Source organism: Parasteatoda tepidariorum, chromosome X2, assembly GCF_043381705.1.
Source record: "Parasteatoda tepidariorum isolate YZ-2023 chromosome X2, CAS_Ptep_4.0, whole genome shotgun sequence".
Lineage (NCBI taxonomy): Eukaryota > Metazoa > Arthropoda > Arachnida > Araneae > Theridiidae > Parasteatoda > Parasteatoda tepidariorum.
In genome coordinates, this window is record NC_092215.1 from 4,541,955 (window position 1) to 4,603,161 (window position 61,207).

A 61,207-nucleotide genomic window follows, 5' to 3' on the forward strand; every position below is an offset into this window, starting at 1 on the left:
AAAAATAACAAAAAGAGCAACTCATTATATTCAAAGATGATTGGCTGTCTGTCAAATATGCTAAAAAAAGGATTCATTATTTAAAAAAAAAATCATAGCGATTGCTGAACATTTAGCTGGAACTCTTTAAATGTCAAACAATATGAAAGACATTTTCGGGGTTTCCCTTTGAGAGTAACTCAAAATATGATTGTTTTCTTTAAAAAAATATTCATAAAGGAGGCAATGCTTAAATATTTACATAAAGTGAAGTTATTTATCTTTCTTCCTTGTTAAAACTACAAAAGAAGAGCTTGATTGCAATTCACTAATAGGGTAGATAGTTATTTGCAAATTTTAAGAAATGATTTGGTAGATTTTGACATATATATACTTNACGGCGGGGATGTCAGAAAATAATATTTTTAAAGATGCGAGCTACACTTTTTGTGTGTAAAACTGGATATTTGGTCAATTTGGGAATTGGTAACTGGGCGGAGTGAGCTTGGCGCTAGCTTTTATCCATCAATCTTCTTATAACCCTATATTGATTGTATGATCTGTACTGTGCCAAACTTATTCGCCAAAGTATTTGGCGTTGTTTAAACAAAAGCATTTCTAGGAAGCCATTTTCTGGATTTTGTTGCGCGGGATTTCATATTTTTATCATCCAAGTTTTAATTACAGGTAATTCTTATTAATTAAAGATTTATACAACATTAGTGTATGTTTTATAGCAGTATATAAAAAATTACATGAAATTTAAAAAAGATTAATGAATTTTATTAAATTTCTGTACATACAACACTTTAGAATTTAAATTACATAGTCCGTTTCTCCTTATATGTAAAATTTATGTAATTTAAGAAAATTATAATAAAAAAATAAAAAAATTCATTTATCAAGGTTTTTCTCTGCTTTCTTAGAAATCCTTTGTTTGATCTGTTAAAAATGTGTGAAGCAGTTTAGTAGTGAAATGTCATTTAGTTAAATTACATGATTTATATTTATTTTAGTGACATAATAAAAATGTATCTTTTTTTTCTGGGAAAAATACTGCTAGTTAAAATTTATTTTTTCTAAATAGCTTGATATTGGATTTTTTTAAAAATAGTGAACAGTTCTTTGATCATGTTTAAAATAATTTGTTTCAATTTTATTGTAAACTTATCTAAAAAAAATTCTAAACCGAAATCTGTGAGAAATGGAACAAATTTAGCTAATATTTATCATTTTTATTCACAATTTCTGCATTCATTATTCTTCTTTTAGGTTTAACAATTTAATAAATTATGAGCATGCATACTTTCATGAAAAAAATGTATTCTGTATGTAACACATTTATGTGCAAAACAATTTCTACTCAATATTTTTTTAATTTGAAATACATGGTAAAATTATTATAATCCATTGGAAGATAATTCAGATTAGCAAATTAAGTACAATTTAAGTTATCTTTATTTAGATTTTAATTTGAAATTGAATTTTTTCATTTAATTAACTTCTCAAACTAATTGCATCTTTTATATCTATAATTGTATTTTTTCATTCTGAATGCCCTGAGATTTTTGACAGTTAATGTTTTAAGTTTAAATGGACAATGTAAAACAAATCTTTCATGTTTCTTTTGTCTCTTCATAAAATACTAACGAATAGAATACTTTTATTCTCTTTACGAGGTAATTCCCTGGTGAAGTAATTACTTAAATGTTGAATGAAAATAGGATATCGATGCTGTTTGCACGCCCTGGAATCAATGTGGACAAATTAAGTGTGCAGTTGCCAAGCGGGCGATTATGATTCTGTCTTAATTCATGTTGGTAAGTTAAAATCTAATTTTTTACGTATTTAATGATTATGCATCTTATCTAAACTGTTTGTTGGCACTGTTTGTATCTTGTGTAACTATTCCAATTCAGATACTGAATTTTTCTTTTGTAATATTACTTATGGTTGTGCTATTAAATAATAATTTATTTTGCTTCCCTTAAAAATAAAGCTACTAATGATGTGCAATTGGGTACAATGCCCAACTTAAAAATACTGGCTTTTGTGGCTAATAGGGGAGATTTCGTATGGTGATCTGTGGAAGAATAATTGCCAAGTCTTGGCAACTTCGGGACAGCCAGTCGATAGGAACTTAAAAAAAACTCACAGAACCCCTTCTGTGAGTGGGGACGAACTCGAAAGGTATAACTCGTAACTACCCCCAGGCAACTATCTACATGTGTTTTTTTTATTTATTTATTTTAATTTGCAATTTTAAAATCTATTTAGCACCTTGGCGATTGTAATTGACTCGACAGATCACATTACGGAAATATTCCTGAGTTGTTGTTCTACAACGAAGAGTTGAGAAATTTCTCTCGCTGCAAGATCAGAGAAGGCATCAACATTTTGTTAATTTTGAGAACGTCACTATAAAGTGATTCAATGAAGTAATGAAAACTTTGCGAATTTTACTTGGGCTAATGTTCTGTGAATCAGCTTTATCTGTAGATGAATGTATTGGTTAAGATCGCATTCATTTAAACTGCCAGGGCCATATTCAACTGGCAAGCATCTTTGAAGAATGCATAGCAAAGTTGCTAAAAAGGATGTGTATTTATACACAACTTTATGTTCTAATTTCATGAAAATATCGTAATCTTGTCTTGACATTTAGCCAGATCATCAGAACTCAGCCCATACAAACAAAAAAGAGTAGTCACAGAACTGCAACAGGCTTAGTACTCTGATGCTGTGCAGAAAAATATTCAGAATGTATTCAGTACAGAGTGCTGTTGTTTTTTCTAATATTCTTATTCGTGCTGCTTTACACAATGCAGAAAAATGTTTAGATGCAATAGAATATTTTATGACTGGTTCTGCCCTTGAGGGACAGAGGGAAGATTGTTTAGATCATTGTCCCTGAATTATAAATACTCTTTCACTTTAAATGCCTTTGGGAAAATATACTAAATGAATAATGAACTGTTTCAAAATAGCAATTGGTATATAGCAACACTAAAGAGAGAGATTATAAAAATTTTGATAAAATTTTTTCGATTGCACGTAGATTAATCTAATTCTCTTCTTTGTTAGCTTAAATGGGATGTAGATTCAACAGAAGCCAATACGAGTGTCGCAGTTAGTATCTTTCTTTATAATTACTATAGCATTTTTTATTTTGATTATTCGAAGAATTGTATGTTATTAGCAGTGTCATTTTACCATCATTGTTGTGACTTTGTTTCCCAACTGTATTGTTATAGTACAATTTGCTTACTGTTAGTACAGCATTATTTGCAAATTATTTAAAATAATTAAAGTCAGAATGAATTAAATTATCTTTTAATGTTTATCAGTATTTGTCTTCAATGAAACCCTGGTTAAAAAAAAGACAGTGTCCCACCAGTTAGTATATTCCTCCTTTATTAATAAAATTAAAAAAATATATATTTTTTTAACATTGATTATTTTAAAAAAAATTATTTATTCCTTTTGTTTTATCAGTAGCATTTATTGCATTCTAAATAAAACTAATTTAATGTTTGATCTAGATATTAATAAGTTTAGAAAATTAATTTACGATTTTATTCTTGAAAAAGGTTTAAAAAACAATATTCAATCAACATTTACGGGCTCACCATTGAAAGTCAGTGTGGGTATATGGTACAGCATGGGTACAACATGCACATTCCACTATCAGTCATGGACTTGTTCGCCTTTAAGGAGCCTGCGAGGCTAATAAAGTAACTTTTAAAAACAATGTTAAATGATATTTTGTATAATATTTTTACTGTGAAGATAAAATATAAATTTAATAAACTTGCTTATCATAATTAGTTTGGAATAAAAGAGCTCATTACGTTTTCTAAAATGTTAAGAATTCCTTTAAGGTCATTTTAAAAAAAAGAAAATCTTAAGTTATTTTTATAAAATGAATAGTTTCGACAAATGGCTGCTCAAAGCACCGCAATCATATTAATAATTACGTGTGAAACTTACATTTTTTACGGTTAATCAACATCCTAACAAACAAAAACGGACACAAAAATACCATTAATTAAAAGTCATAATTAAAAAACTACCTAATTTGGATAAAACAATGCTATACTTTAATAAGACACAGAAAACAGAGCAAAGCGGCGATTGTTTAAAAAAATAATAATAATTTTAAACTATTGAACCTAAAATTTCATTATTTTTTCTCTCTGAATATGAAAATATTAGTTCCCAATTCCATTATTTTTAATTAACAAAATTTGCTAGTGTTTTACTTTATGTATTGAAATAAAAGAGAAATTTGAAAGCAGGGGTCTGTTTAAAAGAAATTTGGGTCCGTTAACGGACCCTTCACAAAATATCTTTTCATAAAAAACGGACCCCTCATAAAATAACTTTTCACAAAAACGGACCCTTCACAAAATATTTTAACTTAAAAACGGACCCTTCACAAAATGATTTTTCTTTTAATCGGACCCTTCACAAATTTATTTATCTTCATTATTGTTTTGTTAATCTAATAAACCCTTCCCAGGAAGGGGTGGGGGGGGAAGAAAGGCAGATGTAAACAAACTAAATTTTGTCTTCGCAGACGCTTCTTCCTTTATTCGTCCGAAATTAATATTCTGCGTTCAGCAGTATAGGCTAAATACAAAATATTTATATGTTGCATCGCTAATTTGGTAGCTGCAATTGCTGCTTATTTTTTTAAAATTTAAGTTTTTTAATTATAATTTTACAGTGTTGAGCATAATCTTGTATGTCTTTACAATTTAAAAACTCCTTGAAAAAGTTTTTTTGCAATAGCGGACCCTATTTGCACAAATTCACAAAAGCGGACCCTGGTTGAAAGAATGTGACTTAACGTTTATTTTATATTCACAAACTACGAGTAATTTTTTCACAATTTTACACAAACGGACCTTTCACTAAATGTCTGGACAGACCCCTGAAACAATTTTTCAATTCAAATTAGTAAGTAGGGAAAATAAAAATAAGTCAACGAGCTTTGGCGGATAATACATTAACTATCCAATGACAGATAATATATTTAAAATTCTCTAAATAACCTGAAAGTCTCTGATTTGCGATATTTTTTTCTTGGAGAATTAAGAATGTGAAAACTTTTCCTTCACATTCATCAAAGCTTTTCTTGACTCTTGAAACCTCTTCCCAACAAAAGGAGCCTTCATATTTTTGTAACAAGAGAAATTATTAAAAGAGCTGTTGCAACAAGAAGTTTAAGCAATCAATTTTGTTGTTGTTGTACCTGCTTATTCTTGTCGTTAATGTTAGTGTAAAAGCGGGCGAAAAGAATGCAAAAAGGGACCTAGACTCGGGCACCTAAACGAATATATTTCAAGAGAAAATAAGATTTTCTCATGGCGCTTACAAAAGAGATGACACATTTCTCATCAACGGGTAGTAACGAAAGAACTAAGGCTTACAGGCACCCTGCAGTTCATAATAAAGAGTATATATAATGTCAAACTCCTGTTTGGAATATGAATATTTATTTTTACTCATGTTCAGACCTTTTGAAGAAAAATCCCTTTGATATTTTCCACCGCCTTCAAATTGTTTTAAAAGAGCTACCGTGTTTTCACAAAAGAAGCATTAGTAACTAACATTTTCAAAATTTCAGGAAATCTTTCATTAATTATTAAATTTAATAACTTGAATAAATTGTTCCTTTTCATGTTTCTGCTCTCTTCTGATTTTCATTGATACTATTTGTCCAAATACGATGACAAATTGAAATTGTTATTTCTATTAATAATGATTGATAAATAGGATATATATGGAAATTGTATAAAATTGTTTAAAGCAGCTCAATGTTTTATTAATAAATAACTCATCTATAAATTTATCATACATAGTAAATTGGTTATTAAGTAAAAAAGAAAATAAATTTGCTAATAAAACACTAGTAGAATTATTTTTTTAATGAATAGTGAGAAAAACTATACAGGTTACATTAAAATACGAGTAAGAAAACGTAATTTAAGCAAATAAACTTAGCTAATTTCAGATGGTTTGATGGGTGCTGATAAAAATCATTGTTGATTGTTTTAAATTTCATAATAGTTGCGGTAACTTGCTTTCAGTTTAAAGAAAAAAAAGTAAAAAATAAATAATAGAAATTAAAATAAGTAATAAAACAATTTCTTCTTTTTTTCCTTTGTATTTAAAAAATAGCAGCCGATTGAGTAAAGAGAATCATTTTAAGTAAGAAAGTAATATCCATGCGAATCTTAAAAAAGTTATTGAATCAGATTAAATAAGTCTCCTACTTGTGGCTGAGTCAGCCAATCTGGTATACTCCCCATACAAGCTATCATCGAAGCTACCCTCCCTAAAATGCCATCTTCTTGTTTCCATAGCACCAAACTGCCACAGACTTTGTGGCGGGCAGAGTACCTATCTTAGACAAACAGTATGCAATCCTTTATTAGATTCACTATTTGAAGAGTTGTGTTTTTACCTACTTAACCACTGGTTGAAATCTTAACTAGGTATCTTAATTGCAATATTAATTTGAAGCAACTTGTTCTCTTCTAGCTTTTGCCTGGATTCTACTGATGATTCATATTAGTACCGGTGAATAGTCTCGCAGCATTGTCTGCTTAAAGCTTTTCTGTGAGATATGTTTACCTGGACTAGATGTTTCAACAATGCTGTATGCAGATTCTCATTTAGTTTGAAGAAAATCTCTGTGCCGTAACAAGATAACATTTCAGTCATTGATTTTGCACTATGTATTAAATATAATTGTATATTTTTAAATTCATAAAAATAAATGAGCTCTTTATTTTCCACCACGGTTGTCAGTTATTCATATAATTGAAGTCTTAAGTTGGATTCTGACCCACTGCAGAATTGTAAGGTAACAGGATTTCTATTTTTATATATTGTGTAAGAACAAAAAGAAATATACATGCTTCAAATTCTCAGATCCAATTTGATAATTTTTTCTTCTTCCTATTTTATACTTTTTATATATGCTGTACTCTTACCACTAAAAAATAAATAAATGAAAAGAAAAAATAAATATATTTTTTAAAAAATTTATCTCATTTATTCCTTTCCTTGTCCTTTTCCTCATTTGTCCTTTCTTGAAGATGCATATCAAGAGAAAGATGCTATTTTATAGTATATACGTATATATGTCCAAGGTGCTACTACTATAACACTACAGCTATTTCAGTTTAAATGAATCTCAAGTTAAAATTTTATGCTAATATATTTAATTAAAATTTAGAAAATACGTCCAATATTACATTTGTTGAAGTCATTTGACTAAAATATTGATAAGTATTGAACAAAAGCTAGCTCTTGACCTGAGAAAAAGCCTGAGTTTCGGAAAANAGTATTGAACAAAGGCTAGCTCTTGACCTGAGAAAAAGCCCGAGTTTCGGGAAACGAAAAACGCTAGTTAACTTATTTTTAGCAAACTAATTTTTATAACTGTAATTCAAATTATTTTTTTTTTTTTATCTTCGACAAGCTGAATATCCGCTCTTCGAACAGGATTAATTAAATAAAATAAGAACAATAACTCGGTACTGAGCAACGAAATGAAATCGTAGACTAAACTGAATGGTATATACTGTCAAAATTAATGAGCAAAAACATAGTAAAACCTGTTTATTGTAGTTCAGCCCAATAAAATTGAGATTAACTATATTCAGTTACTAGGCATAATATCGAAATTTACCATTAACTTGGAATTTTTGTAAATAAGTAATTTTTAAATTTATATAATAAGAATTACCCATATTTAAGCATCATTGGTGACAATAATAGCATCGCGCTTGTTTACGATTAATCTAAACGAATAAGTACCTGAACTCCATAAATGTTGCTTTTTGTAACATGGCTTACTTTTTAGTATTTCAATATGCATCAATTACATTATTTAAAAGAATTGAGCTTTAACACTTTGACTCAGAATTTTCTTCAAATATATTTTTCTTCATTATTTCTTTGTATTTATTCAAGTCAGAATAAGTGAGAAATATATTTAGAATTTTAATAATATTTGGTGAGTTGAAATATAACGTGAAACACCATGTCTTTTTCTGCATAAAAATTCAAATATTTCATACGCGGCTCACCAAACAATTTAACTAATATGCAGTTATTTAAATCTTTGCGAAACAGTTATTTTTATTTAAAACTTCTTTAATTTACAAAATCTTTAATACATTTTTGAATAGGAATCAAAAGAAGATTTTCCAAACTAATTATTTTGAATTTTATATTTCAATAAAATATATAATTCCGTAATCTAACAAATCTTTTTTATCAGCTGTTTGACTTTTTATTTTTAAATAGAGAATACCAAAAAAATATATATGTATTCTTACAAGGAATTAAAAGGCCAGAGAAAAAAAAAAGAGGGACAGCGGTTAATAAAACTAAAGCAATTTTCTACGTTTCTCCTAAGCAAATTAGTACCACTTTCCCATTAATTTTGCCTCTCATTGCAAAAGAATTTTTTTTTAATTACCGCTGTTTTTAAATTATTTACTTATACCGAAACACTTGACAGACGTGAGAAATTAAATACGCGATTTCAGGTAACTTTAGAGATAATTTGGTGACATAGTGCTACCACGTAAATTTTTTTTCGTTGTTGTTGTTGTTTACGTCGCACTAAATCTGCTCAATGGGCTATTGGGAACGGTCTGGGAAACATTCCTGAAAATCATCTGAAGACATGCCATCACAATTTTGAACTCTGCAGAGGTGAGGCTCCCTTCTCTTCGAAAGACCGACGACATGCGCGTGAAGTCAAGTACTTCGGTATAACATTTTAACGAGAGGACCAATACCGCACACCCTCAGTCCCTTCACAGATTGATCCAAGTAGTTTTTCACCAGCACGCTGATAGCGGCCAGTGATGCTCGACTTCGGTGAACTGCTGGGAACGTGTCAACAATCAGTCAATTTCGGAACTGTTGTTGATTGAAATTATGACATACCGGGGAAAGAAACTAAATAAAGTAGGCGCAATAACTCTTTTTTTTTATTATTAAATAAAGTTATAAAGTATCAATGATGTTATCTCTAAGATTTTTGAGTGAACAATGGCTAAGACTTAACCAGTCAACCCCGCTTAGAGGAATTACCATCAATTCAAGCCAAATCTATGCAATTAAGTGGGTTATTCGATTAAAAGGGGAGTGCAATATTCTATCTTAAATTTCTTTTTAATGGTATTTAATGCAAAGTATGCGTTTTGGTTAAATAAACTTAGTTTAATGATCAATAAACAATTTTGATTAATAGCATCTGTGTTAGTATCATAAAATATAAATGTCATTTAAAGTTACATAAAAATAAATCAATAGTAGCGAAAAGTATAATATAGGTACTAAAATATTATTTGATCCCTACCGAAAAAATGACCTATTTTAGTTTGGGATTTTTTAAAATATATCGTTTCCCAGATTCATTGTTTTTTCCTCTGATTAATTCAAATCCATCCCTTTCTCTCTCAACTTGCAACCAACTCAGAGTTATTCACTGGATTAAGCAATAATTATTCTTACTTAAGAGAAAGACACATTGTGTTATGTTTTTGAAACTTTTTCTTATCAAAGCTAATAGCGTGCCAGGAGGGGACCACAAGTCTTGACAACAAAACAAATCACTCTGTGTCTTTTTTACATTCTAAATAATGAGTGAGTGAAGTAGGTCAAAGTGAGGTAAAACCCCCTTCGCCTACTTCAATGTATAACTCGCAGCAAGATTAGATTAATTTTTCAACTTTATCACTTAACACCTGTTTAGACCAACTAATTAATAGGAATACCCTATTGAAGTGAGTTCCTTTTGTATCCTTATCTTNGCCCTTAAACGCGCTATTCTAGTGTCCTTAGCAGCAGACGGCCTCAGACTTAGTGGCGGGGGGAGTTCTTACCGTAAACAAACTATAAATCAAAGAGGGGTAAAACACTCTTCGCTTAATTCAATGTATAACTAGCAGCAAGATTTGATTTTTTTTCAATTTTACCCCTGTTTAGACCAACTAATGAACAGAAAGACGCTATTGAAATGATCACCTATTGTATCCTTATCTTAACTGAAAAACGATGGTTAAGGGTTTTGTATAACCTAGGTACATGTTCAGGGCTTGGAGGAAAGAAAAAAAAAGAAAGGAAAAAATAAGTGTGGGCGAGCGTAAATGCCACATAGCCTCTAACATAATTGGACATAAATAGGAGAACAGTTTTAAAGTTATCTTAAATTAAAACTAAATTTTTTTCTCCTTCGGCGTAATTTAGTCAAGCTAAAATTATAAGCTTTTGCATGGACTCTCTCTCCCCTCCCTGTATCTATACAACATAAAAAGCTTCAACTCATCTTTTTATGTTATTCCTTTATCGAAGTACTTTTCTTAATTTGCTATTCTAAACTAAACGCTAATTCTGGCACTTTAATATTCACATCCTGTCTTTTAATCTATTTTTGGTTTCAAATCATGCATTAAGTAAAATTTTTTATTTTGCCCCTTATTTGAACTGTGAGAAAGATTTTTTCACTCGCCTTATTTAAAAGATCGATTTTATTTTTTACTTAATAACCGTCGTTAAACAGCCGTCCCAATTTTAGGTTTACGACTACTAATGTTCAACTCTGTAGCCTTGCAAATTTGAACCAATTCAGAAGAAAAGGAAATTTTTGTTCCAGTACCCCCAGAGGTTTTGCTTTGTTATAGGAACATGGAGGACTTAGCGACTCGACAGATTTAACTTGCCTCAGTCACCATTTACTACACGGATAGTCTTCGGCAGGCAGTGGTCGAACCCACGAAATCTTGGACATGGGTAAAGTACCCTACCATCCAGGCTATCCCGGCCTTTAATAGATAGATTTTATTTTCATTTTATATCCGTCGTAGAACAGCTGACCGTATTTTTGGGTTTACCACTACTAATGTTTAATTCTGTAGCCTTGTAATTTTATAATTAAAAACTGGAAGGTTCCGCCCCTTGTTCACGTTGCTGATCAACCATCGTGGTTGCTTCACATTAATCATTGCGAATTAAGAGAAAAAACGCTTATTTCCATTTTTTTAATCAATAAATTACGATTGAATTGCTATTTACATTTTGAAGCTGACTAAATTTATACAAATAAATAAAATTAGTACCAGTACTGATGCAAAATATCCCCTACGGTAGACGGATTATGGGATTTCGTGTTTTTTTTCTTCGTGTAACGCAAATGCGGGTTAGTTCCGATAAAAATTTCTCCCAACACTTGATCCAAGAGTTCCCTTGTCTTCTGGATTGGGTTCAAAATTACAAGGCGACGGAGTTGAACATTGGTAACAGTAAACCCAAAATTGGGTTGGTTGTTGAACGACGATTATGAAATAAAATAAAAACCACGAGCTCCAATCACAATATTTTTCAGTAATATACCAAATTTTATTTTTATTTTTAGCGTCAGATTTAACGCTCTTAAATATCATTACTTAAACTGCATAACATGTTTGAGTTCAGATGGAATTCGATGACTGCATTGAAATCATCCAACTCCAGTCATTGTTGTCGAATCTAGTTGTCGTAATAATTTCATTTAAAAACAGATAAAAGGTTTTAAGTTAAACAGGGCATTCCATAAAGTTCAACTTTAATGTATATTTTAAAATCCTTGATAAAATTTAAGTAGAAAAACGAGTACACACATTAAGGGTCATAAATTAATAATTAGGCAAGGAAAAAAAATATGAAAATTTAATTAGTCATGACTGATGAATGTGGGATTGACTAAAAACTTGTGATTACTAGAGAAAACAAAACTTTAAAGGCGATTGAAACTTAACACGTTCGTGTGTCATCGGCCATTCAAAGTGGTTTTCTATTTTTCATACCGCATATTTAACAATTAATATAACTGATTCGATGATGTTGTCATTTGTTCTCCTCTTTGAAATATCAATTTGCAGCTTTTACGTGTTAGATGTAATTACAGAACACCCTGTATGATATGCAGTATTTTACGTGATTATTAATTAGCTAATTTTTACAGTCAAATTTAAATTTTTGTAAGATAAATAGCTTTTTTAATAGCTAAAATTTAAAAATATGATTTTTTAACGTCTTGTAATTACTACGTCTCTTTAACTCTTCAAAATTATATTGAAAAATTATGATGTTAAGAATGATATAAAATGTTTTATACCTTTTAAAATACACTTCTTTTTATAATCATTAATGAACAAAATACAAATAATATTTAATTCTTAATGGAACTGCAAAATTAGTTTCGGACAAATGAATTTTACTGTAATGGGAAAATATTTTTAAATTCTTGAACTTAACTTCACAGATACGACGGAAATGCGAATTGTCATAGCATTAGTGTGCAGATTTTCGACCGCTCTTTTGACTGAGCTATTGTAAAAAGTTGCATAGATTTTACGAAAAAAAGAACAACTTAGTGTTCAAACGATATTAAGGAGCATTTAGAATGTCGAAGGCACTCTGAAGAAAAAAAGAAGTAAATAAATAAAATTCAGCTGCTTTTATCCTTGTGTTTCTTAGTAGGTTTATCAGGCATGTTGCAAACATTGATGAGCTTTCTTAGAGTTCTTAACATCATTTACGTTTGGAGCAGTATAGTCGATTCTGGTAATGCTGTTATTAAACTATAAATGAAATTTCATCAAGAAAGAGTCAGCCCAGTTTGAGCCCTATCCTAAGCACACTTCTCTTCAAATACAATTTATTCATGTATAAAACGTAGCAAATCAAAATTGAAACATTATTTATTGATTACCAGTTAACTATTGAAATTCATTGTGCACAATGTTAAAATGCTATTATTTATTAGATCTATGATTTTAATCCTAAATTATGCATTGTGATTCTCTGTTACCTCACTATTTTCCTTAGTAATAAGCAATGAAAACTCACCACTCATGCTCTAAGGAAAATCTTTTTCAATGGTACAGTANAAATTCGATAAATTTTCCCACCATTATAAAAAAAATAATTTTTTTTTCCTTATAAAATTTTAGGATTTTTCGTTCTTTTTTGAAAGATGTTTACCTTACCATCATTTTGGAAATAATCATTAGTGTATTGCTCCATCGTTTTTTCTTCTTTTTAAGATTATTTCCAAAAAAAAATTTTTTTTAGTTGTGTTTAACAATAAAAAAACGGCTTTTTGTAGCGATTCAGAAAACCGGAAAAATCAGTTATCCGGAATAGCGATGGTCCCAATCATTCCGGATAATCGGTTCCCTACTACATATATGTGTGTGCGTGTGTAACCTGTTATGAAAAAATGAAACTTTACTTGTAGCTTTTTTTTTATGACTATGTACAAAAACAGCTTCTTTATGTTTCATTTCATACCAAACTTTGAGTACTTTAACATTGATACAAATGGTAAATAAATTAGGAATTTAATATACTTTTTTTTGACCATTTAAACTGTAGTTGATTTAGACTAAGAAGAAATAATAACTTCTCCATTTGATTACAAAACAAAAAAATATTATTTTAGGCTATAAAGTAGCAGTAACCATGTAAGCATAAATAAATACTGTTAATTCAAATAATAACAAACAAACAATTTAATTCTATTTATTTAAGCGTCTCTTTATGTTTCTAAACAAAGCATAAAAAATAAATGCCCTTTTAACATAAAATTATACAGTTGTACTGTAAAAAAAATTTCTCCCTTCAACACAAAATAATCCTTTAAGGAATTTAAAAAAAAAAACTTTAATGAAATAAAAATTAGAGTAAATTATTTACACTTTTTAATATTGCCATCAATAAACAAATTTTGTGTACTATAAAATCATATTAAGATTGTGAGAAATAGAGACATTTTTTTGAAAAGCCACACAATCTCTGGTACACAAGAAAAAAATCAATTAAAATAGACACGAAAGCCGCACATCAATTAAAACGAAAATGTATTCAAATTCATCTGAAAGCAAGATCCAGTCAGTGTTGTTAAATCCTTTAGAACTGCTCGTAGAAGATATTAGAGGGTATGTTGTTATTTTGCAGTACAGCCAATGGTGGATACGATGTATCTTAGATGTAAATATAAACTACGAAGAAGTTAAGATAAGTTTTCTACAGCCTCATGGATCCTCACTGTCATTACCCACAGAAGCCTTTGATATTGAAAGTAACTAAAACACAGATCATTTAGAAGGTTGAAGAACTAACAACAACGGGTCAAGTTTTTTTCATACCGTCTAATGATATAAAAATAATTAACACAAAAATAGCACTACATCATTCCTAACTATTTCATAAAATTTTATAATGCTTATATGTTTAAATGATTACTAATTCTGTTCAGAACATATTGTAACAGAGTTAATAATCATAATTTTTATTTTAATTTTATAAAATATTTTCTATGAAATAAATGTTATTCATATCTTGTAACCAGTTCACATATCTTTTGCACATCAAAAGGTAAACCATTTTTTAATAAGAAAAATATAATACACATGCTAAAAATAAAATTGTTATTTTCGATACATTTTAGGAGCCAAAACAGGGTTGGGTTTTTGACGTCAAAAAGTGGTTTTTGACATGACAGGGGTATAATACTGGTTTAAACCGTCAAAAACCNATTTATATATTGGTTTTAGAATTTTAAGCTTTTTACTCAGTTTTCCATGTAACTTTTATTAAATGTCTTAAAGGGAAAAAAAGTTGTACAACAGACTGTTTTCAATTAATAAAAATTTTGGTTCGCAATAATCAATATGTATATTTTTTCTTTTAAATTTCCATTTCTATGCTACAAATTTGAAATGTGTAGAAGACTGTTGCAGTAAAAAAAAAAAAAAATAGTAAATTTTTGAGACTACATATTTCAGGTCAAAGGCAAAATCAGGTTGCTTTGAAAGTTGACCTAGCGTCAGAAAGTCATATAAGGTATCAAATGAAAGGTCTATTGCAATGGTGTTTCAAACTTTTTTTTAAACACCATTTGCTTTCTTTTAAAGTAAAAAAAAAGTAACTTATAAAGTAAAGTTCTTAAGTAAAAAAAAAAGTTACAGCTATTTATATGTATGCAAATTTGTGGTTTTTTCTATGACAATTTTTTTTCAGGTGTCTATAACTTGGACAAATTTCAAATTAAAAACTGTTCGAATTGCTTACTTTATCATGTATGCATGTTTCACCAAATTTCATTAAAATAGTAGGGAGTCAGTTCAAAAGTGATTGATCTGTTATGGAATGACTCATTATAAAATTTTTCCTTTACTAATATTTCCTTCTACTTATTATATAAATATAATTAAAATTTTAAAGGATCTTTTTGATTGATAGTTTCTAAATCATTCTAAATCAAAAAATAAAAAAATTTACTCTTATATGCTTCAAATATAGATTTTCATATATTTATTATTTGATTGTTACAAAATTGTTTTTCTAATAAAGCAGTGGCACGTTAACATTTTTATATTAGCCACTTGATGCACATTTGACGTAACTATTAATACACAGCAGAAAATAATATGTAATCAAAAATCTAATCTATCCTCATAAAAGTAAGTAGTCAACTATTCGAAAATAAATTTCATGTAACATGAATTTTTTTCATTTTTAATATTATTGTTATTTCCACAGAATTTTTATCATTTCAATATTATTGTTTATCATGATGAGCTTAGATTCACAAATATATTATTACTTTTCATTATTTCCAAATAAATAAATAATAATTGATAACCACATAAAAATTTTATCTCTTGCAGAGTTTTATTAACTAGCCATAGTTTTATTAAAACTGCGCGTTACAAATTCATTTATAAAATGTTATAAGTAGAAACACTTTTAATGTCGAATAACCATAATATATAAACACTTAAACATCAATTTGAACTTTAGCGCAGAATTATTTTCTGTTACAATTACAATGCTGAATAATTAAGCACGAAATATGCATAAGATGATTAGACATTACATGGCACAATTATTATTTTAATTAAGATCCGAATTTTCTTTTCCTTACAGCAGAACGTAAGAAAATTATATAAATATTGCAGCTAAGCTTTTATAAGAGAATAATTAATTTGAAAGTATTTAAGAGCACCCGTTAACATACTCTTTATATCAAAATGACATAATTTTATTTAAAAACAAATAATAAACATAGCAAAGAAAACATTCATTTTTATTGCCTAATTTCTTTTTTAAACACAAATCTCCTCTTTTCTAGTGGTTGTTTACGAAACAAATGTAAACACAATCCATCAATGAATCAATTTTTTCAACATACCAAATACGAGATTACGCGCTAACACAGACACGCATGCACAAAATTATTTAAATTTTTATTTTAATTCACAATAAACGCGATAAGTTTCCAAATTCTTGCAACCAAGAGTGATATTCAACAGCTAATTACAATGCGAAAAGCCCATTGATCCGACGTTATCATCTCCTTGTTGCCATCTATGCCTGTAGTAGAAACTATGGTTTAAAATTAGTTACCAATTCCTATGAAGATAGAGATCCGTAAAACTGGGCTGTCAATAATTGGTTACTTTTCAAACCCTCTTATTAACTAAGTGCGGTCCCGCAGTGGACTGATCGTTAAGACGCGGTTCTCAGCAGATCACCGAAGTCAAGCATCACTGGCTGCGGTCAGTGTGCGAGTGGGTGACCACCTGGATCAGTCTGCGTAGGGACCAAGGGTGTGCGGTATTGGTCCTCGTTAAACTGTTCTATCGTAAAGTGCTCGACTTCGCGTGCAGGTCGTTGGGCTACCGAAGCAGGGGTGCCATCCCCTCCGCAGAGGATCAAAATTGTGATGGCTTGTCTTCGGATCATCCTCTGGGGTGTTTCCCAGACCGTCGCCAATAGCCCATTGTGCAGCTCTAGTGCGACGTAAATTAACTACTACTACTGCTACTAACTATTGGCGATCGAACTGGGCTGCAGGTGGCGTAGAGCAGAACTCTCTACCTATGGCAACACTTCACATGCTTTCCTCTTTAGCGTGTGGAAAGTCATAGAGGAAGGAAGTACGTTGGTTTCTCTCTTGGTTTCCATGCAGGTTAAAATCTTTTAAGTTGGAAAGCTATATGGAACTGAAAACTACATTAAACATAGTTCTAAAGAGAAGTATCATGGAAATTTTAAAAAATATTTTTATTAAATAAAAAGGAAAAATATTGAGAAAAGGAAAAATAGCGTAGAGGAGGAGAGGGAAGGGCTAAAAGCATGAAACCGGTCTCTCCCCAAATGGCGTATTCGAGTGTTGCGATCGCCAATAATAATCCTTGGGTGCTACCCAGAAGTAACGAACTGTTCTATTTTACACAAATAAGGAATAACACTCAAAACATGACTAATCTTACACATTGTTTTAGCAGTGTGATATTAATTTTGTTTTAGGCTCACAATCTGTTAGAATTTATAAATTACGGGAAACTCTTTTGAATGGTAAAATTACGCTTGAATTTATACGAAAATCACAATAATGAAACTTCCTCGAACATTAAATCTGTGCACTCATCGTCTCGTAAGCATAAAATAAGAGGAGATACACAGCAAATTTTCTAAATTTCTTCCGGTTTTAGGAAGCGTGCTATTGTTTACATTCAGTCAACCATTCATAGTCAAGGAAGAATGTGATTGGTGAAATATATTTTCCGGCGTCTGTCTCGAATCACTATTTCTCTAGGTGGAGATCGGAAGTGTGTGAATAGCATCGAAAGAGTCTCTGAGAACAACGGAAGCTCTGTAATAAGTTTATGAATGGTTGACTTAATGCAAAAAAAAAAAAAATTAAATGCATAAAATTTAAAAAAAAATCTCTCTGAAACCGATAAATTTTTTTTAGAAAACTTCTGGTGCATCTCTCCACATTTGTTAGATTTGCGAGGTGATGCGTGCACAGGACAGCTATTTTAGGAAGTTTTATTATAGTGACCCAACACATATTTTAATTTATGCTTAATTTTACCATTCTTAAGAGGTTTCGGTAATTTACGCATTTTGAAAGATAGTTGGCTGTAAAAAAACTTGAGTAAATTAATATCTCAAAATAATTAAAATGCATGGTTTGTCATGTTTTGAGTGTTATCCCTTATTTGGATATATTTGTACAAAATATCACCGTTTGTAATTTTTTGAGTAGCATCATAACATATTTGCAAAGTCTTTCGAATTCATTTGTTGCTTGTATCGTTTAAAGTTAAATTTAAATAAAGAGTTATATTAAAAACACTACAAGTATAATAATATTAGATAACCCGCTTTTTCAAACCTAGGCATAAAAATAAATCGGAAGTAGTAGCCCGGACGTCTTGCTGTGAATTTCAACGTCTAGCGCCATCTGTGCTTATCTTTCTATACAATGCGAAAAATTCTTTCAATGCGGAGGTCCCACAGTGAATTGATCGCCAAGACACGGTTCCCAGCAGATCACCGAAGTCAAGCATCACTGGCTACGGTCAGTGTGCGGGTGGGTGACCACTTGGATCAGCCTACGTATTAATCGAGGGTGTGTGGTATTGGTCCTCGTTAAACTGTTCTACCGTAAAATGCTCGACTTCGCGTGCAGGTCGTCAGGCTATCGAAGCGGGAGTGCCATCCCCTCTGCTGAGGATCAAAATTGTGATGGCATGTCTTCGGATCATCCTCAGGGATGTTTTCCAGACCGGCGTCAATAGCTCATTGTGCAGCTTTAGTGCGATGTAAGTGAACAACAACAGCAACAATCTTCTTTTTTTTTAATGGCGGGCTCTTGGAACTATTGTCCATTGGCCATAGAAAGTGCCAGAACTGCTAACTATCTTTTCGTTACCCAGTGGGCATCTGAGGCGAAGGCACGACGGTGGAGCAGCGTCGCCCACGTCGCACTACCAGAGCCCGTTTATAGGGCGGGTCACATTCACACACAAAGGAGAAGGATCATAGAACACAGATAGAGAGAAAGAAACATCCATGCCTTACCCGGGATTTGAACCCAGAACCTTTCTGATGCAAGGACAGTTCCCTGCCCCCTACACAGGCCGGTCGGCACACCAACAATCTTTCGATGTGGAAAAAATATCGATTATATTCCCAAACAAACTCTATTAATCGATTTATAATTGATAAGAATTAATAATTGATTAAAATTATATCGATTCGTTCGGTTTTTGCTTCTTACTACTCTACTCCGGGACCTGGTACAAATAAACAAAAGAAATCATAATATTGCTTCTCCTTTCCTCCAAACTTTATATTTGAAAACCATCCACTTTATTCAAGTGAGTGAAGCATTTTCACATTAAATTAAAGCATTTTGAACAAGAAAGTGTATCAGTAATAGTACTGAAAAAGATACTTTATTTTTTATTAACCTAGGGATGATAAAACACAATGAAAACAGAATGGATCTTATTATTTTATATTAAAGAATTAATTAAAATAGCCAATAATTTTTTTAAAGCAAATTGTTCATTCAACAAAATATTACTTAAATCTTCTGCTAATTTTAAAATTTTTTTTAGGATTTCCTTTTAAAGGATTTTTCAAGCAATAAAGTTTAAATGATTTTCTGAGAGAATATGATTTAATAAGAGATTCTATTCTTCTTTAGATGAAAAATGTAATTTTTTAATAATATTGGATTCTTAAAAAAAAAATTATTTTTATTCACTGTATGTAAAAGAAGAAAATTGTGACTAAAGATTTCTTTCATAATCTTTTTAAACTTGATTTTGACATTAAAAAAATTTATATTCTTGGGGATATTCTTTGTTAGTTCATTGGCAGAAACCACTAAAAATTTGTTTTAAATGAAAAATGTAATAAATAATGTAGTGTAGTAATGTAATGTTGAATGAATGTAAGAAATTATCACAATATGTTCCTATTACTGTAAATCTAGTAACAACTGTATCAAATTCTCTCCTTTTCTTATGTTACACTGGTAGATTTCATATTGAGATAATACCAAATTTTTATTTTACAATGCTAAACGTGTTTTGATGTTTCTCTGTTACAAGTTTTATAAAATGTAGCAATATTTAAATAGAAAACTATTTAAAAATGTTAATCTGACATTAATAAAATTCAATAATAAACACATTGAAGTTATTCATTTACAAAACATCTATCCTATTCCTTTTCTTCAAAATTTCCTATTAATTATACCAATCTATAATCATCAATTCAGAAAATGCCCAACTTTAAAAAATTGACTCCACAATCATATTAAATCTTTTCACATACAGCAACACTCACAATGTACAATCAACATTTTATTCACAATGACATTTACCATAACATTCATTTGCAGAAAAAGAAGAAGAAAAAAAAAATGCCACTCAAAATTTAATCTGAAAACCAAAATTTAGTTAATTAATTTCTACAGAAAATGCTGCCAAATAAACAGAACACTATTGAAACTGAAGGGGATTTTAATTTATCGACTATGTCAACCTTTATCTGTGAAAAGGTACCTCAAGATAGAATCAAGTTAACATGTCTTATATACTAGTGAATTGATATTTAATATTTATAGTGGTAGTTACGCCACAAAACTTTCATTATGTCAATATTCTTCTCCTTTCAGCTGCGCAAATAGAAATCAGTCATATAATTATCACAACCTCAAATATCCAGCTCCAATATAATTTCTTGTTTTTGTGATCAGCACAAATCCATCGTATGCCGAAAAATCTCTGGTTGACTGTAATTACCCTAATTTTTATCAAAGAAAGGCAAGAAAAAAATTTGTGCAAAATCTAACTTTTATAATTTATGGATAGCTAAATTGAAATATTAAATTGTTTTTCATCTATTTGGCAAAAACTATTATTTTGCTATTGTCCTTACTTAAAATTCATTTGAAAGCGAAAGTAATTACTAAAGGGTTTATAATTATTTTACTATTTAAATTTTTTTAATATGTTTGATTAATTTAGTTATATCTTTTTTAATTATATATTTAGTTCCTTTTTTGTCAAAATTCAAACAATAATAAAAGAACTTTATTATTTGGTAATAGAAACATTGTTTGTAAACATCAGAATATTACATTTTAAATCTTAAGAATAAAGTTATAACAACAAAATAATCTACTAACAAGTACTATTTAGATAATTATGATCAGAACCAACTCACTGAAAGAAAATACTTTTTGGTGGAAGGAAATCCTTTTTGGAGGAGTAAAATATGAGAAACCCTATTTGGAATTTTTTTTCTAGTAATAACTAAATTTATATTTTAATGTATTCTTTGATTTGTAAATTTGATTCAAAATTTTTTTCCATATCACTATACATAAATCATTCAAAAGTTTATATGAAACACTACTTTGTTCTCTCATACTGAGGCTTTTAAAATATTAGCAAAATAACCAAAAATTCTAAAAACCTTAGTTTTTAACTATCTACTACTCTTTAAAATATTTTGCAACAAGCGTAATAGTTCGCATTATGAATTACAGATACCAGTTTCATAAAAAAAATTACTTTGATGGATAAAATATAAGATTACACAAATAGAATTGTGTTTCATTTTTTTTACATTAAGCATATTCCACTTAGTGGACAGAGTAATAAAAAACTCAATAATCACATTAAGAGGTAATGTCTTCAAGAAGTCTGCTCAAATCTATTTGTAGATGACATTGACATCACATCCAGAACACCTGCTACTTTTTAACAGACCTTTTTTAACTTGGAAAGACAAGCAAAGAAAGCAACTTTAATAATTAATGAAAACTAAATTTGTGGTATATACCAAGGGAAGTTTTTCACTTCCCTACATAGAAATCAGACTGAAGTTGACATATTCATTTACCTGGAATTACAGATCAGCATTAAAAATGAGATAAGGCCAAAAATCCACTGCAGAATTATTGTGATCAACTGCTGCGTTTTTAGGGAGGGAGGCTGCCTAAATTCCTGAGGTCTAATGTCCTTAGATTTAGTTCCAAGGCACTACTATATAAAGTAGTTATGAGATCTGTACTTACATACTGCTCAGAATCATGGACTGTGACCTCAAGAGATGAATGTGCATTCAAAGGAAAAGTCTTTCAAAGTATTTTTGGTGGTGTCCAGATTAACGAACTATGAAGAAGGAGATCCAACAATGAACTTTATCTTCTTTATAAAAAAAATGACATTAGCAAATATATCAAAATTCAAGGGATGAAATGGGCAGGCCATCTAATATGGTCATTGAATGAATGTTCAGCAAAAAGAATTTTTTTGGCTAGGCATTATGGAATGGACCAAAGGGAAGACTCAAATTCAGATGGTCCAATTCTCTAGATAAGGACTTCCTTATACTGAACTGTAAGAACTGGAGAACCATTGGTGAAAACAGGTCAGGATGGAAGAGAACCATTAAGAAGGCCAGGGCTCACTCTAGGCTGTTGGGCCAAAGATGATGATATTTGACTTATTTTGTAAAAAATAAGTAAAGCATAACAATTAAATAAAATATTTAAATTTTTTCCCCCTACTTTCTAAAATTTTTAAGCATTATCATTAAATTTGAAATCTCAAACAACATTTTGTACTTGCTCCTTGATCACTCTCTTTTCTTAATTTGTTTTCCTTTTAGCATTGTATCTGTTTGTGTTTTAAGATGAGAAATCCTGTTAATTTCAGGAATATGCCTGGCTATGCTTGTGGAGGATTTAAAAATATCTCTGGTCCCAACTATAGTTTGATTTATAAAATATATTAACTTTGTAAAATAAAATTGAACTGCTAAATATTTTTTTTTTCAAACGTTAATTGTATTTTTATTTTTTAAATTTATTTTTAGTTAGAGGTTTGCTTAGCATTTTTGTTTTCTTTTTCTACTCTTATTTGGAATTGAATAATTTAGAATATAAAGAGGTTTGCTTAGGGTTAGCTATGAGTTATAACTTTCAAGCTGATCTCCTTCTGTGATTTTTTTTGTTTTTTTTTTGAAGTTTCTCATGAGCTGCTGCCCGAAAGTTGTTAAGAGTTAACGATTAATCTAACATAGATCATGAAACGGAAATCTTCCCAAGTTAAAGCTAAAATTTAAAACAGGAAGTTAAAGCATAAGTTTTTTATGTGATAAATGGAAGAAAAAAAAGTTTCATTTTGATATTTTACAGTTATTAGTTTAATTAGCCTAATTGAAAGTAATGCTAAACAGCATGTTTTTTATCAACATTGAAGTCTCAAATATGAACTAAGTTCTCTATAAGATAATAAAAAATGCTAAAAAGTTTCAATTTGATGTTTATAAAAATTAGAATAAGTAAAAGATAATTTCCCTAGAATTGACAATAATGCTAAATATCATGCGTCAAAGGACCCCATACAAATTTTATATAAATTATTTCTTTATCAGAAATTTCTCTTCAAAAGCTCTGCTCTCAGAAGTCCAAAAATTGATAGTTTCTGAGATATAAACATAAATAGTAATTCTGAATTATCTAATACCATCATGACATCACCCAATGAGGAGGTTGTCCTTACAAGGGCTGATTGTTTAAACAAAAAGTATGTATATTTATGTATAAACATAACTAATAATAATTTATTTGAATATTGTTTACACTTTGTTGGGGAGGTACATGCATTCTATTAACTTCATTTTCTCTCTATACTGCGCATATCCTAAAAACTATATAACACTCCCAATTTGTGTGCAGGTACCGAATGTCCAATGCTGCCTGCTTCAAGCACCTTTTGCCGAAGTAACCGTCGCCTATATCTCTTATTTTTAAGATTCCGGATCTCGGAAAGCATCTATTTTTGGACTTAGTGTCAATGAGAACTTTTGCGCAGAATGTTTTAAATTTTCCACCTATTTGACGGAGAATTACTTTCCATAAGATTTGTGTAAGGTCCTTTTAGACTATGTGTTTTTTATGAGACAAATCAAAAGACTAACATGCTTTATTTTATAACTATAAGAATAATTAAACTAAAAGAGAGTTATGGTAAATAACTTGATACCATCATGTAAGTGTTTCAGTATAGCCGATTCCCGCTTTTGGGCCATTAAACCGCGAAGAAGTGAATCTAGATCTTATTATTACCTAGCTCAAAATCAATGTAGAAAAAAAGTTCTTTTTAATGAGCTATGTCCTATAAAGTGATTATTGAATTCAACATTATTTTACAGTTAACTTGTTAGTTATAATGATATTTACAAAATCTCTATAAAATCATAACTTATGAAATTATTCGAAATTTAAAAAATAAAATCTCAGCATATTTTTTCTATTTTATTATAAAAATTGTATCTTGTCACATTTATAATTAAAATAAACGTAATTGGATTTATTTATAAGCATTTAATAGAAGGTGTCAAGTATTGAAAAGTTAAGTTTCTTCCTTTTTGGAAGAAACTAATTTCACTCATGACAGTTTGTTCAAAATGGAAGAAACTGATGTCAGTTAATATTTAATATTTTCTTGGCAATTTGTGAAAAAGTACTGTTCAAAGCAAATACTTGTTTTCTCAGCAGCTTCCTATAAATAGTTTTTTAAAAATTTTTTTAGTTTACTATATTTCATTTTTTATTTATAAATAACATTTAGAATTAATTTAATTATTTTTGCTGTCTTTAGAAATATGGAGCGAGTAGTGCTTAACTTCATTATTTTATCATCATGTCTCATTCTTAAAACTTATCAAAGCGAAGAATTTCACCATAGCACAGAAGATGAAGTAATTTTTAGAGTAACACGAGGAGTTCATTCGCATGGTAAGATTGGAGGTTTTGTTTATCTATTCTTGTATTTTATTAATTATAACTGTAGCATACAAAATAAAAACAGAATATTTTTTAAAAATGTGTAAAATCTAAGGACAGTATGAAGTCAAGAAAGCACTTTATGTTGATCTAAGTTCTGAAATTAATTTTTCTCAACCCCACATTTTTAAATTTTTCATCATAACTATTATTTTTTATGATACCATATGGTTAAAAAGTAGGATGCATTTTAATTGAATATTCTGCCATATTTTTAAATAATTTTTGCTAGAATGCAAGATCTAACTAATATTTTTTTATGCACATCTAATGCTCTGGATTCATTGCACTAAGTTGTGGGTTAGAGGGAGCAGCGTTGAACATAAATTGTATCTAAATTGTTGGACCATTTTCACTGGATACGATGTTTTGCATGAAAAATTGAACAAGATTGGTGGAAAATATTTATCCGCAGAAAATTCGTCAATCAGGTTCCCATTTGCATGGTGAAAATGAGAGAAAAAATCCCATCCAGTTAAAATGTCTCTATAAATATGAGTAGAGATGGATATTTACCTCTATCTTAGGTAAGTACCCAAAATCAGGATTTTTATAATTTTTGATTATTTTTAAAGCTTTGATTTCTTTGCTTATAGTTCTAATAATTAACTATGTTTAATTTTCAAAAAGTAAACTTTACTTAAAACTACTAACTAAGCTTAAAATATATCAGTACCAAAAGAAATATTTTAATAATACCCAAGAGACATTGCTGCATTAAAAAAAATAATAATGTTTGTATTCTATACAGTACAAAGTCCCATATCTGTTAAAGAGAAATATCTATTTTCCGGAACACTCTTCAACAATCAAATTTAACAAATGTCATCTTCTTTTTTCTGCTTCTCTGATAGCTAAACATTTATTGTGTTTCATTGTGCCAACACCTCCTAGAGAAGAAAGCTTATCAACCACTTCGGAACATCACGGCTCATCTTCCTTCTTGGAGTGTGATACAAAACATTGCCTCGTATATTGCTAAAGCAATTATATTCTATTTTATAGAGTACAGCTCATGACGAATGTTTTCAAATTATGTGTTTTATTAGTAAACTTTGAATGGGAGAAATTGTTAATTATAATATATTTAAGGTATAAATTTTATAAATATTTCTCTACAAATTAGCAGAATATATATTATCTATAAATATAATAATATTATGAGTTGAGTAAAGTGTTGTAGTATATTTAATTAATAATTTGTGGATTTACTTTTAAGTGCCTATAGAATTGTTACGAGCATAATTTAAGTAGAATCTAAACTAGGGTTCATTCTAGACTAAAAAAAGGGCAGGGTGCTAAAAATTGAAAAGGGCACTGTACTTTTAAAAAAAAGGGCATTGTATTTTATAAAAAGGGCAGATACCTTAGCCTTCTTTGCATAATTTAAATGAATAATTGTGTATAAGTTTACTTTATCACTAATCACAATTATAATTATTAAATGCATAACTACAATTTTTCGAGGGAAAAAGGCTACAGTTTGAATTGAAAAATTAGAAAAAAAATTCAAACAAGGGTTTTTTTTCCTGTACCTCAATATTTCTTAGTTCACTAAAAATATATTTAAAATTTTATGCATACCTTTGAAAGACCTGGGGAAACAATTGAAATTTTTCAAATATTTCTTTCTTTCTCGAGTTGATGATTAGAATAACTATTTTCAGATAAAATATGAATATTAATCTTGAAAATAAACTTATTAAGTATCTGACTCTCTCTTATAAACAAATAAAATAAACTGCGTTTTTAACCTTAACTGTTGAAAACGAAGTTCTGAAGTATATACAGGAAAAACAATATTTACAAAAAAAAAAAATTTCAAAATAAAATTCATACTTCCAGTTATTTTAAATCAACATACTGGAAGTTTTATACTTGAATTCAGTTGCAGCAATAATATCAAACTTTAACTTCACATTCATCTTTAACTTATACAGTATATATCAGATCTGATAATATAGGGGTGCACAACCTTTTTGAGTAAAGGGTCACTTGCACAGCAGGTTGACTAACGAAGGGCCACACATGTATTTAGTCACGTTCCCTGTAGCATAATTTTTTCGAGCTATCTGCGACAAAACTGTCTAGCACTAAAATCTTTCTGCAAGATACTTTTAATGAAAACAAACGTATATGCTACCAATTTAATTAATTACTTATTAACTATTAATAATTACTAATTTAATGAATAATTAACAAAAGCGCTGTGTTTAAAAAATTACTTTTTAATTGAACATGTTATAATTTTTTATTCTAATATTATGGGTGATATTTTTGAATTTTGTCGAGGGGTGGGGGTAACACACAAATTATTTCCTTCACATTTTGTAAATAATCATCACAATAAAAAATAATGAAAAATCATGAAATCCGATCGACGATGAAACCACACGAATTGGACTCTACAAAAAAGAGTTACTCAAATGCATAATAAATAGTTGTAATATCGCATAAAAAATTGCGGATTTAAGAACTATTCAGAAATCAACAGCAATAACTGCCAAAAATTTGATAGAATCATTGCCTTAAAAAGTAAATACTCAAATGCACGATTCGTATTTCTCATATTGTTTGAAATATATTGAGAAATTTAAAAAACACAGGAAAATCAACATCATTAACTACTGAAGAAAATACAATTGAAACACGACATTGATTTACAATACTAACTGCTTAAATTAAGTGTGTCAAAAAGTGATTATCTAAATGCATGATTCAATTATTATGTGTAAACTTCTTTAAAAAAAAAAAGTAAAATTTTTTACTTTTCAAAAGAAAAATCTTTCTGCAAGAACTATGTAATGTTCTGCGACAATGTTGCCGTGTCGCTGCGTTTCTGCCACGGGGGACACGTTAATGGCAACTTTTAACATGAGTGTTCTAATTTTTTTTATCAATAAACTTAGTAATATATTTGTTGAAAATTAAAGTAGTTCAATTATTAGAATTCATTCGAAAATTAAAAAAAGCTGATACTTTTAAAAAAAGAAAAAATGCCATTTTTATCATATCACGCGATACAAAAATTAATTTTAGAAATAAATTCTAATTAAAAAAAATTGCAATGCTCTCAGAAAGAAAGTAAGAAAAAATTAATACATAATTAAGTGCATAAATTCAAATTAAATATTTTAATTGAAGAAAATTTATAAGTTTTCAACAAAAGCCTAAAATAAAAACAAAACTTATAGTTCAAAATAAAATTCAATACTTATTTGGTAATGTACTTTATTATTTCATTTTACTAATTCTTAGATTTTTTAAAAAAAAAGATAACGTTTACTATATATAGTAAACGTTATCTTTTTTTTATTGAAAAAGATTACTTAAGCAACAAACAGTGAGCAGTTTAAAAATTCACGTTTTCCACCACCTTTGAATTTCTCCGGTTGCTATCATATTGCATTTAAATTAGGGATTTAATGAGCATTTGGCACTTTAGTCAAAAATTCAGTTGGTTAAATAACGATCAGTCAAATATTCCTCAGAGTATTTTTTTAAAAATGTATTTTTCTAAGTTTTTTTTTTCTTTTGAATTTGTATAGATATGATAAAAAATGATATAAAATTGTATTTTGACTATATTATAGTATTGTTTATTATAAGAAATAGTTTTAACATAAATTTCTAAAATTTTAAAATCCATGTTTCTGCACATGGCTTGCAAATTTATCTTCTAGAAGACAAAGGGAAAATCGAAAGTTGGAAAACTAGATTACTTTATTCTGAACCACAAATTTTTGAATTTCTGCCTTTTTTTTTAAAAAAAAGTATTTTTTTTAATCAGACAAATCCATTTCGTAATTTTTTCGATACTTGCTGAGAATTGAGAAAGTTTTTTTTTTTTAAAAAAAAATTTCTGCTGCTTTTATTATAACGCAGCATTTTAACGGAATGTCTTCTACTATTCATTTATTATCACTCTTTCCATGTACTGTAATATAAATAACTGGAAACATAGAAAACTGATTTTCAGCGTTAAAGGTTTGTTTTAGGAACTAAGAACAATTTGTTTTTTTCTGTTTTTCTTTCTAATAAACTTTTCTTTTTATAGGCATTTTTATTATGACACAGCATTTTTTTCAATGAATGTTATTAATAAACTTTTCTTTAAAAAGAAAAAGAAGAAAAAAATTCTTTTTTTTTAATTGAGGTTTTTATTATAACGCTGCAATTTTCAAGAGCATTTCTGTTGACTTAATTCTTTTTTCTTGACTTACATTGCTGGTAATTGAAAGACTGAGATGTCCAGCTTTAAAATTTTCTTTCGAAAATTAAGATCGATTTTTATTTTCTCGGTCTTGCTTTTGTATATAATATAATCTTTAGTTTTTATAATAGCATGTCATGTTCAAAACCGTTCTTGATAGGCCTTATTTTTTGCGTTCATTTATGAATCCGTTTTTCCATAAAATATTATTCTTAGCAATTAAATTTTGGTTTCAAAGTCGCTATGTTGCTAAAAATTGTAGCTATTTGGCCTCGAATATATGGCATTAGGTTGATTTTTTTGCCGAATATCCGGTTTTCGACCAAATCACAATTCATTACCACATTCGACCAAATCATATTCCTTACCGAAGAAATGATGTAAAAATAACTAGGTTTTACTATAAAACTACACCGAAATACCGCATAAAAGAGTAATTATTTATATATAAATATATATATTTTTTAAATAACGGCAGGCACTTAAACTATCGTTCTTCACCTCGGAAGATGCCGGAAGTGTTGCTCATTTAGCGTTACCCAGTAGGCACCTGTGAACCTAAGTCACGGAGGCGAGTAACATTACCCACGCCACACTGCCACAAACCCGTTCATAGGGTGGGCGACATTCACACATCACACACAACAGAGGACTGCACAGAGAGAAACATCCTGCCCAGAGCGGGATTCGAACCAGCAGGCTTCGCAGTCAGGCACGCTAACCGCTCGGCCACCTGGCCGGCGTAATTATTTTTATTCGCATGTTGTAATAACATCTTAGTTAAATAACGGGATCGTCAAAATCACGTGAAAAAGTATAGCAATTAAAAAAAAAATACTTAAATTTATGCTGAACTCAGCGCGAATAAACTTTGTCGAATGTTTGATTTAAAATTCGCATGTCGTAATGAAATTATAGAAATTTTTTATAGTATTAGGAATGCATAGCAATAACTGGAGAAAAGAAATAGCAACAAAAAAAAAGAAAAAAAATTACTTAGATTTAAGATGAAATCGTCACAAATAAATTGTACCGAAAAGTGTTTATTGAAATTAATAAAAAATTCGGGATTTTCGAAATCACATTACAAAGTGGAAATAAGTGTTTAACAAAATAATTTATATTTATGATTGATTCGAATTGAAGAAAGCGCGTTAAACATGCATTTACTGTAGAATCTATTAAAATTGAATGTGTCAAAACGTGATGACTCAAAAGTGTGATTAAATTTTTTTATTGTGTTCAGTAGCTCTCGCGGGCCGCACTTCAGTAGTCGGCGGGTCGCAGGTTGTGCACCCCTGTGATAATTGCAAGAAAAGGGTAAATGAGACTAAAGGAATTTACAGAGCAACAATAAAAAAATAATAAAAAATAGACTTTTATATATAGTTACGAAGTTGTTTAAAAGAAATAATACAAATAAATAATCCGTGTGAAATCAAAATTAAATCCTTAGGTATAAGACTTCTTTTAGGTATACTTAGACTTCTTTTAGGTTTTTTCTTTAGGTATAAGACTTCTTTTTAAAAATTTTTTTTTTTTTTTTAAATATATGTGGGTAAAAATTGATTTTTATGAAGTAGATAAAAAAAATTTAATCTCTTTTCTACAGTAAAATGATTAAAGGAAAGAAAAAAGAGCAATAAAATTTTTTTTATGTTATTTATTTTCATTAGTAGGAGCTTGAGATAGAAATAGATAAATCACATTTGAATTCTAAATCTAGGAATTCTTTTTCCTTTTTTTAAATAGTTATTTACTAAGCTTTTTAATTTTGTGAAATAGTAATTTATTTTTAAATTTAATTTTTTCAGTTGAGATTATTTTTCATAGATTTTATTTAATTGAAATTTCAAAAATCAAATTCTATATTTGTTCGTAGCATCTGTTTTTATAATAAGTTCAAACTGCAATCCTTTATGAACAAAACTATACTTATGCTTATTTTATTAAAAATGTAATGTGTTTAAAAATAGAAAAGCTTCAGTTTTTTTAAAAAATTTTTTTAAAAAATCTTTTTTGTTACTATGTTGATGTATTTCGTATGTATTTAATGTTTTTTATATTATATTTTAGACTTAAGTTAACAATTTTCCATTTGTTTAAGTTAATTATTAGTAAAAAGAAACTTAATATTTTTGTAATTATGTAAAAACTCAATTCACCGTTTTGTATTAAAAGGCAGGATAATACATAGTTAAATTTTTTGTAAAAGTTTTATTTATTATTTATATTGTGTTGTTTTTATATAAAGAAATATTCGGATAAAAAATTTAGCATTTTACAAATTATTAATAATATGCAGGTACAAATTATTTAAGGCGTTATTAAATTATTTATGCGTGAAAAAATTTATCTGTACTTCCAAAACTAGTTCATCCCCCCCCCAGAAAAAGAACTATTTCTGTATTCCCATTCAAGATTTTAGTCACAGCTCTTATATTAATAACAATGTAAATTATAAAATAAATAATAAAAATAAATGAAATTATTAAATAAAAATGAAATTTTAGTAATAAATAAGCATTAAAAATAATAATTCGCAAATAAAATTACTAAAATTAAATAAATACGCATAAAATATTTGAAATGCATCAAAGAGAATCCTACTTAGATTAAGAATTTTTAAAAAAATGCACGAGTCATAACTGATGTCAGATAATTTTTCAATTTAATGAATAAATACTAATTTAATTTTCATCTACATTTTTTAAAGCCTTTGATGTCTATCACATGTTATTATTATGTAAAACATGATGTTATGAAAAGACCACCCTTAATATAAATTTTTATAAACCTTGTAAAAAATAAAGATACAAATCTACTTCAGCGGATGTAGTAAATTAAAATTTAAAAGGGAAAAAAAAAGCATATGAATTTGAAACATATCTAATACAATATATTGATAATAATCTTTATAATAATAGTAATAATAACAGGCCTGTTTAATGGCCAGGTGAATTTATGAAGTTATTTAATTTGATAAGAAATCGTTAATCGCCTTTTTACACTCGCCTTCCTCAACAGTGATTTGTTTGTTTTCGATTGTTAAAATTCTAACTTGTGACCTCCATCCGTTCTTTTTTGCGTTCACTTGAAACAAAATTTCTTTAAATGCATATTAAGACCGGTCACTCCAAATCACCTGCATATTATTAAATTTCATAATTAAATACATTAATGTTGTAATTTTGCGTATAAAAGATATTTAAAATGATAGAAGATCGTTACTTTCAGTGACTTTTATTAAATTAATTTTTTTAAAAAATTTTAAATTATTTGAGTTGGAAAGCTTGATGCTCTATAAATGTAAATTTTTTTTACAATAAATAGAAAAAGAATGTGACCATCGTTTCTAGCACTTCATTATAAGTTGATTTAACGTTTGCTTTGACAAAAAAATTTAAAATTTATTTAAATGTTTAATAATTAAGTGCTTAAAATTTGTTTTTAACAAAGCGAGAACAGACGGTACATATTTCTTACAAAAGGAAAATTGTGAAAATATTCTAATATAATAGAAATGAATATTATTGCGGAATTGCTATGAAAAATTAAAAAGAATTATTATAAAATATATCTGATAAGATTGTGTTTCGTTGCACATTCAATAAAAAAAATCGTTTTTTCTGTTGAAAATTTGACAAGAATTAGTAAGATAATTTACAATTTTCATCGAATTTTAATGACCCAAGTATTCTTATCCCCCCCAAAAGAGATGATTTAAAAAATTAAATAAAAACTAAATTTTAAATAAATTATTAACGCATTTTAAAAATAAAGAATAAATATTATTCTCTATTCAAAACAGTTTTTTGAATTAAAAATTAAATATACATAAAAAAAATACTATAGTATTAAATCAAAAAATTTTAGTGGCTATTTAAAAGCGGGAAATTTTGTAAAATTGTAACTTTTGGCTCTTTCATTTCAAAAGGTTGCCGACCCCTGGCCTAAGTGACTCTCTTTTATAAATCACTGTCACTGTACTAATTATGCCCTGCCTAAAGGCAAAGCCCCCTGAGTGCGAGACTTACCACTGATTTTGCAAATTCTGATTTTTTTTCTGGGTATGGATGCACCTAATGACGATAGGTGTGGAAAAAAACTTTTTTTTCCTTCTTAATTTTCAATTTTGAAAAAGGAAATGTCGCAAATTACGTTATCAAAAACGTACATGTACGTCACAAGTAAAATTATGTATTTCTATGACAATTCCATGACTTTTTAAGTCCAGGTACGTACGAACCCTGTGATTAAGAGAAATAAAATAAAACAATTAAAGCAATTACAAATTATTATAAAGTAAATAAATAAGTTATTAGAAAAGCTTAATTTGTGAGCGCAGCACTTTTTATTGTATTTAAATGAACGTTTTAAGAAAAATCGAAATAAAAATTTGCTTATTACATTCAAATAAATTCAATTTACAATATTTACGACGCATGATCTTACAAACGCAGAATTAGCAAATAGCGATAACATTGATATTAAAAATAAATTAATAAATAAAAAAAGCTGAAAAATATTAAATGAAAAAAGTTTTGTATTTAAATTAATCTATCTAATATTACAATGCGTTGTCAAATCATCATGGTATGTGTTATAGATCATAGCCGAAATTGCAAAATAAAGAAAAAAATCATTTAAGTAACGATAAAGAAGTGTCATATTTAAATATATGGAAAGAGAGAGAGTTATCAATCGACGTGGTAATTGTGATAATGTCAAATCAAAAACCTCGTTTGAAAAATATCGTGAAATAAACGAGTCACTATTAAAGAAAGAAAACCATTTCTTAATTTATCAATTTATTTAGTTCTATTTAAAATGCGCGGCCAAATTAAAGCTGCATTGTGATCATTCAGAAGAAAGAAAAAAATTTGCGAATAACACATGTTGTATCTTCAAATAAATTTTATTTTTTAATACTTTTGAGGTAAAAGCATACAGCTATAAATAAATTTAATACTATTAAATAAAGGAAAGTTTCACATTTAAATTTACCGATATAATTACATCACTCATAATGTCTGGAAACTTGTGATAGTCTAGAAATAAAAACCTCATAATGTTCAATTAAGGAGTAAAAAATTTAGAAAAAATTCTAAATGTATGAAAAAGTTTCCTTTTCAAATTAGCTTATTTAGTATCAATTAGGATGAACAGTCGAACAAAATAAGAAGTAAGGAAAGAAAGAAAAGAAAAAAAACGATTAATTGAATTAAGTATGCTTTATCTACAAATAAATTGCATGCTTGATTCAACCTTTATGAGGCGCAGTCATACCTTTGCGCACACTAGTAATAATATAAATAAACAAATTAATAAAAAGATCGACTGCAAGGACAAATTCTAATGAAAATTAGAAATTAAGAAGTTTAATAGCTCTAAACAATATTTTAAAAGAGTAAAAAATAATACAGACGGATCTGTTTATACTCCTGGCAGCGTGCCAACGAAGAATGAGAAAATCTTCGGAAAAAATATCAAAGGTAAATAAATAAAAATATTTAAAAAAAAAACGGAATGAAAATTATCGTTTGCCAATATAAATTCTTAAAATAACTTGTAATGAAACATTGCTTGAAACTTATTATTGTAAGAATTGTATTGTGTCATTGTAAAAAAAAGTTTATTTTAAAATTAATATTTTTTTTGTTTTCTTTTTTGGATAAAAAAGCTTTTTTATTTCGTAGTTAATTGTCTAAATCCCTTCACTTTTGAAATCAAAAGTAAAAATTTCTTTCTTTGTTCAAAAGAATAAAGCTGGGCAGAGGGGGGTGGAGGGCTCCAGAAGATACATGAGAATGTATCTTTTTTCAATGACCTAGTCTGACCCCTGAAATTGTCTACAGGCTTTGTGAACAAGATTTCTTCCCTTAAAAAATTCTTTCCAAGAAAACTCTTGGCAGGCCTACTGACCATCACCATTGCGGTATGGTTTCTTAAAATAAGCAATACTTCCATTTCTGAGAAAAATAAATTTTTCTAAAAAGAGAAAATAGAAACCCACACAGCTGCAGGAGGGGTTGCATTCCCTGACAGGAGGAACTTCTTGAAAGATCTCTTATTTAAACTACTAACTTCAAGAAAAAATAGTAAAGAGGGGGGGGGGGGGGGCATTTCGGAATCTCTTTTACCCATAGCTATTGAGCTAGAGGGAAGACAAGTTGAATTCAAGAAAAGTATCACTAAGTGGGGGGGACAGAACAAAAAATTCTTTCTTGCAGGAAGGTGGTATCTTTTTGGAGGGGGCACACCAGGGCGCATTTTGTTATATCAGGGCGGGATAAAAGGAGTAAAGGGCAACAGGGCGGAAATTTTTCATCGAAAGGGCATACGAGGCGGGGCGCCCCGTAAACACCGCCTAGAATGAACCCTGATCTAAACAATACTTTTATTATAAATTAATTCTAATAATTTGAAACAAAACTATGAATGAAGAGAAATGACATTTGATATAAAATACTTTATTTATTAATCAATGTCTAAAATGCCATGTAAAATAGACTATTAGTATTTCACACTAATTTCAATCATATATCATTGTCTTTGTTCAGCATCAAAATTCTTTGAATGAAGCACATACATTTAAAACAAATTTAAAAAATTAATTCAAAAACAACCACCTGCACATTTTTTGCTCTAGTTTTTTACATATGGATTCTACGAAATTTTGTAATTTTTCATATTTACGTATTCTTTTTAAGATAAAAAATCAATAATATATTTGAACAATATTTAGTTGTAAATTGATTCCAATAAATATGATGAGGAGTCTTAAAACTATGAATTAATGCTAGAATGATAATCTTAAATAAAGTTATGAATGAGAGGATTACATTTAAGAAAAAATACTCTATTTACTGTCAATATATGACATTATAACATAGATGTAAAGAACAACAAAAAGTCAAAACATGATTTAACCTAATTACACTGTTTCAATTTCTGTATTTCTTGAACAATTCAAAACTTAAATGACTTTAAGGGACTCTAAAACTATTAATGAACTAATCTCAAAGGACCCTAAAACTCGTGATAAACATACCTCAAGAGATAAAAATACATAAACTAGTTTAAGGAACCTTCTCTTGACTTAAAATTCCATACACTTTTGCCAGATAGCAACCATTCCCATTTTATTTTGATCCATGACTATACTAATAATTTAAAAGTAAATTTCTGAAGTGTATAAAATATTTTCTGAATTATTAAGGAATAAAATTTTAAAATGCTTAGCAATTTGATGCAAATAAAAAGTAGTATCTATGTCTTTTTATTGTATTATAATATGATTCAAATAAGTGGGAAGTATTATGATTAAAATGAAGCAAATCACTTTGTTTATAATATTCTCATTATTATGATTATAACATATCCGTGCAGTTATTTGTCACAGGCTTTGTTCATTGAAGTTGGTGTAAAGGCTATTAAATACTTTATTTTTATGGGAAGCTGTTCTTAGAAAGCATTAAAGGAAGCCAAAGTGAAGAGTTAATGAAAACAAAAATGATTTATGATGAAAAAAAAAGATAATCAATTAGTTTACTTTTGCTTTTAAAAGGTGCTTTGAATTTAATATTTGTCAAAGCAATGAGTTGAATTGTCTTAATTATGATGCATTATTTTTCAGACGAGTTCCCTTGTCTTCTGGATAGGGTTCAAATTTTAAAGGGTACGGAGTTGAACATTAATAGTCGCAAACCCATAAAATTGGGTCGGCTGTTCAACGACGGTTATAATATAAAATAAAATAAAAATCTGAGGAATGTGTTTCCTTTAGTATTTCTAATTTATTTTCATCTGCAGATATGATGTAATTCTCTGATATGATTAAAATGTTTAAGGAAATCATAGTTACGTAATACTTTGTTAATATTTCTTTTAGGTGTAAAATTGCAGTATCTAAAATTGACTAAATATTGTTATTCTAAAATAAAATCCAGGTGATTCTTTTGAAATGTTAGAACGATATATTTGTTTTTTTGCTAGTCATGGAACAAAAATTCTATAGTCATCCTTTATTTGTTTTAAAACTTATTCCGATTTTTAGGAAAATGGAGTTGAAAACTATCATTGATGGAGTACGAATTATTTCAAGTTCTTCTACAATATCGTCACAAAGTTGAGCAGCAGCACTAAGATTCACTGCCCTAGATTCCAAAATCCTAAAGGGGCAATGTAAGAGGAAATATTTTTTGTATTGAAAATAAGACATGGGCAGCATTGGAACTTCTCAATGAATTTAAACAAATGTAGACTCAGACAGACAAATCCTTATCAAGTATATTTCCAATTATTCCAAGAACATAAATCAAGGTACTGAGCAATTCCACCATCACCATAATAAATTTGTGTCACTCTATTCAGCTTGCAGGAGATAGCTTTTTAAATGCTTTTTTCCTGGAAGAAGGGCACAGTTCTAAAATACTATTCTGCAAAACACTATTTGTTTTAAGAGTATTCCTGAAGGAATAACATTTTTCAATAATTCCAATGAAATCACAAACATCTTTTAATTTGGCTTACGTCTGAAATTGGCAGATTTAGAGAATGAAAAGTGCTATGCACATATAGCAATGATAGGGATTTTTCTCTTAATTCGGCTTCTGCATCCTGGATCCTAGCTTGTCCTTGTATGGACATGGCAGCAGCACCATGTTGTCCTTGGCCTAGTATGTGTCTGTTTTCCAAACCTAATGATGCTAAAGTTTCTTAGATCTTCTCCACATGTGAAAATCACGAACACTAACTGTTAAAAATTTTCAATTAGTAAGAAAGTCTTGCCCTTACTTTTGGACCCCTTACTTTCTCTCTCTCTTCTTTACTACTCTGGACCCCTTGCCCTTACTTTCAAGGAAATATCTGTGGTTTCATCCACTGAAATAGAAAAGCATTTGTTTGAATTTACTTTTTTAATAAATTTTTTTAAATATTTTGTTGCAAGCATGCATAATTTAATTTTTCCTCTTATTCAATATATATGTTGCATTATTAGCAGTTGATTTCAAATGCTCTTTTAGCACTTCATCTCCTACATTAATTCCAAATTTAAGTAGTTGGAAAAAATTTCCATCATGATTGTTATGTTCCTTGCTTTCATTTATTTTATTAATTTGGCTGCAATCACGATCTCTTAAAGAATATCCATTTCTCTAACAGAAAATTACCTTTTTTATAATAGAACTAATTTTTTTCCAATTTTTTTCCTGTCAAACATTAACAGTATCAATAGCATCTATTACAGTTTGTTTACATCCTTGTATGATGCTCTATAAATTGTCAGTAGCTAGCAAAGAATTGTACAATTTTTTTTCTTGATGTTCACAGTATTTTTTAGTTGATTTGCACCAGAAAGGAAAAGGTGGATTAACTAATTGTCCCAATGATTGAATGTTTGATTTACCTGCATATTCCTTAGCAAAAACTACAAAATATTTACAGTAAATTACTTTGTGAATTTTGAAGTAAACTAGACGTGGATGTTGATATTTCCGCTTGTTCGATGTAATTAAAATTAAATTTTGAGTTGAAACAAAACAAAAAATTTATTGGATATTTAACTTAAATGAAGGTGAGAGATGTTTCTCTCTCGATTAATGGTGAACAATTGAATTATTTTACATTCATAGTGACAAGTAATCCGCTGTAATAGTATGACAAGTGACGCTACTCCATGGCCCCATCTTGAAAGCCTTTAGAACTTTTTAAATGAGAATAACAGAATGGTTGATAATGGAATACTAAATTAAAATATATGGGTGATTCTCATGTAATACGACAATTCACAGTTTTTTGCTGCTCTAAGATCTAATACTATACTACTAAACGAACTTTTTTTTAATTAATAGCATTGCTGTTAGCATTGACTGTTTTGTATAATTAAAACATTTAATTTAATTTCAAAATATCCTGTTCCTTGTATGTCATTAACAATATTTCTAATAATAACTAGCTTCAAAACTTCCCATACATTTTTCAATATGTAATTTTTTTTTATCTCAACCGTTGCAAGCATTTTTAGAATATATGCAGAGGGTATTATTATTTCCAAAAACTTTGTAGAAAATAATATTTTCTGTCAATAATTTGTTTGTCACTTGAATATCAGTCATTTTTCTGGCCATTTTTGTTAGTTATTAATAACCAAAATAAATAGCACCAGCAATCAGTATCTTAGGTTAAGAGATTGATTAGAATACCATCCTATTAGAACATGTTTTATTGCAGGAATAAGGAACCAACTTTCTGAGTCACAATCTATTTCAAAAAATTTCATAAGATGGGTAGGGTTTTATGTTGTCATTTTCCTGTCTTCTTGAACTAACATAAACTATATAGATTTACCCGAGTTATTTTAAAAAATCCTGTAGTTTTCTGTGGAAAGAGTAAATGTCTTGGGCCTAAATGTTAAATTAAAGTGCAGTATGCTTGTATAATGTAATATGCTTATATGTAATTAAAGTTAATTAATGGTTGATTATTATACACAATTTTATTCTGTACATAACAACAACAAGAACATTTTTGATTCTTTCTGCAGTGGATAAAAAAATTAATTTAAGCAATTCATGGTTCATCTAACACAAAGGCTTTAGGTTAATTTTTTTTTCAAATACAGATAGTTAAAATATAAAGGATTCGTTAAAAACATCATTATACAATTTTATTCTGTCGTAATCTTTAAACTCTACTTGGACGTATAAATTAAAGAATGTAATAAAGTTGTAAAATAAAATGTTTTGAAATATCTTAATTTCAAATAATATAATTAAAAAACATTTTTTATGTAAATTATTATAAAACTAAATTTACTAGGTTATTTTAAAACATGGGGCCTGAAAACAGTCAAGGGAAAATAAACTGAGAAAAAAAAGTGAAAAGCCGAGAAGAAATGGTATGAGTTTTGCTTCTTCTGACAGCTTCAAGATTAATGAAATTTTGCAAATTTTTTTTGTTTTTTGTTTTATCAGTTTCTTTGCAAACTAAAATGTAGTAAAATTTTAAAAAAAAAATCGCATTGTGTGTGTGTCACTCTTTCACTTTTATTATATTTAACTAATTTGTTCAAATCGTTCACAATAATTATGTTTGGAATTTATTTACATAAAAATTTAATATTAACTTTTCAACTTTGTTTTTTTTTGAGTTTCTTAACTTTAGTTACTTACTACTAGTTTAAAATGACTTTTCTAAACTAATATTTCATTTTCCTGGTCTTCTAGTCATTTTCCTAGCATTCAAAATTTGGTGAATTTTTCTTTTATTTTTGTTCTTGAGGAAATGCTGTCTGCCTAAGAAAGATATTAATGCTACACTACACTGCTGTCTGTAAGATATTAATAAAAGTAACTAAATAAATATGCAAAAGAATATTTAGATTATTTTGAAGACTTTAAATTTGAAGAAAGTTTTCCCCCCGAATTGTCATGTTTCAAAAGAATCACCCATACAGGTATAGAAATTCTTAAGAAGTTTTCATGTTAATGATCAAGTTCTGTTAAAGACTCAAAGTTTGCACAGTTTTGTCACATTGACCAAATGCCATCTTTAGTGTTTAATGTCACAATTCTGACTTCTGGACATGATGGAAAAGTCACATTTGGTCAAGAAATGTGACAAAACTGCAAACTTTGAACATTTATCTCAACTTGATCATTAACACAGAAACTTCCAAATTCAGAAATATTGAAATATTCTTACTAGCATATATTGCATTAGCGTGACTTGTATTGGCATAATTGTTAGGCACAATTATTAGGTTGACAAACTTAATTGATATTGTCAACCTAATGTATCTTTATTAAGTAACAATTATTTTTCACTCTATGGCTAGGATAATAACTAGCTGTTAGTTAATAAATATTTATTTTTACAGGGATCTCAAGTTTCTTCCAACCTAAGTGAAAAAAAAAATGAAAAAACCTCTTTAGATTATAAATTTTTATAGAAGAAAAATATTAAATGTTTTTTTTTATTTATTTTTTTTTTTTAAACAGTTAAAATTAGCAAATCACTTACTAAGTATACACTACTAAAAACACACTTTGAAAGCACAGTTACAAATAACATATAATTTTGTTTTAACCAAATACTTTGAACAATGAATACTCTGACTCTTTAATATTCTATATAGATTTTAAAATACATAAACAAGTTGTTTTTAAAAACGGTAACTGCAAAAAACTGGTATCTCTTTGTTACTTTATTCAAGTAAATTTCTCCCATTTTGTCTTCTGGTCTTCTCATGTTTCTTCCAGTGTTCTGGAAGATGTAGGTTTCTTCCAAATGAAATGCCATATAATGTAGTTCATAAATTTTAGGAATCAAGCTTTATTATGCTTTTTTGTCTACGAATGAATTTGGATATTGAATTATTCTTTAAAAGTAATTTTTATGTTTTGATTATAAAATGTATAAAAATGTTCACATTAAAATAATTGTTGTATTTAGACAATGAATGTCGGTATAAGAAAAGTTCCTGGAGTGAGTGTGACTCATCGAATTTGCAGAGAAAAACTCTTAATTTAAAACGTGGAGATTCAACGTGTGAGCAAACAAAAGTTGTTACCCGCCATTGTAAAAAAAGTAAGTTTTTAAATTTCAAATAAAGCTCTACTTTTGTAGAATAATGATATAGCTTTTCTGTTATAGCTTGTAAATATGAAAAAGGTGAGTGGAGTGAATGTGAAACCAACTCCAAAGTAAGGACAGACACTCTAAAACCAAAAAGTGATTCATCGTGCCAACCTACCAGAACTTTAACTAAAAAATGCAAAAAAGGTAATTTCTTATTTGATTTAGACTTTATTTTTTTTATTAAAAATTTTAATTTCTTATTCGAATTTATTTTTTTAAAAATTTTAATGTTATTCACAATCACTCTCTTTGAATAAGTTACAATATAAAAACTTCTATATTATCTCTGAACACAAATTAAATATTTCAAAACATGATAATTAAGAAAGAATAGGTCTAATAGAAGAAAGACTGGTTCCAAAAATCTCACCTCTTCAAAGGAGAAACTTCAGCAAGTTATTAATAACACTCTGCTTAGAAGAAAAAAAATACTATACCTGCTAATTTTTATGTAAAATGACCTCTTGAATTTTAAGATAACCCCCATTTTTACTCATCACCAACCATTTTCTGGCATAGTCCTCTCCATTAGTTATATCACTTTTCTGTGATTTTTATGGAGATTAATTTGAACTGAGAGAAAGAAAAATGACAACCAATAAATTTATTACAACCAAACATCACTTTTTAAGTTAACAAAACATTTTTTTTTTCAAAAAGAATTTATTTTCAAGCAAAAAGAATAATTCTTATAAGAATAGAAGGAATTTATTTTATTTCAGGGGGGTGGTCTCATTCTGCCCAGTTACAATCTTAAAAATTAGAGATAATTTAACTTAGTTATTTTTAAGTAAAATGTTTTTAAAAAAACTAACGATTCTTTTAACTTACAGAAACCTGGGGTGTTGTAAGTGATGTCGCTGTCCCCTTTTCTTATGCCTTTTTGTAATTTCAGTAGCGACTTTAAAAAAAATACAGTGAAAAAAATTTATTTTTTATCTTCAGCAGAAGAACAAATTTTCATATTAAGAAATAGCTTTTATCATTTAAATATTGAAAAAATTTTTAAAATATTTTGTGTAATTTTAGCAAAAAACTTGTTAAAGAAATGAAGTGTAGAATTTTTTTTTTAACAATACCGTTTAGATATTAAAATATTCTATGGTGCCTATATCTATAGTGTAGAAGTGATTTCTATCAATTAGTGCTAATAGATAGTTATCATAATTACATAGCTGCCAACTCTATTGGATTTTGCCAGTTTCTCCTGGTCTACTGTTTTAATAAAAATTCTGGTTTTTTTACATTTTAGAAAATTCCCTAAAATTTAGTAAGTTTCCTGAAAAATTCCCTATTAAAATGGAATTTTTATCACAGATTATTGCTAGCTTGAATATTTAAATAAATATTACTAATATATAATGAAGCAAACATCATTTATAAATATCAGTTTAAAACTCTTTTTGTTCTAAAATGTTCAGTTTATTTTTATTCTGAACTCCTTTTTTAAACTTAATTTTAAAAAAATTTGGCTAATGATGAATTAAATATCTATTAATTACTATTCAAAATTATGAGTTAACATAATGCATAACATTTCAAGCATATTTAATAGCAATCATGACTAAAAAATATTAGTTTTTGTATTTTGATTACTATAAAAATCCCTATGTGTAAAATATTTTGTACATAATGTAACAATTATCATGAAATTTATATTTTGTAAAATCTACTGGCATCCATGTTAGCAGCTATGTAAAATATAAAGCACATTTTATATTCTTCTAGTTAGTCTACTTTAGTCCAGCTTTACTACCTTCCTAGTGCTTAGGTTGCCTTCTCATGTTAAGAATGTACTAGAATCCAAACTAACATAGGTATCCTTACTGATACACAATTAGCATGGAATATGTTTTCCATTTAAAATTATAATTATTATTCAGTTTGTTTCAAATTTGGTGGAATATTTTAAGTTTTCATTCCCTTCTATTACAATCATGCTTAGCTAATAGTAAAAATATTTCATTAAATGGTTAAGACTAAATCACTGACATTTCTTACTTTGAATTATTTATATTGCTTCATCATTCCTTAAAAAAAATTATTAAATTCTCAAATTAAAAGTCAATACAATTCAAAGTATTGATATCTGATCTTAATGATTTATTATTAGCCTTTGATTGTATGTACTGAGCTTAAAAATAAAAAATTGATCACCCTAAATAACCTTTTATCTAATGATAGGATCTTCATGTTCTAGGACTCAATATTAATGGATTGAAGGGGTGACCTCAAATATGCTAATTAATAAATGCAGATGATATTTTAAGTGACAAAATCAGACACAATAACTTACGTTCTCTGAATAACATATCTTTTTTTCGACGTATTCAGATATCTGACCACCAAAATATAAGTGGTAGCTGCAATCTGAGAAATATAGTCCCAATAGTTTTGTAGTTTTGGCCCCTTAATGTTAATTTTACTTTCCAAGGATAATTCCATGCAAAAAAAAAAAAACTTTATTAAATATTTATTATTTTTGAACTTGTTTGGAATTTTGCTATGTAATCTGAAACTGTTCATTTCCTGAACAACTAATTGTAAAAAGAAAATTCTTATCAATTTAAAAAATTAAAAACATGCTACCTTCATACCAAATGCATTAATGGTTATAAAACATCAAAAAATGATAAAACTGAGGGAAGGGTATCTCCACAAAGCAGTAGGTGATGGTTGAAAACGGGTGTTGTGTGGATGCATATGGTCATGTTATGTGTAAATCACCAGGAATGAAGTCAGGAAAAGGACACAGTGTAATTTCATTATAAAATAAGAGATTTTAATCCATTATTCCAGAAAAAGCTCTTTTTGTGTTTTTTTATTTTCCAAAGGGACTAAATTTTTTTCAGATGCACCTATATGTACTTCATTAGATTCAATTTTGACCTTTGTGTTTAATTAGTGAGGATCAAAACAAAAGTCTTGCTGTGTACCTAGAATTATTTTACTGCTGAGAAACAGATATTAGTATATTTGTTCACATAATGTTTTCCAGAATATCTGTATTTAATAGTCTGATAGTATTTTTTTTAAATTTTTTTTTTCGAAACTGATTTTAAAGAAAATTTGAAAAAAAACCCATCTTTATTTGAATTTTCATTGTTGCTCATATTCCCCGAGTATCAAAAGAGTATGAAATGAACTTTAAAAAAATTATTGAACTATTATTAGATTTCAATGTTATGATAAAAATATTAGTATTAAAGTAGTAATTACTAGTATTAAAGTGCTGATTAAAGTGATTACTGTCCACTATATAAACTGATTGATTAATTGTTGGTATACATTTCTTAAACCATTTATATTTTTATACAGAATATATTTTAATACATTTCTAGCTTGTAAATATAATAAACAAGCAGCATGGAGTGAGTGTGATTTTGCCACTGGCAAAAAGTCTAAAGTGCTCAATCTGAAAAATGGTAGCCCTCAAGTCTGTGAAGCACAAAAGAAGATTACTCGATCTTGTCAAAAAGCTTCATAAATCTGTCATAGCCAGTAAGTTTTCAGTTCTCATTTTTGTACCTTTTAGCAACTGAACTGACATATCTGTATAAATATTTTAATAAATTAGAATTAAAAGGATTTTGTCCATCACTTAAGCAGATATATAAAAGTCCAGATTGACAAATGGTCATTGCTTTAGGTTTGATAAAAGCTATTTAAAAGTTTGGTTTGCTTTAAAAAATTCTATTTTAGTTTGCTACCACTGGAAAAATTATTTTATACAAACCTCAAATGTTGGAGGGTATGATAATGTTAAGGAATTAGGTCTGATCTATAAATAAATCTTAGATAAAACTAGCTATCATTTAAAACCTTTCCCACTTAGTAAATAAAAACATGGTTTCATTGATTTAATGTTTAATTCAATGTTTCTCAGCCAACTAAGATATTTCACCTTGTTTACACATCTCAAAAAAGGTTTTTGGCGTGTCATAATTTTGTAGCAATAGTATGAATTAAAAACATTGTTATTTTAAAAACTGTGTAAAAATGTGTTGTAAGAACTGTCCAAAAATTGAAGGGCAAAGCAATGTGAATTTACAGCTTAATCATCGCAAATCGAGCACACAATAAAATATTATTCAATAGGGCATCTCAATATTTCCAGAGTCCTAATAGCGTGTTAAAAAATTTAGATTTTGAAAACCATGCAGAAATTTCTAGAATAACTGCCGAAAAAATGAGGGAAAGACCATGTGGGTTTAGGATGGAATTTGTTTGGAATTTTTAAGTTGTAAACTTCCTGGTCTTGCTTATAATTATTTTAAAACTTATGTTTGTTTCCTCGAGTATCTAACTGGTTTTGATGTTTACTGTTCATCCTGCCTCAGATTTTGATAGCGTTTTTGGTTTTGCTTTGCTCTTTATATTTTAAGTTGCATCAGAATGGATTGTCTATCTTTTGACCATTTTCAATTTGTTGAATAGTACTGGAGATAATTTACGTAATCTGGAAACCAGTGCATTTATGATAGGTTTGTAGTAAAATGTTAACTTTTAACTAGTAACTTTTTCCACCTTCCACATAAAGGTGACACCTTTATGACTGTTCCTTGGTATTGTTGTCAAGGTTTTTTTTCCGATTATTGTTTCTAGTTTTTTCTTTCTTTCTAATATTCACTTTTGTCATTCGGTTATCAGAGGGGCAGATTTGTTGACCACTCTCTCAAGGACAGATAGTACCTTATCTAGGATTCGAACCGAGGATTTTTCTGACTTCAGATCAGCTTGCTGACCACCATACAGACAGTCAGCCTTATCATTATAATTCACTTTATGAAATATGTAATATTACAGGGTTCCCACGCTCCTTAAAAACTGCTTAATTTTTATTTTGGAAAGTAAGGGCCCTAAAAAGTACTTAATTTCGGTGCACGGTTTCTAAAATCCTTAATTTTTCAGTATGACTATAGTTGATAGGAACAATTTTTCAGTTAAATTTTTTTTTGTTTAAAGTTGTTCTTTTATCATCTAGAATTTGACCCTGCATCGGGGGTAGAGCTTTATGGGGGACAAGGAAGGGATGTATGTGAGAGGGCCTTGTCCTTTTATTAGTGATCTGCTTTTTGCTTAGACTGATACTCTATGATACTATGAAAAAGCATTCTAAAATAATAGAGTGTGGACAGTCAAAATACTGGACATGAAAGAAATAGTGGTTTGGGGGGGGGGGGCTGCTCTAACGTACCGAAATAGAAGACCCATACTGACCTTCAAAATCAACATAATTCAAGAAATTCAGTTCTGGTTACGCATCTGCTAATAGGACTGGAGTAAAACCCTAACAATAGAAGTATCAGAAAGAAAAAAAATTTGAACTAACGAAATCTATTCCCAAAAATCTTGAAGAATTAAATAAATTTTTATAATATTTCAGCGTGTAATAAGTAACTGTAAATTTATAGAAAGCAGTAATATGATAAAACCCCAAGTTTTTTCAAAAATATTCTTCGATTCTTGAGTTCTAAACAAGAATGCATGATTTTCTTCTAACAAAAATGTTTAATGTTTGGTAACTATTTACAACTTGTTTTGTTGCAAATTTTTTTTATAGTTGTAGAGTGTTATACTATTATTTTGATTTCTTATGGATAAGCAGATTGTTACATAAAAATTTAAATCTACTGAATTAAAAGATCCTAAACTTTTTGTTATTAATGTCGATTAGAATAAAATTCAAACTTGGATTTTAATAATCACTTTATTCAGTTAACATAGCAACTTAATACACTGTTTTTTTTCTACTTTTTTAATTTCTATTTAACTTTTGTTTGCTATAAAATTAGCCAGATTGTTTAGTAATATTATGTTAAGTTAATTAAGCAAATATAACACATTTGCTGTTTAATAATTATATCAAACCATTATTTTGCATACCATTTTCAATATGTTTTTTATAAAACTTTTCAATATTTTTTTACAAAACGTTTTCTAATAAGGTGATGCAGAATTATTTTAGAATAAAAGAATACCACTTTCAGTTTTAAACTGTTAATTCACGATAAAAATAAAATGTCAAATCATAATATTAGTGGAGAATAATAGTAGGAGAATGATAAAGAAATATTAAAAGTAAATATCTGTAAATGATGAAAAAAAAATAATTTATCAGTATTTGTTAATTAAGGAGCGTTATCAATTTTCTGGCCATAGGAGTGCGTTGATACCTTTGCGAAATTATTTTCGACCATTTCACTGAGAACTAATAAAAAAACATTTTGATGTGAAAATTATAAATCTTCTCAAACATAATTGTACTTTTATTGTATAAAAATATTTCATAANGCCATAGGAATGCGTTGATACCTTTGAGAAATTATTTTCGACCATTTCACTGAGAACTAATAAAAAAACATTTTGATGTGAAAATTATAAATCTTCTCAAACATAATTGTACTTTTATTGTATAAAAATATTTCATAAAAATATTTATTGCAATGAATAGAAAAAAAAATTATTAAGTTAAGCTTAATGAAAATGTATTATGGTCTGTTTCTACTTGAAATATGACTAATTTAACATGACATAGTTAAGAAAACTACTCTCATGCATTCTCTAAAACAACCTTTTAGTATTAATTCTTTTAATATGTACTCTTATAAATAAAATATTTCATTAATAGAAAAGAAAGATTTTTTTGGTTTATCTGAATATTTAGCAAGATTTTCCCACAACTGAATATGTGATGCATGTCTAGTAGTGAAATATAAAAACGTGATAATTTTTTCAATGTTTTTCCCAAATTTCGTTGTTTACTCATTTTTTAAAAATATATGAAAAAATATAAAAGTATTGAAATAAAAGTATGAAAAAAATTGCAAATCTTAATTTCTGCACTTATCTTTACAATTCAATTTCAGTGAAATAATTAAAAATGGAATACGGATTAGCTTCATAAATGTCGTTGGCCCTTAACAATCTGAAAATATTTTTTAAAAAACCTGACCAGGGTTAGCAAAAATTGCCTGGTTCTACTTTGGCAAGTCCTGTTGATTAATACTGTTAAATATTAGTACTTATAAATATTGTATTATAATAAAAATGTTTTTTTATTATTTTTTTTTAATTTATTGATTTCTTTTAAAAAAGTTAAATAATTGGCGCGGCCAATGGTGGTATATGCATATTTGATGATAAACAATCATACTATTTTTAAGGTCCCTAATATTTTTTAAAAAGTCCTTAATTTTAAAAAAAAAAAATTTCTTTAAAGTGCTTAATTTTTGCTGCGTTAAAAGAGTGGTGATCTAGTTTGGTTATAGAAACAGCTTAACTTTTTTGGAATGAAACCAAGGATTTATAAAAACTGTTTTGTAAAAAATATGTAAAGCAACATAGAATTTATATTTTAACATTTTTCAATATGTATGCATACAAATCTTCAATTTACATTACATACTTTAAAACGTTATGTAAATAATTAAATTTTTTGTAAAAACCTAAGAGGCATTAAAAGAGAAGTTATTTTATGACCTCTCACCTCCCTAAATACAAAGTAGCTATGCAGCCAAAAGTATGAAACTGCATAAGGTTAAACCATAGGTCACTTAAATTCAAATCATTAATAAACACTGCTCATATGTTTTATGGAAAAATTGTCAGGGATATACAACAGATTCTTAGTTAATGCTGAAGTTTTGAAACAAATAAATTATTAACTTATCTATGATTATTTTGTACTTAATTTGCTATTCTTACTATTTTTAGAATTACTTTACTATGTAGCAGAAATATTCATTGTGTGAAATTATACGAACTCTAACCTTACTATGCAACGTATTTAAAATTTGGATGTTTAATTCAGTTTGGTTAATTTGGAGCATTTTAATAATATTTTTTAGCTAATATCAAAAGCTTTTTTTAGCATCAATTATTTACAATTTTGTACATTAGTAGTTTTGGAATTTTTTGAGAATTTGTTGACCAATTATAGATAAAGTCAACACAGACATTCAGGTGTTGGCCAAAATTATGGAAACCTTCTTTACAAACTCATTTTTTCATATTTCTCAAGAAATTTTCAGAGAATTATTTTAAAACTTAAGAATTGTTAGGTCATGTGATTTGTGATACATATCAATAAAGTTTAAAACTTATAAATGTTTGAGGGGCCGTCACTAAATTACAGCCGAAATGTTTTTTTTTGGACACCCTATGCCGAAAAATATATCAATAAGCTTGTTACTTATTTCAATTACTTAAGTTATCATATGTCATAACTGCACAGAATTTCGTAAGCCTACGTTAAAATATTCATGGTAATATTGACATTTTTATAAATAAATTTTTTTTTGTCTTTTGCTTTCTTACTATTACTGCAAAAATATAATTTTAAATTTTGAAAAAAATTCTTCACAAATTCCTCAAATATGAGTATTTTAAGTAATCCTTTAATAATTTGCATGCACAGAAAACATGTAAAAAAAGATTTTCATAATTTTCTTTTGAATCTTATTTGGTAACTTATGAAAAAAGACCAATTCTTTGAAGTGTAAAAAGGTATTAGTAATTTTGTAAGTAGCTTTTGTACATTTTTATTAATAGCTCTAAATGATGAGGGGTTTCCCACAAATTTCATTTTGTATCATATAACAAAATTTAATAAGAAATTATAATTCCCTACAATGATAGTCCAAGCAAAAAAATGTGATAGTATTAGGAAATAAAACATGAAATAAAACATAATTTATTAGGAAAAGGTCCTATATAATACCTATGTCATTTTAATAGATCTTGTTTAATAATATAAAATAAATTTGTAGAAAACTCTTCACCTTTCAAAACATTACTTCATCACCATACAAAAATTGCTTCAAAAATTTCTAGAAACTTTTTAATTTTTCAGGATATTCACATCACATTTCTTTTATAAGTTATCAAATACAATTCAGGATAAAATTATGAAATTTTTTTTTGTAATGTTTTTCGCGCATTGCACGGTGTGAAAGGACGACTTTAAATACAGTACGGTTTTTAAAGAACTTTTTTAACTTTTGAAATATTTTTATTATTTATGAAAAATTATGCTGAAAATTTTGTTTAATTTTATTGAATATTTTTGCTCTTATAGTAAGAAAACATGGTGTGAAAAAAATTGTTTTTTATAAAAATGTCTTTATCTCCAGGATATTTAAGCTAGGGTTATAAAATTTTGTGCAGTTATTGCATATGATAACCAAAGTAATTTATATAAGTTACAAGCTTATTGCTCCATTTTTTTATGCATAGGATGTTCAAAAACACAATTTTTTTTGTTCATAATTTACTGCCAGTTCCTCAAATATCGATAAGCTTTAAACTTTATTAATATGTATGAGAAATAGCATGAACTAAACCTTTCTTAAGTCATAAAATAATTCCTTGAGAAATATGAAGAATATTAGTATATATGTGTTTCCATAGTTTTGTCCAAACACTACATATATTTACCTTGAAGGAATCATATATTAAAAAACATAAGCTTACTCTTACAATATTATTATTAGTATAATATATATTAGAAGGATAATGTGAGCCATTAATTTAACGCTAAACATAACATAACCTGTCGAATGACTCTTAAAAACTTTTGCATCGAAAATGTGCATATCATCTTATTGCTTTTGCACATTTGACTTCATGATTTTTTCTAACAATTATATACAGTTAATATTATATTATTATTATATTTTTGTATTATGTTTGTTTTGAATAATACTTATTGTATACCTATTTCTACCACAACCGGTCATTTGACTGGGAGAACAATTTATTACTTTATAAGATTATTGGATCAGAAATTACAATGTAATGCGTGTTTAACATATTGCATGCGATTAGTTGCACATTATATGTATGAGAAATAGCATGAACTTAACCTTTCTTAAGTCATAAAATAATTCCTTGAGAAATATGAAGAATATTAGTATATATGTGTTTCCATAGTTTTGTCCAAACACTACATATATTTACCTTGAAGGAATCATATATTAGAAAACATAAGCTTACTCTTACAATATTATTATTAGTATAATATATATTAGAAGGATAATGTGAGCCATTAATTTAACGCTAAACATAACATAACCTGTCGAATGACTCTTAAAAACTTTTGCATCGAAAATGTGCATATCATCTTATTGCTTTTGCACATTTGACTTCATGATTTTTTCTAACAATTATATACAGTTAATATTATATTATTATTATATTTTTGTATTATGTTTGTTTTGAATAATACTTATTGTATACCTATTTCTACCACAACCGGTCATTTGACTGGGAGAACAATTCATTACTTTATAAGATTATTGGATCAGAAATTACAATGTAATACGTGTTTAACATATTGCATGTGATTAGTTGCACATTTCTGCAAAAACTGTTGAGTAATTAGTTCAATCAGAATAACTGTGAATTCAAATTTCAAGCAAGTACCTAAAATTTTTGATTGGCATTTTTGTGTAAGAAAAAGTGACAAAAACTAAATGTTTTGTAGTAAGTAGCAAGATTCTTATCAACATAAGACATGCCAAATGGAATATTGTAGTGGCAATAAAACCATCAAAATTTGTCATAAATGTGAAAAACATGTTTGCGAAAAATGTATAAAGGAAACACCCTGTTAATGTAGAAAATACGTTGAGCGATGAATTAAAATTTCTTATTATTTGTGTTTGTAATGCATAAAAATTGGCAATATACAATTTTGTTTAATTATAATAAAGTTTTTTTTTTGTTTATTTCCTTCCTAACATCAATATTTCATACATTGAACCAAGAAATATTAAGTCCAGTCATGGTAGAAATGGGTATATATTAAGTGTTGCTATGTTTAGTGTTAAAACAAATTTTTTTCAAAATTGAAAATTGTAACATTCCTTAAAATATAGTTTATGGTTTAATTTTATATATAATTTTTTTTTAGGTGGCTGTGCTGAAGGAAGATGAAATGTAGCTAAATGAACTTTAATTTCTCCTACCTTTTCGTTGTTTTTATGACACTTGTTTTCTTGGTGTATAGATGTGGTAGTTTAGATTCCATGAATTTTTGTGATATCTTGAATTTGAATGTTTGCTTGTAGCAATCCTGCTAATTTGTTTTTTTATCCTAATAATTAGGTTTTCCAAAATTGTTCCATGTGAATATTTTTTTATTTAATGCTGTATACACCTTTTAAACTTCTAGATTAATTTTAACATTTTAAAACCTTTTTAACGTTTAATGGTAGTATAGCGTGTTAAAAAAAGTAACACTTGAATTACTCTTGATCAAATGACTGGATTTTCATATGCTAAGATGCAATCTTAATAGTTCAAGGGAATGACCTGAAATATTTTAATTATTTAGAACAAATGGTATTTTAACTCTTTGTTGTTTTATGTTATTTTTTAATAGGAATGTGTGGCTGACTCAACCACAAATGGTTAGGCTAAAAATATTGAACTCAAAAACGTACTTTTCTGAATAAACATTTCCCTTTTCTTTAAATTTTTTACCATCAAAATAAACTATTGTTTAGAAATATGGTCATTACAGTAAATTTGAGATCCTGAACATTATATTTTTAAAATTTTTTTTGCACACAATTATAAAACTTGTTACACCATTTTAAATAACAATGAATTTAAGCAAATAGTTTCTAAATAATAAATTTTCAATAACATATTTTAAATGTTCATTTCTAAGCACTATTCAATCAATCTGTTCCAGCTTAGGATTTTGTATAGTTAACAATAGGTATGAATTACCTTTTTACTTGAAATTACCCTTGTACTAATGAATTTTATAATTGTGTGCAATTTTATTTTTTTATTTGCTTAAATAATTTTAGAAATATGTTAAAGATGAAATGTAGATAAAGGGGCCCAAATCTTTCGATTGCTCTCTTGCCTAAACTATTGCTACACCCCCTTATTTTGAGAATATACGCTTTTCATATATCTGTGTGAAAGAGAAAGTTTGTTTCGAAAAAGAACGATTTTCTGTCTGATTTTGTATCTTAGAATTTCATCTGTACAAGAACATTAGAATTTGTCACCAACTTGAATCATTAGTTCATAAGTTTTTAAAGTGTTACTTTTTTTTAACTGTATGTTTTTTACAATTTATTGTATTAAATACAGAATATCTAAACTGTATGAAAATGGTCATATATTTCAAGTGAAAGCAGTTTTTAAAAGTTTCAAATGTGATACCAATTTCTTTATTTACTGCAAAGTAAATGCAACTAAAATATAATAAACAAGATTAAAAGACACCAACTCTTTTTTAACTTTGTTAATTAATTATTTAAATCTTCAGACCTGTGTGTTACAGGTTTTGGACATTGTTAATACTCACATTAAATATTTCGGACATAGCTAATTAGTAGGTTAAACAATTTTTAACTTTATTGGTCTAAAAGTTTCTACACATGTTTAGAGATTCAAAACTGAGTTTCAAATTTTTCTCTTAGTTTTGCTGATTAATATAAATATCTTGAAATTAATTCACCAAAAAAATTAAAAAGGTATTTCATTGAAAAAAATGGAATAAATAAAAAATTTGAAATTATTTAGTTATTTTTTTTGGTACATGTTTTTAGCAATTGTTTGATTAACCATAATTTTTTTAAGGACTGGAAAAGAAAAAAAAATTCTATTTTGTCACCCCAAAAACAAAACACCTAAATTGTATTGCTTTCAAATGACATTAGTGGATTTAGAGCAATAGAAATTTATTATATTCTACAATATCCATTTTTGCTGTCACATAAATCGAATTGTTTTATTCTTTTTAGTCCTCTTTATGAACATAATTGTTATTACTATTATTTTTTTAGTTTTGTTTACGTCAGAAAGTGATTAAAATTTTGATTGGTAATAATACGGAAATAAAATTTCGATTGTAACAAAAGGAAAGCAGTTGTAACTCTTGTTTTGACGAGGCACAGAGCTCCTGTTGCTGATAAATTCCTTCAACTAAATAAATTTGTCATTGTTGATGATAATTTCGTTTGATCATAAATTCTTTTTGGCAACAAATTCTGCTGGTAGTGATCAAATAAAAATTGATCAAGGTAACAATTAATGTTTTTCAACATAGATCTTCATTTAAAACTTGAGTGTTCTAACTATAAAAATTGTCAAAATTTTAAATTGACAATAATGTACTGTCAATGATAATATCACAATAAATTCTGTTTGTAGAGGTCAGGTAATAATTGATACTTGTATTGTCTTCTATCTCAGAGTTCCTCTCTATTTTGGATGCTCTAGCTAACCTAAAAGGGGTTGAATGTTGATTGATGGAGCATTTTCAAAAATATTACAATGAATTCTGCTTGTAATGGTCAGAAATTCAATGAAACTTGCATTATTATTGGTCGTAGAGATTTGAGTGATATATCTTGTAAGAAAAGGGTGGAAAAATTGATTGAAAAACTTCATCAAAACATTTTTATTATCAAAATATTATTATCATGTTATTAAAAATGTTCTTCAATATTAATATTTAAATTGAAGCACTTTTAACATATATTCAACAAAATTTGGTAATTGTCTTGTCTAAAATGTTGAAACACGTCACTAATATGAATTTCAAAAAAAGAAAAGACAAAAAAACTGTAAGGCAATTGTCACCATTTTGTTGTAACAATACAGATTTTAGTTCAATGTACTTTTGTTGTTTGTTACATGCACTGAATTGGCCCTACTTTTGAAAAATATGTTTTGCTTTAGAAAGTTAAGACAGGAATTACTTTTATTTAAACTTTGAGGATCATTATATTTGGACAAGAATCAAAATTCTAGATCAGTTTTCCTAAACATGTTCGAAACAGCAAAACAATAGATCTATTGTTGTTAACTCTTGCAAATGTTAACCAAAGGAAGCTTTATTCTCTCATTTTTATTTAAAAAAAATTTTTCTAACATTGGCTCAGTTAATGTCCTAAATTTTTATCTTTTTCTTGAAGTACTATATTTACATCGTACTAGAGCTGCACAATGGGCTATTGGTAACAGAAACATCCCTGAGGATGATCCGAAGACATGTTGCCCCCTGTAAAGCGGATGTTATCACATTTTGATAGCTTGACGACCTGTGTACAAAGTCGAGCACTTTACTGTAGAACAGTTTAAAAAAGACCCATTATATTAGTTTATCAAAGACCCGTTATATTAGTTGAACAAAGCCCAATTAGTTTAACCCTTGTTCCCTTTGTAAGTTGATAACAAAGTTAATCTGGATTCATTATTCAGCTGCTGCCAGTGATGTACTGGCAGCTACAATCTACTACTACTTACAATCACTGTGGGAGCTTTTTAAATAAAAAAAATTCTATTTTTAATGTGTTAATAGAAATTTTTATTGCAATTTATTTTGATTCCTGTCAACAGATAGAATTTTAAACTTTGTCAAAGCTTTCACTTTAGATTTGTGTTATACTCCAACATTGACAGAAAATATAATAAATAAGCCATCTTTAAAAGCATTTCTTATATGTATTTTTAGAGTTTGATCCAATTATCAAAATATTTGACCATTTCAATACATTTTGGATATTCTTGTTTTTGAGACAAATTGCGATTTATTGTTGATCTTTAGGAATATTCATGCACACAAGATCTCTTCATGTTTGTTATTTCTTTTATATTCTTAATTTAAATTTTCAGAATCCTTGTTCTGAATAAAGTATGAAAAAATATGCTGGTTAGGAATCATCAATGAGAAAAACAACATTTAAAATATTTACACTTGTTTAATTATAGATAGATATCAAATGAAAACCAATTAATAGAAACAGTTTGAAGTTACACCAGTTAGCAACCTAATGATATTTAATCCCATTTTTTTTTCAATATTTTTTGTCGGAGTTTTTTCCTACTTGAATATTTGTTACAAATTAATGTATGTGTCTTTTAACTTTATCTTTGACAAGGATTCTAAAAATACATGTGAAAGGGTTGTAGTTGCACAGGGATGCCAACTTGCTCCACTTTGTAAAATAGTATTTTCTAGTGGTAACAAAATTTAGGTTATTTTTAGTTTAGTATTTTTTATTTCTAGTAATTTTCCTGCCACTACATATGAAAAATTTGATATAAGATGCAACTTTAATGCATTTATCTCGCGGCTACTCTTTTAAAAAGTAGGTGTAATTATCTTTATTCTTCAGATTTTGTTATTTAATTCACTATGAATTTATTGAAAGCTTTCCAGAAAGCAGAGCAGTTAGCTACCCTTGTTACTACCCTGAAGTGCTTCAATATTCTTTTATGTCTTAGCATCATCATTCACATCATTGAAATCTTCTGGAAAAATTATTCTCCTTAATTTATTATCTAAATAACTTTTGTGCCCCCATTGACCAATAAGTAATTGATTGTTGTGAATTTACTATTTCAAGCTGCTTTACTTAACAATTATTATTAATTAATAATTTTATGAACAAATTTTTTATAATAATAAGTAATTTATTTGTATAGTAAGTACCCTTATAAACGTGCCATACTACTGTAATTTGAAATAATTTTATACCCACCAGTTGCACTCATAAAAATACAAGTTAAAAATCTGTTAATACAATGTAATGCAAAGTTAAGCATGTTAATACTTCTGCGTTTCAAAATAATTATACATTGTAAATTATAAGTATTATAAATATACATTAGGGTCTGTTCAAATATTGTATGAGCATCAAAAAGTCATTGTGATTTGCATATTTTTACTGACAAGGAGAAGAGATGAGTAATTATAAATGAGACACTAAAATCCCCTATATTAAAAAAAAAAAAAATTAACACCAAATAAGTGTAACAAAAAAAAAATTTTAGTGAAAAATTACTTTCCAAAATAAAAAGTTGGAAAAAGACTTTAAAAAGAATTTAAACATTTTATTAAATAAATTTTTTAAAGTAAATTTTGTTTTAAGTAAAGTTGCAACTTTCATTTGAATTGAACCATAAAGTTAGACCACTTCTGTCAAAGTTAAAGCATAAAAGGATTTTCTTATGAGGTGGAGCAAAACATGCAACATTTCTTATGCATATTTAAAATGAAAAAATAATTTAATTTTTGAGGTCTTCCACCGAGAAAACTACATTCATATTTTATCCTTTGCAAGCAATTCTGCATTTTAATCTAATTTAGTAGTTTTCTTTGGGCTGGTTTTTAGCTTTTCAAAGATCTTGGATAGATTTATGAAAGATTGTTTTTAGGGCAGTCTATGCATTTCTGTGTCTGTACTTCATTTTTATATGTCTTTATGTTGTATTACTTGTTAATTGTGAAGAATGTTTTCTTTTTTTAAAAAAAAAATCTTATTTTTCAACTCGCATGTAAATGTAATAAATGTTTTCGATTTTCTTCCAAATGTGTGCATTAGTTTTGTAGTGTTTTCAATTTTAGCGTTTCCAAATGTTTGGAAAGAACTTGGCATATTTGTGATTAATTAAAATAATAAAAATGGAAAAACAACTAGAGATCTGGGCATATTTTGTAATGTCATCAATTTTATTTTATTTAACTGATGTTGAATAGCTGACCCAGTTTTAAGTTGCTTTTTCAGAAGACAAGGGAACTCCTTGATCAAGCATTTGGACAAACTAGCCTTCCTGTAAGACTTTTTGATGTATTGCATTACATGGAGAGAAAAACCTCTCATGGTTGGTAAATTCTAACACCTGTTGTGTCAGCCACCCTCAGCACTGCTATGAGCAGAATTCGTATGAAACTGCTGGGATTTGAACCTTGGTGACCTTATTGAGAGGCTCTATTTTCTGAGCTCCCTCTTCCCCAATAGGATATAATTTTATATTTTTTAACTCGTTGAACAGTCGGCCCAATTTTGAGTTTACGACTATCGATGTCCAGCTCTGTAGTCTTGAAACCAATCCAGAAGACAAGGAAACTTGTGGATCAAGTATAGGGAGTAATTTGCCTTCAAGGATTTTTTGATGGAACTAACCCACATTTGTGTTATATGGAGTGGAAAATCACCCATGGTTAACCTCACAGCTAGGGGACTCCAACCCATGATCCATCTACCATCGAGGATATTTTACATCAGCACTGTGGTCAGTGATAGCCGATGAAGGAATTCGTATCGACTGGCAATTGCTGGGACTCGGACCTAGGTCACCTCATTGAGAGGCAAGTGCTCTATTCCCTGAGCCACCTCGGCTCCATTAAGAACAATTGAACTTTTCAAAATAAATTTTATACTGTAGAAATTTTCTCTATATTTTTGCATATTTTTTAAAAATAAGCTTAATGTGTGTCATTAGTACAGCAAAACTAAGTAAAAACAAAATTGACAGAAAATTATTATCTTCTAAACATAAAACCCTTCATAGCATTGTATATCAAAGAGAAAAAAAAGCGTATAATTTTTGAGTATTGAAAATAGATCATAAGCATTTTATATATATATGGGTGATTCTTTTTAAACATGACAATTCAGACCAAAATTTTTTTTCAAATTTAAAGTCTTCAAAATAATATAAAAATTTTTTTGTATACTTCTTTAGTTACACTTATCTTACAGACAGCAGTGTAGTTTATTGACATTTGTTCGAGAAAAAAAAAAAAAAAATAGAAATTCACCAAATCTTGAATGCCAGGAAAATGACATATTACCTTTGAAGTTTAAAAAACAGTCATTTTAAGTTAATAGTGAGTAACTTAACTTAAGCCTTTATGTTTCATGGACCATAAGTTGCTTAAATTACAGTCGACTCGTGTTATAACGACCCACTTGATATAACGACCCTGTGAAGGAGTCCCAATTCACATCCATAAGAGATAACGTTATTTTACTCTTGCTATAACGACCGTAAAAAAATTCAACTCTTAATATAACGACCCTCTTTGAATTTGAACATCACTCTTTTCTAACTTCCTATTGGAAAGTGGGGTTGAATGGTTAACCTTGAACAAGCACAGAATCTGAAGGTCTCACACGGCGTCAAGACAAAGCGATTTCAGTTGGCTAGTATGGGGGTGCGTAGACATCAAACGTCATTGAGCATTGAATACGAGCTGTCGAATCGGGTGAGTTTGTTTACTCTGCCCCCCCCCTCCCATTGCCGACATCCGCACCTCTTTTCCTTTACTCTGCCTCACCTTTTCCGTTTCATTTTTTTTTTTAGCTGGAAAAGGTTTTTGCATTTGATTAAAGTGTGCTGTTCTTAATTTTGCAAGCTTGCATTTCAACACGCTGATTTGTCATTTGATAAAAATGCCACCTTTAGTAGCTCACCGTTGTGCTTTATCTATTGATTTGAAGAGAAAAATTTTAGAGTGCATCGACGAGAAACTCATGCCTAAAACTGAAATCGCTAAAAAATTTGGAATACCTAAGAGCACTCTGTTCACAATAGTGAAGAACAGAGAATCCATTTTAAAAGCTGCACCAGAAAGAATGCGACTCAGAGATGGAATATTCCCTCTTCTTGAGAAAGCCCTTTTAGACTGGATGAAAGGCATGCGCAGCAAGAACATTGCTCTGGATGAAAACGCTTTAAAGGAAAAGGCAACAGTTTTTTTAAAAAAACTCTGTCCCAATGAATCCTTCAAAGCTTCCGATGGATGGCTTCAGAACTTTAAGCATCGGCATGAAATAGTGTTCAAAAAAAATATGCGGGGAGAGCTCTTCAGTAAACAAAGATACCGTGCGTATATTCAAGGAAGAAACTTTAAAAAAAATTACGGAAAACTATAGTGAGGACGATATTTTTAATGCAGATGAAACTGCATTTTTTTATAAACTTTTACCTGATAGATCTTTAGTTTTTAAAGGTGAAACATGCAAAGGAAATACGCGGTCCAAACAAAGAATAACTGTTCTGCTTGGAGCGAATATGTCAGGTGATGAGAAATTACTATTGCTTGTAATTGGTAATTCGCAGCGTCCCCGCGGTTTTCAGGGTGTAAAATCTTTACCTGTGGCATATCGTGCCAACAAGAAGGCTAGGATGACGGGTTCGCTGTTCGAAGGATGGCTTCGAATTCTTGATAAAAAAATGCATCAACAGAACAGAAAAATTTTGATAATTGACGACAATTGCACTGCGCATTCAAAGGAAATTAAAACTTTGAAGGCGATAAAAGTGGAGTACCTTCCCCAAATGCGACATCAGAGCTGCAACCAATGGATCAAGGTGTGATCCACAGCTTCAAAAGAATCTACAGGAAAATGTTGATTCGCAAAATTTTATTTCATGTGGAAAACAGCATGAAATTTGACGTTGATCTGCTGGTTGCTCTACGAACTGTAGAAACTGCTTGGAAAGAAGTTTCAGTAAACACCATCAAGAACTCTTTCCGATCAGCAGGATTTTGTAAAAAGGAAAATCCGTGTGGCGAGGACATGGATCACTTAGATGACCTTGACCTAGACGATGAAATACTGAAGGAATTTTCCTCGTATGTAAATTTGAGTGATGCCATGAACAACTTTGACGAATATGCAAAAGTCGACGATGATGTACAATGTACAGAGGAGTTAACAGAGAAGGAGATTTTAAACGGATTGTTAAATAAAGATATGGACGAGGCTTCATCCGACGAGGAAATTAGTGTTTTGCCGAAGGAAAGGCCTTCAATTAAACAAGCTGCAGAAGCAATAAACACACTAAGGGATTTTTTT

At 28.5% G+C, this 61,207-nt stretch overlaps 2 protein-coding genes and 1 long non-coding RNA gene across 4 annotated transcripts; all 3 read left to right on the top strand.

Moving 5' to 3' along the window:
- The first annotated feature begins 552 nt into the window (after positions 1-552).
- Positions 553-3,139, top strand: LOC122272974 (uncharacterized). The gene is made up of 3 exons (XR_011638353.1): positions 553-666; positions 1,659-1,799; positions 3,064-3,139. It is a non-coding gene; the product is annotated as an uncharacterized lncRNA (long non-coding RNA).
- A 15,663-nt stretch (positions 3,140-18,802) lies between these two features.
- Positions 18,803-58,040, top strand: LOC107449381 (pleiotrophin). Of its 2 annotated transcripts, XM_071188353.1 has the most exons (7): positions 18,803-19,232; positions 23,618-23,807; positions 24,543-24,679; positions 41,400-41,534; positions 41,601-41,729; positions 44,927-45,086; positions 52,501-58,040. In XM_071188353.1, the coding sequence occupies exons 3-6, from the start codon at positions 24,547-24,549 to the stop codon at positions 45,070-45,072; spliced, it is 543 nt and encodes a 180-aa protein (XP_071044454.1). In that variant the 5' UTR covers positions 18,803-19,232; positions 23,618-23,807; positions 24,543-24,546; the 3' UTR covers positions 45,073-45,086; positions 52,501-58,040. The 2 variants fall into 2 exon arrangements, with proteins under 2 accessions (XP_071044454.1, XP_015920374.1); XM_016064888.3 differs by lacking the exon at positions 23,618-23,807 and having other exon boundaries at positions 18,882-19,232.
- A 1,757-nt stretch (positions 58,041-59,797) lies between these two features.
- LOC139427256 (tigger transposable element-derived protein 4-like) lies at positions 59,798-60,280 on the top strand. Its single transcript, XM_071188308.1, has one exon. It carries the CDS (start codon positions 59,798-59,800, stop codon positions 60,278-60,280), a length of 483 nt encoding a protein of 160 aa, XP_071044409.1.
- The last annotated feature ends 927 nt before the right edge of the window (positions 60,281-61,207 follow it).

What these genes read in the sequence shown, in the direction of transcription:
- LOC107449381 (XM_071188353.1), top strand. Translation starts at nt 24,547, where the DNA reads ATGGAGCGAGTAGTGCTTAACTTCATTATTTTATCATCATGTCTCATT. An exon ending in TACCCGCCATTGTAAAAAAA is followed by an intron (nt 41,535 to 41,600) that starts GTAAGTTTTTAA and finishes TTTCTGTTATAG; the next exon opens with CTTGTAAATATGAAAAAGGT. An exon ending in AACTAAAAAATGCAAAAAAG is followed by an intron (nt 41,730 to 44,926) that starts GTAATTTCTTAT and finishes ATACATTTCTAG; the next exon opens with CTTGTAAATATAATAAACAA.
- LOC139427256 (XM_071188308.1), top strand. Translation starts at nt 59,798, where the DNA reads ATGCCACCTTTAGTAGCTCACCGTTGTGCTTTATCTATTGATTTGAAG.